This window comes from Tachypleus tridentatus, chromosome 11, assembly GCF_004210375.1.
Source record: "Tachypleus tridentatus isolate NWPU-2018 chromosome 11, ASM421037v1, whole genome shotgun sequence".
Taxonomy (NCBI): domain Eukaryota; kingdom Metazoa; phylum Arthropoda; class Merostomata; order Xiphosura; family Limulidae; genus Tachypleus; species Tachypleus tridentatus.
Window position 1 is genome coordinate 49,536,484 of NC_134835.1, and position 72,089 is coordinate 49,608,572.

At 32.6% G+C, this 72,089-nt stretch overlaps 1 protein-coding gene across 3 annotated transcripts; it reads right to left on the reverse strand.

Moving 5' to 3' along the window:
* Positions 1–2,656: 2,656 nt before the first annotated feature.
* On the reverse strand, positions 2,657–57,565 carry LOC143232117 (uncharacterized). 3 transcript variants are annotated; one of them, XR_013017380.1, is made up of 2 exons: positions 57,445–57,565; positions 2,657–2,834 (listed from the first exon to the last, which is right to left on the reverse strand). XR_013017380.1 is itself a non-coding variant. In XM_076467206.1 (2 exons), exons 1-2 carry the CDS (start codon positions 30,536–30,538, stop codon positions 2,822–2,824), a joined length of 1,614 nt encoding a protein of 537 aa, XP_076323321.1. In that variant the 5' UTR covers positions 30,539–30,966; the 3' UTR covers positions 2,700–2,821. The 3 variants fall into 3 exon arrangements, 2 of the variants coding, with proteins under 2 accessions (XP_076323321.1, XP_076323320.1); XM_076467206.1 differs by lacking the exon at positions 57,445–57,565 and adding an exon at positions 28,938–30,966 and having other exon boundaries at positions 2,700–2,834; XM_076467205.1 differs by lacking the exons at positions 2,657–2,834; positions 57,445–57,565 and adding exons at positions 25,153–25,345; positions 28,938–30,981.
* Between the last annotated feature and the right edge of the window lie 14,524 nt (positions 57,566–72,089).

Sequence of the window (72,089 nt, forward strand, 5' to 3'; positions counted from 1 at the left end):
TAATCCAGTCTTACTCTGCACTTATGTTTTCGTTTCATTTTTATATTCTGAGAACTTTCTTCTGAAGATTTCCCAGAGAAGAACCTAAACAATTTATGTTGAAACCAAAACATTTATGTCACTTCAAATTATCGAACACTTAGAGCAGGTAACTCTAGAACGGATTGAAGATAACGATTATTTCTTATTTTGATCTAAACAGTTATATTAATTTGATGTTGTATGCACGAATATTTGTTTCCAACATCTTACTTCAGTGATGTCGTCAATTAAACCAACCAGTTATTCACACTATTTTTTAATCCACGTTTTATAAACAAATTAATAATCAAACAACTATGGATATCTTTAGAATCAGTTATTCATATACAGTTTCAATTGATTACTCAAGAATTAAATATTAACCTATCTACCCAACTACAGTCTGAGTGTTAACTTCACAAACATTTTAATCTAACCTTTACAGACAGACATCCACCAGTAGCTCATCGATATGTCTGCGGACTTACAATGCTACAAGCCAGGTTACGATACCCGTGGTGGGCAGAGCACAGATAGCCCATTGTGCAGCTTTGTGCTTAATTCAAAACAACAACAAGAGATAGACACGATATTTTGCAAAAACTAGCTAAAAAATATAAAAATTATTATTGTTTACAATCAAACTTCTTGATCCTTAAACATTTTCTCAAGAAAAGAAAAGAAAACGCGTTCCACATGAACATTTGTATATCTTAACTAATTTTCTTAGAACTTATTTTCATATTTTCTCTACCGTCTCATTCTCTACGCAAGTCATTATAATACACATTCTAAATACTCTGGGCACCTTTATATTTATATTTATCTTAAATTGATTCACAGTTTCGACTTTTTTCTCTTTAATTATTTCTAAGTGTTTCAGCTACTTTTTCTTCAATTACTTCATAACGTTTAATATTAATTTTTTTTATCTTGAATTACTTTAATATATCTTCCTGTTTTCACTTGAATAACTTTACCATGTTTCATTTACTTCCTCTTGATTTAAGATATGGTGCTTCCCCTTTTCCAGATGGATTATAACATTAGCAATCTGGTTTCGATACTCGCAATGGACACAGCACTGTATACCTTTGTGGTTAATGACAAACAAGTAATCCACGATGTCTCAGCTGTTTCAGCTCAGTTTCTCTACGGACTTTCGGTCGTTCTCTTGATTTATTTTACAACGACGAAGTTTTTTTCTTTTACTAGAAACTGAATGCGCTAATGTATAAACTATAAAGATCTTCATGTACAGTTTATATACGTATTAAGTGTATAGAGATGTAACTACACGTTGCTTATATTGGTTTTACTTTATATCTTTGGTGCTCTTATTTCAATTAACTTGCCATTGTTTTGACTTATTTCTATTAGAGAGAATACAATATATTTTTTTTTTTGCTTTTGCTTCAGTTAAATTACAAAGTTTCTGTTGTTTGTTTTTTTCAGATGGCTTATCAAAGTCCCAAATTGATTTTGCTACAATTAGTTACATTTTTATGTAGCTTAAAATTAACCGTATAGTGACACAATGTTTCGTGTTTACACATTTTAGACAGTTGTATAATATAGACATATTTGTGGTACCATTCTATAAATGTTAGTGGATGTATATGACTTAACACTTCTTGTAGTGACACGTTTTATGTGATAACACAAGTTTCACAAAGTTTCTCTTGTGACATTTTTTAGATAATAGTAAAGATCAAATAATGTACTTGAGGATATGATTTTAGTTGGTAGTCAAAATTGAACGATGTGCTTAAGGGTAAATTTTAGAAAATAATGTTTGTTTCTTTTGAATTTCGCACAAAGCTACTCGAAGGCTATCTGCGCTAGCTGTCCATAATTTAGCAGTGTAAGACTTGAGGAAAGGTAGCTAGTATAGCTACGTTAAATTACGAGTCGAACGCCTTGACCCACCTGGCATTACCGGGCCTTAGGAAATAATAAAATTTAAACAATTATATATAAATATAAGTGTTTTGATTTGTTTTGAATTTCGCGCAAAGCTACACTAGTGCTATCTGCGCTTGCCGTCCTGATTTAGCAGAGTAAGACTAGAGGAAAGGCAACTAGTCACCACCACGCCACCGACTAATAGTGGTATTGACCGTCACTTTATAACGCCCTCACAACTGAAAGTGTAAGCATGTTTGGTGTGACAGGGATTGGAACCCGCGTACCTCATATTACGAGTCGAGTATATGCCGGGCCGTAGGTATAAAGGAGTTATAATATTAACTTTACTTAATACGTACATCAATTTTCCTCCAATAATTAATTACGAAAAAGAAAACTAAGAGAGATTAAACCTTCTTTCCTTCTTATTCTACTCCTTTGGGCTCTAACATACTTTAGTACTGAAGCGTAATTTGTGACTTCGTAAATATTCAAAGTAATACACTTTTTAAACTTTGAAAATGTTTCCTTAGGATAATCGTATATGAAACAAGAGCTATAACCTTTTGAAAGAGTCTGATTCTAAAATAAAAAACAAGATAACTAACGTTTAAATTATCACTGATTTTTCATTTTTCTGGCAAAGAATCAGCCGAGCCGATTTTTTTCAAAGCAATATATTATAATGTATACATAGACATCTTTATAAAAGGTAAGAAACAGGTCTCTTGAAGGCTGTCAGCTCCAAATCATTTGTGGTTAAAAATTGCGGTAGATAATGTTGATGGCGTAGATTTTAAGCAAGAGGAAAAAGATAAAAAATTCTTTACTGACAGAAGTCTACGGAATCCAGATGTTGAAATCTTGGCAGCTCGTGCAGCTGTGCGAAAGACTACCATCTATATCTGAAAACAAAATAGAAATGATTTTGCAGTGTTTGTTACCTGTTTGTTTCAGGCATGTATTCTACTGTTTAACTCTTCGTAGTTTCAAGAGAATAAATATGTTAATTTTCTTTTTCCTTCAGGGTTAAAGGAAAGTTTATTGACTTACAAAGATTTTTTGTTTGTTTGTTTGTTTGTTTGTTTGTTTTCAATTTTGCGCAAAGCAACATGAGGGCTATCTGCTCTAGCCGTCCCTAATTTAGCAGTGTAAGACTAGAGGGAAGGCAACTAATTATTACCACCCACCACCAACTCTTGGGCTACTCTTTTACCAAGAACTAGTGGAATTGACCGTACATTATAACGCCCCCACGGCTGAAAGGGCGAGCCTTAATCCATCTGGCCACGAAGGACCACTTACAAAGATAAAATTCGATGTTCGATTTATAGCTGTGAACTGAGTGCAAATAACTCATTGTATAGCTTTGTGCTATAAAACATCTAAAACGTATTTTACTCTTCAATTGGACACTGCCTGTCAAACTCGACGCTATTTCGTCTTTCTCAAAAAGCAGTTGGTGTTTAGAAGTTGGAAGGAGATATCTGTAACCTCTGGTTAACAGTCACAAAGACGAAAGCTTATTTTAATATTGTGTAATTATAAACAAGTTCTTGATGATTATGTACCTTATAAGTACGTTTTTGTTGCTTTACTTATGAAAACAGGAATATTTCTCACAACAAAAGGTATTGCGTGCGATTTAAAGTTCTGAAAACTTAATAATTTTAAACCTAATGTCAGATAATTTATTTTAAACAGATATTGATCAGAAATATTTTTGGGCATTTTTACTGAGGTATTTCGTGTAAATTCGTTAATCAGTAAATAGTACAACATGAGAACTAAAGATTTTCATACGTTTAACATCCGATGCCAACAAAACTACTAGCCATTCGTGTCACACAAAGACTGAACAGAGACATAAATTTCATGTATAACTATTAGCTTTACTTTTATTCGTTATTGTAATAAATATTTCTGTATGACCTTATGTTTATACACAGTAAAACATGATTTTGAATTTGGAAAATAAACGTTTTAAGATTAATGTTAAGAATTTTTGTCCTGCTCCAAATACACTTCTACATCGTAAGAGTAATAGTAAATAAAGAAAAATTACCGTTGTTATTGAAAATTCGTGAAAATGTTTTTTAATATTTATATATATTTTGCTAAATTGTGTTTTTGCGCTTTCACAATAAGTTTTGTTGCTTTTCCGTTTTTTTTATTTTTGAATAAAAATTATTTTAGTCTTGTTAAAACTTAGAAGAAAAACATCCAAATACATCTCTCCAATAAACGATAGTATTAATCAATTAATATTTTTCAAGAACGTATGTCTGTATACGTCTTAAGTCAGACTGTCTAGAAAATAATTTAATTATAATTCTTATTCAATCTATAACCAAGCTTATAACGATTGTAACATCGCATATGTAACTTATACAAATAACATTAGTGTAGGAACAAAGTCAAGAGCTAACTGCAGACAGTAGTATTTCATAAAATGTGGGTCATTGTGGATGGACTAACGTCCATATCTGATCCTAATTTTACATTTCTAATATTATTCTATATGTGGAATTTGCACTGAAATCGTGGTTACATCTTACTTATTGTTGCTTGTATCCTTTATCTACACATACTTTTCCCACTATAGATGTATCCATTATACATCCGCTACTTCTCTGCTATACATGCAGCATCTTGTTATCATCAGAGGTATATGATGATAATGCGATGTAACGCCATTATTTTTTCCTGATGTTAAGTTTACTGCAGATTTGAAATACCCAGCACGTCCATGTGGTTAGAGCGACTGACATGTAACATGAGGGTCGCATGTTTGAATTCCCGTCCCACCAAACATGCTTGCACTTTCAGCAGTGGGGTGTTATTACGTAACGGTACATCCCACTAGTCGTTAGTAAAATAGTAGCTCAAGAGCTGTCAGTGGGTTGTGATGACAAGCTGTCTTCCCTCTAATTTTTACTGCTAAATTATGGAACACAAGTAATCCATGTGTAGTTTCGTGCGAAATTAAAAAAAAACAACAACATACACTTGTTTGTTTATACATTCTTTTCAGAAATAAGCTATACGTAATAACTGCTGCTTATGTTTACAATGTCACATCTTCTGTGGATAAAGTTTAACGATTGAATACATGCTTTTAACGATCACATCTAAAGATAAATATTTGTCAATACAAATTAGAAATTAGTCTGACTGTTTCTCAGTGCGTTTTCTTACAAGTGTAGATATATTTCCATCGTTTCTCCTGAAGAAACGTTAGCCCATACTTCTTAAAATACACACACAAAAGGTATATATATATATATATATATAGGCGTGTAATTGCCTTATTTATGCTTAATTATACTAAATTGCACTTTGCTTTCCTATTCGAATGTTCAATAGTACTTTAAAGATTCTTTTCAATCGCTGACACTCAGAAACACAAACAAAATACATTGCGAAGTCTTGACTGCTTATAATTGTATTATAATTGTTATTCTGTTGTATCGTATCTTCTTTAAAATGTGTAATCGTAATGTTAAACTTAGAATAGTAATAGCAGTACAAATATTATTAATGAATATAATGTTTCAAGCTGGCGATACGTGGTGTGTAAATTAGTTATTTGTGTGATGTTAACTGTGGAACAGCATTGTTTCTCAGAACCTAGTTGCCATAGCTGCACAGCAAATTCAAAAGAATCACTAATAAAAAACAAATCTGGTAAACATGTTCAACTCTTTTGTAACGTAATGACATACAGATAACCGATTTATCATGATCATTTTTCTGCTAAATATCTTATAATAATTGAATCAATCATATTATTAGCAATACCAAGAATATTTTTTATTATGATATATAACGTCTTATGCTAGAGAAGCGTGATATACAGATTAAGAGTCTATGACATTAAATCTATCTGTGATGTAACGTCACATAAACCGCAAATTAATGTTTTATTTACAGTTATGTATGGAATAGACGGGTTTTATTGTTTTTCAGTAATGTTAAACAATAGATAAAGAGACTACTATATGTGAGTTGCAATATAAAATACTGGTGTTTTAAATATCTTAGTTTTATTTTTGAAAAGTATCAATGAAATCTTTTACTTTTTAATGTGGCACGTATTTCATATTAAGTCATTTCGAGAACACTTTGGGTAATTTGACAACCAATTTACTTCAACATGGCATATAAAATACTAGACCGTGGTTTTATGTTTGGTCAATCTATCCATCCTGGAGGGTTTCACTCAGCCAGCACACGTGCAAAGCGGTTGAGTGACTCAATTTTCCACGCCTTTTAGTTTCTTTGTCCGGGATTAACACAGCGAGCTTGTCAGAATCAGCGGGAAAAGGGACTGCAGGGCTAAATGTCATTGATGCTCGTGGTCATGCCAGCGTTTTCAAAAAGTTGTGTTTTGTTACCCCAAAGAATACTTTCTTTTGTAGTGGTTGTGGACGTAGGCGACGAAATGCAAACAACATGTCGCAAAACTCCAATGCTGATCTCGCCACTTGAGCCGGAAGATTAGTGGGTGTCTATCCAACAAGATTTCACCCCTGAACTTCTCACGTGAAAGTTTTAGTTCAGAGCCACACACGGAGATCTCAAGAACACTTGATTGTGCAGGTGTGAGAAGAAACCGAGATATTCCAATAATATTATTATTTTTTTATCTCTAACGGACAAAATGAAATGCAGGAGGTATTCGACGATTTTAGTTGCACAGATTTATGGCCGAAGGAGATCGTAATTCGTGACTACTTGAGCAGAGGGTATTCAATAATCGTTTTAGGTAAAATCTTATACTTATGAACTTGGTGAATTTTATTTCTAAAGTGTAGAAGAAAAGGTTAAACGAGCGACTCAAATGAATGATCATTTCTTTGAAACACGCATGATTGTATATCAATAGAAGTGAAGCAAAGCATTAATAAATCGTCTCATTTACAGCAGTTTCTGATACAGCATTCGAATATATGTTCTTTGTGTTAAAACATTCTCTTAGCTCTAATTAAACCCAATACAACGTCTAAATAAGATCTTATAATATAGTGGAAGTTTTGTAGCAAAACTGAGAATTTGGTATTGCTATTCAATAGTGTATTACATGAAATACACGAAAAATAGAATACGCTAAATTCAATAGGTGCTAAGCACAAATGCAACATTGTATAGACATTGTTGTGTATAATAATAGGAGTATTATATAATTTTCATTTGCTGCCAAAAATACAATCCTATAGAAATTAGTTGATATAAAAGTTATCGCTTCAAAGTTCAAGTGACCTACAGTATGACCTGACGTCACATTATTTTTATTCCTGCGATACTAGTTTTTGCATGATCGGTCACTGAAACCTTTTCCATGGTAAGGAATTTACTTCTCTACTATTTCAATATAAAACCAACCTTCCCACAACTAGCTGTAGATGTAAATAGGTTTAAATAACCACATTTTATATTGCTTACTTCATTTCACAAGTAAGATTTCTAATTTGATACTCTGAAAGACAAACAATGTATCTATGTTTTTATCTACGTCGTGTTCAAGCGAGTAAGTGCCTTTCCCACTAAAACCCAATGCATCGTTTTCAATGTACGATTTTCATCCTAATTATATTCATACGCACTTGATCAAATACGCAGTTCTGTTGTTTCTACGCTAGTTGATTTAGATTAAAAATACTTGTGAGAATGCGTGATGATACTTATGTATCATAGCGTGTTGTTGCGGGTGTTCTTATATAAACTGTGTATCTTAATTGTCAACACAGAAGTTCATACTTCCTGTACTTTCTTTGTAAACGTGCTAGCAGCATACAACAATAATAATACCAGAGTGACTATTTTCTTGGGTCGAATTAAACCTCAACCAATTTTATATCGTGATATACCATTTATATTCTTGGCTGATGTATTATTTTGTAAGAATATGATATGTGTCACATTTAACTATATCTACTATTTATTTGTGTATTAAATTTTCTTTCGCCCTTGCATTAGTAATAAAATGGTTTTCATAAGCAAAATATATATAATCTATTTTAAACAATAATATATTCTAAAGTTGTGAACAAAAACAAGTTTTTGCTTTACACAAAAATTGGGTTGGAAGTAGTAATTAAGTGGTTAATCGTCGGGATTATGGATTCGAGGTTTATGTCTCGTGTCCTTTTCTAGTAAAATCGCGCTCCATGTTTTGTTTCTTTGTTTGTTTGAATTTCGTGCAAAGCTACTCGAGGGCTATCTGCGCTAGCCGTTACTAATTTAGCAGTGTAAGACTAGAGGGAAGGCATCTAGTCATCACTACACATCGCCAACTCTTGGGCTACTTTTTTACCAACGAGTAGTGGCATTGACCGTAACATTATAACGCCCTCACGGCTGAAAAAGGCGAACATGTTTAGTGCGACCGGGATTCGAACCCGCGACCCTCGGATTACGAGTCGAACGCCTTAACACGCTTGGCCATGCCGGGCCAGCTCAATGTTTTAAACCCTTTGATGTGTTATAAGAATGACAGTCAAATCTTCGATTAGAGTAAATCAAGAATTGGTGACGGGTGTTGTTGTCTAACTATTTGACTTTTTTTAAAGTGTACGTTAGTATGTATTTATTTCTATGTTTAGATATTATATATTAGAAGCTGTATCTGTTTTACAATATATAAAGAGATTGGACAAAATGCTGGAAGTATCTATTTCAAGATAAACACGGAGTATGGTCACCATGGAGGGCATGGTGTTGGATAGCTTCAACAAGATTATAACGTAGTTCCTTCATTGACTTCGGAGTATGAAAGTAATGCCAAAGCCTGAGTTAAGAATGCTCTCTAATAACTGCCTTTGATTAGGGAAGCATACATGACTGAACTTTTTATTATTCTTGGTAAACCAGTCAACAGAAACTCCTGAAGTGTGGATATGTACATTATCATCTTGAAAGGGATCGCGATCATACGTTTAGGTGTGTTGTGGCTTATAGTAAACCTGATCCCTTCGTATATTCGTGTAATATTTGTTTGTTATCTTGCCTTTCAATGAAGCTATTTTATCAAGACTATTGACTCTAAGCAGATGTGACTCAGTAAATAATAAACCCACCTACAATAATTACTACTAGAACCGAGCACTTGATTCGTTATCCTGCCTCCACACATATTCAGTTTATGTATATATGAATGTGCATTTCTCCGTGTATTTGATTGTACGCATCTCTCAGATCTCATGCGTATGATCTTACGTCGATCAGTTTTCTCTGAGCTTATTTTGTTTTCTATTCCTCCATTGTTTAGTTTTACAAAGTTCATGAATACTGCTCTTTGTGTTTAAGGTTTTTTCAGCTGTTATACATGCAGACATCAATAATTTCACCAAAATAGCCTCCAGAATCATAACCATTCAAAAATAAGTAAGATCTTTCCTGATGTTATCCTTCCCAGAGCTGGAGTGTAGCACAGACTGTATGATAATAATGTCTTCAGAAAGGGAAGAATAACATTACATATTCAACGTCTAGATTAGTATATTTACTGTATAGTAGCAAGTAACTGGAGTTTCTGTACAACTCCTGAATGCCAAAGATTATTTAGAGACTTTTACACTTAATCAACAAAACTGCTGCTTTAATATCTGTTATAAGGTATTTATTAACAAACATAAGACTTTTAAAGAAGGAAGAGTTTATTTTATAACTGACGCTGCTTAACAAACACATTTGTAATTATCAGTATCACGGATTGGACATTTGTGTTGTAGTTTAGTGCAAGTCACGAAAGTAAAGAAAGTTTATAGTAATACTGACCAGATGTACATGTTTCATAATTTGATGATAAACTAGTCACGTTTTTAAAAATCACAACGAATCTTATTTTATGATACTTCTGTTATTATAATTTATTTTTTGAACCAGAATCCCGAGTAGTTTGAAGTAATATAACGTTACTATATATAGTACCTATACCACTAGTACGTCTGTAATACCCCAGCCGAACTAATGAGTCGTGATAATGAGGGAAATGCCTTATTGGCACTGGACATGGCACATGTAGCGTGGTTGACATATTATAACACACTGTAATATACTTTCACTAATGAACTCTAGCATTTATTAATATAGTTTCTGACTATGTGACTGCTTAACACAGTATGAGAACAAGATTACTAGCTTGCTGTTTCGCCAGTTCTTGTAAATGGCAGTAACGTTCATTTAAAAGACCAAAATCATAATGACGAATATATAATCTGTGTTGAAAGAAAAGAAATAATTTTACGTTGTTCGTTCTTATCCTTAAAATGAGGTTTGTAAGCGACTTCAATAAAATTAAAGATAATCACGATTCACTTGCATAATCTCGATCACAACATCTCTGTCGTTATCCATGAAAGTTAATGATATATATATATATACATAAAATGCATAGCATATTCATGTGCACATGATGATCGCTGGTGTTCAGTGAAAGGCCTCTTCAGCACTGAATATGGCAAATGTAGTGTGGTGGACTATAACATTCCCTTTTATTTTCATTCATATGTTCTTAGAATTAATGTATTAGGCTGAGGAAACGGCAAAAGAAATATTACATCTAAAATTAAATTATAAACGTTTGAAACATTTATGCGTTGAAAGAAGTAAAAATATTTCTTCTGTTACTAAGAATTAAATATTCCAGGAAGAACTACAAAATATTTTTAAAACCAAACTTGTTTGGTCATGAGTCACCGACACACTATACACTATAGAATATGCACTTAGCTTATAGAGAAACACTTGTTCCAATTTTATGTATACAGTGAGTGCACTGTATGTATGTTATATACTTTACAAATTTTCGTTTCAAGATTTATTCAAAGTAATTGTATATAATAAATATATAACTTGAAAGATTAACCAAAATATATTAAAGCGATCTTTAAGATAAACATTTATATCTTTCATTTTCATTAAACATCTAAATGAAAAATCATCTTTTTTGCAAATGTACATTTCAAGTACCTTTACAGTGCTCATGGACACATATATAATTTATGATGGGATCTTAGTTTATTTACAACTACTTGTTAGATCTTTGTATCATTTCCTTTCCACTACAGTTCCAAAAGCGTATAGTAAACTGACATCTACTAAGTTACTCCTGTTTATAGAATATACATTTACAATTGTAAAACTGAGTAAAAAAGGAAATATTTTAAACAGTTTATTCTGCGGTATTTACTAATATTTTGCTGGTTGTTACTTAGTTAGTAAATGAGATAATTCAATCGCATTATAATATTACTGATTCGTCCAAAAATAACCTATGTTAATCTTTGCTTGTTTCAATCTACATCTTCCACAAGTCATGTAATTGATATACCGTATTTTCCGCCTAATAAGCCGAATTTCTGGCCCTAAATTTTGGACTTGATTTTTGGGGGTCGGCTTATTGGCCGATCACTCCTTTCGGAAATTTCTTTTTCTTAGGAAATGTTTTTCTTTTGAAAATTACCACAGGCGGTAATTTTGTCCCATCAGCAAAGCACGTTAAGACTACAGTGAAACGTTGTTTCTGGAATTTCATTGGTTACCTAATTACAGTGAGTGGAGCCAATAACGAATGACATATTGATTCCATCTCTGTCTCAATACGACACGTTCTGCTTTACTACAGAACGCCAATGATCACACACAACATGCATGATGACGCTGAAACGACACTAAGAAATCATTTTGAAGAAACTTGTCACTTCTTAAAAATGGCTTCGGCTTATTGGGCGGTAATAAGCAAAAACCCTCATTTTCAGAGCTGATAATTGGCCTCGGCTTATTAACCGGAAAATACGGTAATAAACAATATATTGATATTCCGTGTCGAATTTAATTTTTAGCTATGAGTCCATTTATCCTATGTTGTTTCACCCTACTTTCTCTTAGTGTTCTTGCTTGTATATAAAATCCCTTCTTCATCTGTGTATTTCTGTACAGAATTAATTTTTTAACCAGTTCTATTTACTGTCTTTTTGGTATAGGTGTATGTTTAGCCATCTGGATCACCATACGTTAACGTTTACATGAACCATGTTTCGTAGAAATGCAACATTTCCGGTATATTATTTTGTATACAGAACAAGATTTGCAAGTATACATGGAGACGGAAAGAGAGCTTTGAGGAGCCGGGACTGGGCCTTGTACGTCTTTCATGTACCCCACATGTTTATGAAATTACCAGCTTAGTGAACATGTGAGAAATAAATCAACAGCGATGTGGGGAGCAATAGGCCTCAAAATCTCTACTGAAACTGTACTTGTTCGTCTTGACTGTTGAAGTGAAACCTTGTATATTTACGTTTTAAATGAATTATAATGTAAATACTGAGTCCAATTGTTTAAGTCACAGTAAAATACAACGCGTACTGAAAATAAGTTGTTCGGCAAATGTTTACTCCAAACTACACCATAAATGACTAAACTAATAATTAAAATTATAATCTTAGCTTAATATATTTAGTTCGACTAACAAAATAAAAAAAAACTAAGATGTAATGCAAAGGTTAAATAATAAATAAAACTAGTTCTTTTTCTCACACTTTTACCGTATCGTTTTTATTTCCCTGGACAATATCAAATAAGGATTAAGCTGGTGTAATACTCAGTATTTTAACTAATTTTGAAATTAATCATTTATGCACCTATCCATCAAATATGTACATGTTAGTTATCTAGAGTGATTGATAATAAAACATTAACACTAATTCAATGATGTTTCTGTGCAATACTAAAGAATATGAAGAAATTAGTAACTCATTATAAACTTGACTGATAACAGATCAATTACTAAACTAAGAGTACTAACCTATCTATAACATAAGTTTTCATTTGTTTTCTATGTAAATATTAAATATTTATATATTTGTTAAATCTAAAAACTGTGTTAGATCTATTAAGATGACTTTATAAGGTTTTATAAGAACTGTGACATATCCTTATGCAGTGATATATTGTCGCACAATAGCATAAGAAGCAATAAGTCTGGCATTTATATATTCGGTTCATGAATACTTTATGACCATTTGATAATGATAAGGTTAAACGAAAAAGAATAATTACTTATTAAGATTAATTACAAAATACTGTAGAATCAAAAGACACAACAAAAAGGGAGCCATCAATATTACCTGCAGAAGCAAAAAAAAAAAAATTTTGCACCAACGGTCTTCGAAACCACACTACAAGCCATTTCACTACAACGTTCTCAACCGCAAAATAAAGCTAGGTTTGCAAGCGAAAACCCTTCTACACCAAAAAGTATTGTGATGAAGAAGGGCTTATCACTTGGTATCTTTAACAAACCGATAAATATGGATTAAAAGTTCATAAAGACACTGAAGCTTCTAGATGTGCCTCGAAATAAAATGTTGTTTTTATGCAATCAAAACAATCCTATTTGACCATACATTTGTCAGTTCTTGTAATACAACTCCAGTGTATGTTGCTGTCCGTCCACTTACTGCAGTGGAAAATATAGGGAAGGTCCGTCACGATATATGGTTTAAGACTAATGTTTTTACATCCTCTAAAAATCGTTTTACAGTAAAAAAAATAGTTGGACGAAATTACGTAACCACACCCTTCAAAGTAAATACAATCAATGATGAAATTACTTCCAAGGGCGTAAAGAGGCCAGTATGCCGTTACTACAAACTGTGATTAAGCCTCAATATATGAAAAAAAACAACTGATAATCTACACGAATATACATTTTATATAGTCAGCCAAACATATAATAATGTATTAAAGTCTTTTTTTGCAAGTTAGTAACGTTAATATTTCTTTCCAATCATAAATTGCTGTTATAAGTGCTACAAATTTTTTTCAATACATAATCGATTTCATCCTAGAAAGTTAAAGCTCATATTGTTTAATCATAGTTTTCCAAAAACCAGAATGCTAATAAAAAATTGTCATTTGAAAACTGTACCAACGTAAAACTAGCTGTAGACCTTTATCTACACGTATCCTGTTACTCTTAAAGAGCAAAGTAGTTTTTAAGCCTGTTTAATTTCTTAGGTACAATTAGACAGGTCGGGGCTTAAGTTTACCTAGTTTTTTAGCTTGTTTTCATACTCAAACTGTGTAAATTCTAAAGTATTATCACAGTTGCGTGTGTTATATAACAATTCTGTACCAGAATAATATTAAAAACAAGTTTCAGTAAACATCGACTCACATTAGCCTAACCAGGTACACAATATAGAATATTATTAGCTTGGTGAATATTATCTAGTACGTATTGGCTGACCATGGAATGGGATTTGTTGTGTAAATATTTTTGTCAAAAACAATGGACGGTTATAACACTGTATTGTAACGTTTACATGGTAGTGTGACAAAAATATTTACTATTACAAGATCAAATAATATATATGTTAACTTGAAATGTCATTGCTTATAACTTTTTAATTAATTACACGTCGTAATTTTATATATACTTCAACTATTTGGTTTTTTTTAAAATTATCCTAAATTGAAAAAGAAAAACATTGTCACTTAATTTAATTTGTTTATGAATAAATTCAATGTTTAGTTGTTTTTCACAAATCTTTTAACCAGTTATATGTCTGTATATCAAATCTAGCGTTCCTACCTGTATCAAATATCTTGATAATCCAAGCATATTCGATATTTTCGAAGATACACGCAATCGTGAAATGGAGTAAACAGTTTATGTCCAGTCCATCTTGTAACCACGTGTCAGGGATGGTGAGCAACAGTCACCAACTTATATGTCTGACGTTGGTCAATCAAAGGCATGTATTAATCTAAATTCACGTCTACAACGCTACCTTTGGTTGCGAAAATCTCGCCAGATCCTTAAAACTTCAATAACTAAAATGACACAATAAACCAATAAGTGAGCATGACGCACGTATCTAGTCGTGTAATAGAAATCCTGAATATCTCACAAATTTCAGTAAAACTAAATCCCACAATGATGTCCAGCACCTTCCTATCTTTCTCATACGATAGCCGCTTGCTTAATGTATTAAAAGCTTTCTGGCGTGAGACTTATCGTTTAACATTTATCTAACACTTCTCAGCTATTTTTATTAGTCACATCAGATGAAAATGTACCCAATGATCTTGTTAGAACTACCTCAGCAAGCGAATCCTGATGGCAGCGCAATAAGACTATCCTCTATCTTCCACTAGCTGATACTACCACTGAACTTCTCTAGTGTGTGCATTTCTTTAGATATACAAAAGGCCATTTTCCCTTCGTGGTTAAGCTAAGCTATGGCAAGGCGTTAGGGTTTTAGTAGCGTTCTTTTACAAATAAATAGGTTGTATTATTACAACAAACAAAGTCCGATCAAGTTTGGTGTTTATTTGGCAGAGTTTGCTCAAAGAAAAAGGTACACTTTGTTATTGGAAGACGTAAGGAATAATTCCGAGTTAGAATAACACTGAACGTGATGTTGACAGAAACAACAACCCTGAGGTCTTTTGATTTCTTAGTTTTCATTCTGATAGTCATGATTATTTATATTGTACGTACCAATCTCGCAAGAAGAAAAACGTTTTGTCAAAATAGATTAAGGTTTTACTGAGTTTCCTTTCTATATATTTATAACAGTGTTAAATACTCTATTTGAAAAAAGTTGTCTTCGTTTCGTATATATCTGCGTATGTTTATCTATGACTGTAAGTACAGAATCACTGTAATAATACAATAACTTGAAGCGTTATTGCTATGGAATGTTGTTTTAAAAGCGCTTATTAAAATCATAACAAACTTAAGTTTATTCACTTCATCAATGAAAGGTTAAGTATCCATACTTAGTAGTTGCCTTTAAAACTTTTCTGGTACTGTATAATTAATTTCTGACTTCAAATTATTGCATTTTAATATTTTATATCTAAGTAAGAATTTTTTTTGTTTTTAACTTTAAATTTTCATATGTAATCCTGTGGGAAAACGTTTTATTTTTAAAGGAAATGAACACATTTTTTAGTATATACAACAACGTAGCTATTTGTTTGTTTGTTGCGGATATACCTGTACAGCTACACAATGGCTACCAGTACTGTATTTGTCTATAATTTTCAAGTGATAAATTAGAGGAAAGACGGCTGATCACCACAATCCATCACCGATTTTGGCTTTTGTCATTAAATAGTGGAATTTTACTGTATCTCATAACGCACTCGCGGCTCCCCAAGAGTGTGGATCTTGACTCGGTTGCAACAGAACATGAGCCGTTGACTCTTTACTGTTTGACTCGCTTAAAACTAAATCGCATCTGGGGCAGATACTGAGATTATTTACAAATTTGATCAGGCTATGTTATGTAATATTTGATTGTACTTCAAATAAATATAGAATTATTTATTTCAGAGAAATCTTCAGTCCCTAAAAGCCATCTCAAAATACGTTCTTCAAGCGGTAGAAGAACCTTCTGAACATTATCGTCTGCTCCACAGAATAAAACGAAAATTGCTTACTAACATTAAATTTGTATTTTATACAGACGAAAATTGCACAAGTTTAGCCTGAAGAAAGACAAAAAGAAAGGAATATTTCTAATATGTGAAGGAAAAATTAGTTAAATTTTGAATAAATATAAATAACTTGCATTCTCTAACAGTAAGTTTTCTAACGTGTGATTACTTGGTATTAGACATAACAGTGATAAGGAATATAACGTAGTAATAACTCCAACTATAAAAACTAGAAACTTTTCCATAAGAATATTAAAAATAATCCTAAAAATCTTGTACGTTCACACTTGGTTAATGTACTGTTATTTGTATAACAGTTACACGGAATGCAGCTATGAATTTCTTAGTGTGTATTTTGGTCAACATTAATAATATTTACAGTCATATTCAGTCCACTCTATGAAGCACACGTTGATTGACGTTTACGTGTACGCCAAAATTGTTCTGTTTTGTTTTCAGTCAATCCCAATTCGGTTTTTAGCGAAATACGTCTTTAGACTTACGTTATATCACTAGGGGTCAACTATCTAGAAAACTGTCTTAGCAACGTCTTGAGTAAGAACGGCTAAGAGAAAGATTAAATATAAACCGGTCTGTAATAATTTTAGTGAAATGAAAGATTAATGAGACTATATCAACACACAGCCGTATTTTTAAGCGGATATAAGCATAGTTGGACATTAAGCCTTCTTCGATGAAATTTCACTTGTGACATTACAAGTCACTTCACTCTATACCAGCATCATATAAATTGATCCATCGACAACAAATCGATCAGAAGAATATTTGGAACTATAACAAGCCAACTCTCATTTCAAATATCAAGATATCGTAATTATACTAAAAGATTTCAATGCAAACGTCGAAAATGATCGGGTTGACAACGATGTAGGATCGCACAGATTATAATCCAGAGATATAAAAGTGAGGAATCTGATAAAATTGGCAAAAACTCAAGAAATGATCATTAGAAAATTGAGTTGTTGAACCCAGCTAGGAACAGAAAAAAAAAAAAGTCATGACACCGCAAAATGACCTTAAGAACATAAAGTATCAAAAATGTGTCTGTTTTAAATCAACACGTATGATAAGTTATGTTTGATTGGATTTCTACAAAACATTTTATCAACTACCTTTTTTTCAGTTTTCATAAAGATTACTTATTCTTCTTTATTATTAGTTTCAAAAAGTATTTTTATTAATTAAGAAAACGTAATAAAGAAACTATAAACTTAGTAAATTATAGAATATTTTACCAAGAAGCGCGATTATTAGTCTCTTCCGCATAGAGCAATTTAAATACTTCACTAAAAAGCATTTTAATATATGAGTATAGTTTATACGAAAATAAAAATTTTACACTGAGGCCACGTTTATTTCTACCTGAACACGTCAAATTTCCTGTGTCAAACTAGAAAACAGCTTGAGACGGTTCTTAAGATACGAAAATTATATAACAGGAAGAACTTCTTTCCTTAAACGTGTTATTTGTATACGTCTCAAAGTCAATCGTTGAATATTTTTCATAACACTTATTTACCTTTTCTTGTTTGCTACAACCTCTTTAACTTACATGTAATATTTCAAACAACACCGTTCTAAGAGTCAAGAAACCTAGAAATTAATAAATACTGTTCTAACAAATATCGTCAAGAAACCAAGAAGTAAATAAATACCGTTTTAAGAGATAGAGTCAAGAAATCTAGAAATTAATAATACTGTTCTAACAGATAGAGTGAAGAAATAAATACTATTCTCAAAGACAGAGTCATGAAACCTATAAACAAATAAATATCCATCTAACAGATAAAGTCAATATCTCTATTGCAAACATAAGTTTTATTTATTTTCTGCTAATTCTCGTAGCAACTTCGACAATATACAAAATAAATATTACGTATACTACTTTTCAAAGTCTTGCATCAACATATTCCAAAATAGTTTTAACTATGTGTAAATTTGTGTGAATTTTTCATACAATGACGTATAGCGAAGCCATGCGTGAATAACTTGTCAAAAATATCATTCCGTTCGTAAGAACTTCAAAACCTAAACTGAGTTATATGAATTGTTCAAACAAACATATCCAGGGAAGTCACGTACAGATATCAACTTATTAAATTTCATTCAGTATACGGATAACTGCAAGTCTTAAGCAATCCGCCCCTTACTGAACACTTTACTATTTATTTTCTCTTAAAGATGAAAAACGTACTTTAAGTCTAGTAATTAGGATGTTAGTTTTAGCTTTACATCAAATTTACCGCGAGTTCAAAAGTCCTGTTGCATTATACTTGCATATGTACTAATATCTTCAGTTTCTGAAATATGTGAGATATGCTACGCTTAAATATTTTAAGGACTAATTTTGGTGCTCTAGTTGTAAACAGCGGAAAAGTTATGACGTCTGTTTATATGTTATGTGTTTTGTACTGTAGCCAATTGAACTTGAAATAACATGAATTGACATTGATATTATATGAACAAATAGATAGAATCCTAAGAAGTTTATACTACTTTGTTTTTGTAACCGCAAGCCTACTAAATCAACCAAAGAGTTTTTAATCAAATAACAAGGCTTTGATGTGTCATGTGTCATCTCAATTAATCACATTGTTATTAAGCCTAAACGGGACATATGTACATGAACATTAGTTGATAATGTATGGAAAATATAACAATATCATGTTTCCTGTTAAATGAAGTCGGAGAAGAGCTTTATGCCTGATGCTCAATACCATATGTTAAAATCATAATATTAAACAGATGAAAATAGGACAAGTATAAAAATGTATTGCACTCTATTGTTTTATGGGAACATCTAGCCTTTTGGTGCGTTTGCTTATTCAAAGATAACCAATGGAAAAGCTGTTATTATCCATCTAATGGTAACTCAACGATGTTTAAATACATCTATGTTTCTCACCTCATGGGTGGTGTGAATTTAATAATTACGTAATCTTATTTTTTCTCTGTGAAAAGTTTATCACGAGAAAACATAATTTGCTATATGATTTGTGATATGATAAGATATAAAGCTTATATTTTCTATATAAAGTTAAAACAGATATCCAGAACATACTCAGTTAAAACAATGGACTTCCTAAATACTAGGTAACAGTTCTTTATCAGTTCTGATCGTGCCAGTAGTTCAGTGCATCGTCTTAAATCTTCCATAAGTGGAAAACATTCATCATCCTATCTTAATAAATTATAAGTCAACACATAAGAAGTATGTTAAACTCGACATGTAATTTTTTGTATCGATTTAGAGAATCACGCACGTTTTGTATGCTTTTCACTGTTGTTAAGAGGGAAAGAAAACGAATTTTAAAAATTCGATATGTTTTTTTAAACTCATTACACAGAGAGATAATGTTCACGTAAAGTAAGGGTTTTTGTATCACGTTTATTTTCATGGCACTGAGTGAGACGGACATTTGTAAGCTTACGTGACATATTTTGATTGTTCTATTACTAACACTGTAATTCACCTCAAAGTCTAAATAGCTGTTTTACTGCCTGTCTAAACTAAATCAATTTTAAATGTTTATGATTTATAATTTGACTTTTAAGTCCTAACTAATCATTCACTCACGAAGCATGAACAACTCCTTTCTAACGTACATATAGATATTAAAATAAATAAACATGAGTTCGAGCTTTACGGACACTACATATCACGTGCTGCAGGAATATTGATGTCATTCAAGCTTGCTTTCTTTATTCATACATGGTATGTTTTGTATTTTTGTATAAAGGAAAATATCCTTCTTCATTCACAGTTGTTTGTATAGCAGATTTCTACATAAATATTTCTATAAAAGCTTGAGGATTAATACTAGCGCGTTATAAGAGTGACTTGTATGTGGTTCAAGCTAGCTCTATCACCACAGCAACACAAAAAAGCCCTTAAAATTGTAGAAGGAAAATCAATTTAATCATATATAGTTGTTAAACTAGTATTGTTAGTGTTGAAGTTCCTAAGTATAATAAGAATAAAAGATGGATATCGTGCATTGTAATCTTATGATACAAAGAAATTATTAAAATCAATATAAGAGAAAAAGATTTACATGGTTAAGAATTAGGTCAAGCGATGAGGGAATTTTCGATCTAATCTTTGACCTCGTAATTAATTTTGTTTTACAGCAACATAATCAGTTTACTTTTGATATTGAAAGATGTGCGACCGAAGTCTTTGTTTATCTATCTGGATATGAACTAATCCTATAAAACAGTGTTTCTAACAATAATTTCTTAAACTATTTTATTCTCAATTTTTTATCGTGTTTCAATTCATACGGATATTTTAAGGAAACTACTATTAGTTTTATATTAAGAATAAAAGATGGATATCGTGCATTGTAATCTTAAGATACAAATAAATTATTAAATTCAATATAAGAGAAAAAGATTTACATGGTTAAGAATTAGGTTAGTCATTAGTTATATGTTCAGCGAGTCCGATTTTGATATAAGAGGAAGAAAAGCTTATTTTTTTGCATATTGTCTTTCTTAAACTATTTTTACCACAGTATATAATTTATCTGTAATAATGTGCAAGAGTAGTACTTGATATTTATTATCTTTGTAACAATTCTGTGTGTGAGAAATGACTCTTTCGTGTTACCATAAATCATGATGCTTTTGTTAAAGATTTTTAGACAGTTTATGTGAGTGAAAATAATTCGTTTTATTTCATTAAAGTGCATTTGTAGTTAAGCACAAAGCTACACGATGGGCTATCTCTGCTCTGCTCACCATAGGTATCGAAACATGATTTCTTGTAATGTTAAGTCCGCAGACATACCGCTTTGTTACTAAAGTGCTCATTAAAGCGCAATTGAATAGATTGCGGCACGAGCTGACTCTAACTAAGCAATACATTAAAATATTTGTTTTGGGTTTTATTTCCCAAACTCTAAACATTTTTCCTTATTTATTACGTCCTTTAATATATGTATGTCATAATCATAATTTTGTGATTTTATCAGATGTTAATAAATATTTTCAAATTCTATGATCAAATAGACTTAAGAAACTATTAGTAGGTGTACAAATATTAAATAAATATACTATACTTTCCCTATTCATTAATAGGAACAGTACTTTAAAACAAATTTTTTTATCATCAACATTGTTTGTTTTCTGTTTGAATTTCGTGCAAAGCTACTCGAGTGCTACCTGCGCTAGCCGTCCCTAATTTAGCAGTGTAAGACTAGAGGGAAGGCAGCTAGTCATCACCACCCACAACCAACTATTGGGTTACTCGTTTATCAACGAATAATGGGATTGACCGTCACTTATAATGCTTCCACGGCTAAAAGGACGAGCATGTTTAGTGCGACCGGGATTCAAACCCATGACCCTCGCATTGCGAGTCGAACGCCTTAACACGCTTGGCCATGCTGGGCCCATCCTCAACATAAGTACCCGAATTAATAATTTTGCTATGGTATTATATAAAGGCATTGTGAACAATACTAATGATTTTGAAAAATTGAGATGTAACTTTTGATTATTTTATCCCGAATTTTAAGAGTATATAAAATTACGGTTTTTGAGGTACAGAAAACATGCTTGCGAAAGAGGAGAGATTTATTTTGCGTGGTTTAAGAGAAATAAGATTTTTTCTTTGTTTCAGACTTTTTTATTCATTTGCAGATAGAAGTAAGTCTAATTCATGATAAAATTATCTCTGATGTATTCCGGAAACAAGAAATATAATTATTTATACTGGATTTTGGTAAATGTGGAATGTCACATTTCATAAATATGTTTATATTTATGATATAGAACAAAGTAGATGTGATATAAACCAAGAGATTCATCAAGGTCCAGTGCAGAGGAATGAAACTGTCATAAACTACGTAGAATACATTACTGTATTTGCTACTGAAACATTAAAATTATCAAATTTCAACTCGTTATTGTAATTGTTCGTGAGCTTGTATACAGTATGTCTAAAAAGAAATATTTTCAATAATAGATTTAAGAACAATTGAATATTTGAAGAAAGAACATTTAATAAAAGAGACGTCATTACGACGTTCAATCCACGACAAATACTTTTCATTTCGGTATGGTAAAACGTATGTTAGATTATTACAGCATAGAAATCATTACAACAGAAAACAGTGTGTTCTAATCCTTGCAGGTATGCTACTCTAAAATACCTTGTAATTAAATAAACATTACATTGTATGCTCTTACTTAACTTGATGTAAGTATTAAGTGATTAATCGTGAATATTTTACTTGATATAGAACTAATAAATTATGATATACTCTAAATCTCAAAATGATACTTACAGAATGATAAACTGATTAAATCTTAACCTTTCATCTGATATAGATTTAAATGATACTTAGAAAAGCAATTCTTAATGGCGAGATTTGCTTCATTAACTTTGATATTTTACTCCATGGGTAATTTAATCAATGCTATTCGTTTACTATTTTCAGTTGAGGCATTGAAGTTATGAAAATGGAAACAAATAAGCGCATTTTACTTTTGTAAGACTGCTTGAGTAAAGGTAATGATCGTAAAAATGTTAACGTCAACACTACCTGTCGCCAACTCGTTTAACAAATAATAATATGATAATATGATACACCATCACATCATAACATCACACGGCGAAAAGAGTGAGTATGTTTGATAACGGGAATCTAGCCGTGTCACACAGATGACAAGTCGAGTGACCTAACCACTAAGCCATGCCTTTTTTTTTATTTTATGAATACTATCTTCTCGTGAGGAATTTGGAACAAAAATAAAATTATAAAAGTGTTTTTTTTTGCCAATCATTCAGCAATCAACATTGTATTGTCGCTTTGCTACTTTACCATTGCCACTTCAAAAGCCAGTAGAAATGGAACCACTGTTGAAAAGACCATTACAGTACCACTCTCTGTTGTGTGCACAGTTGTTTTGTACTTATAATAGCACATCAACCACTGACACCATCAACTGTAGCTTTGGTCGTTCTTATCCATTCACATTGTAACTTTATGTTGACACATTTATTTTATAGTCGTTTTAAATTACTGACACTCGTTTGAATCGTGATTGTTGCGTTGAATGGCCATTCAATTGTTATCATTATCAAAATATTTTCATAAGTTTCATCATAGCCAATGGTTGAAATGGGCGTTTAAAGGTCCCTGCTTGAAACTATGGTAGTCCTGCAAACCCATTAAAATATTTTGAGGATGTACAAGAATACATGTTTTGTGTTCTGAGGAGTGTCGGTATGTCATTCTGTAATATAGCGATTAAACGTCTATCAGTGATCATGGGTCAGTCTAAAAAACAAAAACTAATAATAAGGAACAAATTATAATCAAGTAGTAAAAGACAAATAGAAATTATTGTTTGACATAATAAAAAATAAATCTTAATATATTCGTTGCGTAGCGAGGGTACCCAATTGGTAAAACAATGTAGTTTAATTTTTATATAAGTGGAAACACATATGAAATTAGCCATACCGAGTATCAGGTTGACTTTTCGTTCACTCAAAGTACGTAATTTACAATCATCGGGAGTTAATAGTAATGTTCCACAAGGTATGAAGCAAAGAAAATTATAGGATTGTTAAAATTATATCTATTCAAAATCTCATCAACTCTAAATGGAGAAATGTATGTAAACAGTTAAAATTAGGAAATAGGCTGTTAGAAAGAGATAAACGCAATATTTCACTTGTAAACATAGCTGAGTGTTTACTTTACAAATGATCACCAAACGGTAAATCGAACAGAACGATATGTCGAAACAGAGACTGGAAACTTATGGAAAACGTAGAAGAACTTTTACACTTGAATATTACAAAAAGTCTATTTAAGTGAAGCACTAAAACACGGTTGTGGGTCTGTTATATATGAAGATGCTCCTCTGCTGGAGAGTGAGAAACATTTCTATATAAAAGGTATCACAACATTCCGATTATTAACGATCAGCCGGTGATAATGTTCAGTTAGTTCTGGATTCGAATTTCGGCAGGATTATAATCTATAATATACCAGTATTCTAAATTAGAAGTATCTAGAAAAAGTGGAAGGTGACAGTGGGTTGAACAGTATGACTTAGAAGTCCCGACATTAGTCCAGTGGAAAATATAAAATACAAGTTGAAACCAATGTTGCAGAAGTTACGGTGCTAATCTACAGAACTCTAACAGACTGTACAGCAAAAATGGAAGGGAACACCAGTTGTTAGCGTTAAAACATGGTGTCATCTAACAGCTTAACTAAGAGAAAGATAAATAGTGAGCTTTTAATTTGTAATTTTTTTTCTCAAATGATATTATTCGTGGTATTTATTAATGGAATATCAAGTATAAGTACAATATGTTATTTTGTTATCGCAATCTTTCATAAAAACTTCATACGTTTAACTGATACCAAATATTATAATGTACTCAATGTTTAGTTTTAGTTAACTTAGATGATCGCATATGTTAATTTACTTTATAATGACTTATGGTGTCAATATTACTATGAACACAAACTCTAAGATAATGTGTGGTACTAACTTGTTCTTTTCACAACTGGAATTTTCTATTTATCTGCGACTATCGCGAATGTTTATTTTCGTCAATAATTAGCTAAAACTTGCAAAATCTATTTAAGAAACGATATGATATATTAGTTTATATGGTATGTAATTGAAGAAACAAAGTACAATGAGATTACATAGGTGATAGACGTGGTAAAACTATAACACCTGAATATGAAATAAGAGAAAAGAAAACAACATCATGAAACAAAGTGTTTAAAACAGTTGAGGAGGAATAAATACAGAAACGAAGAAATAATACAAGGGCAGCACAAAATGATAAATGATGAAAACGTCCCCCGCTGATACAGCAGTAAGTCTACGGACTTGCAAAGCTAAAATCAAGGGTTCGATTCCCCTCGATCGGCTCAACACATAGCTCAATGTGGCTTTGCTATAAGAAAATAAACACACAGACAAATGATGAAAAAAAATAAATAAAGAGAGAAAGAGAGAAGACATATATTGGCAATATTTATATTATTGAAATACAAAACGTTACAAATTAACTTAAAATGAAATTCACCACTTGATTTTTTATCGTTATGAAGACATTTCATTATAAATTAAATTTATTAATAGGCAATTGTGATGCAACATTGTGAATACTAATCACTGAAGTTACATGCTTTTCAGAAGCAAGATCCTTGATTAATTTAGAATACCGAAAAGTGTAGGTATAAAAATTATCATAGGCAAATTGCTCTTTTAAAACATGATACTTCAGAAGATATATTTTTATAGATTTTCTGCCATTATATTATCTATCACAACTGGCATTAACATCTATACAGACAAAATAATGGAGATGTATTATCAGAGAGTGTTATTTAACAAGTTCTGTGTAATTTCAAAAGCTATGTATTAAAACATAAGACTGAAAGCTCTCCTTATTTCAGGAAAATTTTTTCGTGATCATTTGAGGATGTATACTAATGTTTGATTTTTTTCTCATCATGTTAGGGGGAAGTAATTAATCGAACGACTGTGTTAAACATTCTGTACAATAGATAACATAACATGCATACTACTAGCAATTAACGCTGGTCAGGAATTATGTTTAATTATGTTCGTTTTCTAAATTTATGAGTTAGTTAAACTTTCTCAAGGGGAGGCTACGTTGTGTTTTCTTATAGCAAAATCACATCGGGCTATTTGTTGAATCCACTGAGAGGAATCGAACCCTTAAGTTTAGCGTTGTAAATCCGTAGACTTACCGCTGTACCAACGGGGGAAACTCAAGAGGAAGGATATGCCCACAAAAATATTAGTCAGTTTGAATGACACTTTTTTTTTTCTTAATACAAATATACTTAAGTGAAAGACCAATATAATGTGTATACAAAAAAAACAAACTAGGAAGCTAATTTAACTTCACAGCTGTAGGGCACGTTATTCTATGGAAAGGCCATTTGGCAACATACTAATTACACTCAACTACAATTTCAACTGGAAGATTATGAAAATAACTAGTATAATTACTGTGATGATATAAAAGTTTAATAGATATTATATTAATGACATTTGTGATACTGAAGTTAGTGTGTTTATATCTAGCGGTCATCTCGATCCGTGATAAATATAGAATATATATATATATACCATTCTACTGGGGTATGCATTGTATACGTAATATATTACGCGATTTTTCAAGAATTAACTCTGACTTAAAAACAACATATAGAAACGGTTGTTTTTAACATACTTATTATTCATAGATTTTTAGCAGGAACTTATAAACAAGCTTGTTTCTCTCTCCAACAGACTATGGAGCTCTGTATTACTGGTGCTGAAATTAGAACTGATAGATAACCTTAATGTTCCCCGTCACACCAAACATGCTCGCCTTTTCAGCCGTGAGGATGTTATAATGTGACGGTCAATCCCACTATTCGTTGGTAAAAGAATAGCCCAAGAGTTGGCAGTGGTTGGTGATGACTAGCTGCCTTTCCTCTAATCTTACACAATTAAATTAGGGATTGCTAACACAGATAGCCCTTGTGTAGCTTTGCTCGAAATTCAAAAACAAACGAACAAAACAAACCTTAATGTTGATTTTCTAGAATACTTTATAGGTACATAGCGCTGAAATTGTCGGTTCTAAAAAATATATACATTAGCTCAATTATATCAAATTTTGGTTTGTTTGTTTTAGCGCAAAGCTACGCAACTGACCATTCCGATGTAAATAGTGTTCTGTTAAGAAAGCAAAAAAACTCTCCTTCCTTAGTCCCCTGTTGGTATAGCGGTAAGTCTACGGATTTATAACGCTACAATCACGGATTAGGTTCCTCTCGGTAGACTCAGCAGATAGCTTTATGTGGCTTTGTTATAAGAAAACACACTTTTTACTTAAGTTTTTCTGCTTTGTGTATAGCTCGTTATATGTCTATTATTAAGCTGTTTTTAGTAGATACGTATATTAGATTTTATGTAATTGAAAGATAACCAAACCACTTGAATGTTTTTGTTATAAATTTCATTTTTATGATTCCATTAGATTTCTGTTGCTGTTGGAATGTGTTTCAACTAAAACATTTAAATGCAGTAAATAAAGTGATATTATTTATACTTGTGTTCTCTCTCTCTCCCTTTCTTTGTTTTTTTGTAAAACTTATGTTTTTCTATAATTCTTAATGAAGGAAAAAAAACACTAGCTATAATCTAGACAATAATTCCGATAGTTTTATGAAAGTTTGTTTTTTTTCTATATTAGATACACATTTATCTTGTCATAACCTAACATTAACCATCTTTGGCATATATATATATATACCAACATCAGAATCTAATCTTATATAAGTGCAATTCGTACATTTACACGGATAATTAAACAAAACATAACATTCTGTTGAACTCAAGATTGTTATTATTATTATTACATCACTCTTTTAAACATAAGTATAACATGCAGCATTTATTTATCTTAAGCAATTAATTAGAATAATCGAGGTACATAATATCCTACTGTACATCTTGTTTAGCTATACTAAAATGTTATTAATGTTATTTTTCAAACATTGTATAATAGAAACAACCTTTCGTGGCACATCTAACAAAGTGTTTGTAGTTCTAAATGTGCAACCCCAAGGCAAGGAAAAGTAAACATTTCTCTGCTTATTTTCACACACTGTTGTTCTTTGTGAGGTTTGTGCAAGGTCTGTATCAAGCATACGTGTAGTTGACATCTACTTCATCATTAATACCATTCCTCACCGCTGGGGGTTTACATAGTGATTTAAAGTTATTTGAAATAAAGGAAGTTTGTTTACCTCAGAATCAAAAATAGTCTTATAACGCACAGAAAAAAATGTTTGAATTAAACCAGTTAGTTATAGAGTAAAAAAAAATAGTTGAAAGGAACAGTGTCAAAATTATGATTTACTGTCTCAGTGATCAATTAATTATGTAGCCACACGTTCACTGATGGATAACACAAGACCTTGACCTGACCTTTTTTAGTTCGCGTATTAGTTTTTACTTAAACATGCAGCTTACAGGTAAAACTTTCTTACATGTAGTTGCAACCAAACAATATATTTAAAGTTGCTTTCAAAAAGTATTATAAAAATCGACACATTTGTCCACACAGTATTCTGTGAGTTTGTTATCTTTATGATATATACAAAACACATTTTGAAATCTACATACATATAATTATTACATATACAGCTTTTCATGGAAGATGAAATAATCGTTTCACCACAACATGCACACCGCTGTTCCATTGCTACAATTGTATTCATGTGGATTTTGAGACTCAAGAAAACAGAAACGGGTAAGATTGTTTCAGCGTAAGAGTCAGTGCTCAAAGTATTTATATACAATGATCGGGTGATTATCTATCATAATTATATAGATATAGCATTACAAGTTTCTTCCAGTTCAAATGTTTTAAATGTCTTTATATTATTTATATCTCTTGCCACAATATGCTTGAACATCTTTAAAACCGATTACAGTCGTAAAAAGGTGACGGCACCGACCTGTGCTGGAAGCTTGCGCCGTTGAATCCGAGCTGGCAGCTTGGGTTTACGGGAGCTGTGGGGGAGATGAGCCGTTGATTCTCAAATATGTCTCGGACACTTTGAAAACCGTTGACCGCCGACAGTCTGTCCGTACTGAAGGAGCAGCTGCCAGATGCCATATCGCCCGATGTGCTGTAAGGGTACCAGGAAGAAGACGGACTATTCGTCCGCCGCCCGTTTCGAAAGTTCTGAGTAGCCGATGAAGAGGAATTTGTAGTTAGATGATTTCCCGTGAGAGGACAAGTACTGTTACCGGATACCGTGTGACTTCCGTCGCTGGGGAGGTGTTCGACGACGGGACAGACTCCAACAGGACGTACGCCGCATTCTGGAGGATAGAGCTCGGGAGACGTGGAACACTGGTAACTGACGCTATTACACGATGGAAGATCTGAGTACACTGGGGAACGAGAATAAAACATTCCAGTAGTACAGTGTCCGTTAGGATCAGTGCAAGGATTTATCCTCTCACGACGAACTTCTGTAGTAGACAAGTTATCTAATGTGGAGCAGTTTTTCTGAGTATCAATCAGTGAACTTACAGGAAAAGATCCCAAAGTAGACGTTCCTGGGTTACTGTTTACAACTGCATCTAATAGCAAAGAAGGGGGTCTCTCACCGTTGGTTAAAACAGATTTACCATCGAATTTACACTTTATTACTTTCTGTTGCATACATGCTGGATAATCGTAACTATCCATCAGCTCAATTTTCGGAGTTATCATTGATAAAGGTGGAACTGATGATGCCTGCGGTGACGATCTGTTGAGAGTTTGAGACTGTTGACACTCCTCATTCAGATAAGAAACTGCTTCCCTGGCAGTGCTACTGTTTATGTTGTCCTTAGTGAAGGCCATTTTTGTTTGGATTGTCAGGTTGTCAGAGTCTTGGTTAGCTCGTTTGTTCTCAACACCTAATTCGACTAAGTTACTTCCTAGCAGTCCGCTTCTGTCGTTAACATTCTGTATAGTTTTAACTTCTTTCTTCTGTCCTTCTTCCCTTGGCACATCAACCGTTAATTTCTGACGACTTGTGTCCTTTTTCTTGAATCTCTTCCTTCGCCGTAGGTAACTGCCGTTGTCAAACATGTTTAGACTGTCCGGATCCATGGCCCAGTAACTTCCTTTTCCCGGTTTTTTATCGTCTCGCGGAACTTTCACAAAACATTCGTTAAGACTGAGATTATGTCGAATACTGTTTTGCCAACCCTGCTTATTTTCTCTGTAAAAAGGAAACCGATCCATTATGAACTGATAAATTCCGTTCAAAGTTATTTTTTTCTCTGGAGAATTTTGTATTGCCATAGCGATGAGTGCGATGTAGGAATACGGTGGTTTGACCATGTCTTTTGGAGCAGGTTGCGTTGTCTGCGGTACAGCAGGGCCGTAAGTTGGGCCATACGGCGAAGTTCTCATAATTGTTGTGGCATACTGGTCCTGGGTTGGGTGGCTCTGACCAGCGAACCCCACACCAGCACTAGGGTACATGGTATTTACAGCCAATGTAGGATAACCTCCGTACCGGTAGTAGTTTTGGTGTTCACCGTATAAAGTGTGCATTTTCTTCTGATGACTTTGCTTGTGTGTATTTACATGAACGGTTTAGGGTACTGAATTTGAAAAAAAATACGACAGATCAAACTCGTGATGGTAGAGATACACTGAACAACCTTTCTTTTGTATGAATAACGGAAAATTAAACGTCCCTACTACCGGCGGTCTTCAAATCTTACTTTTGGCAAAGTACCAAGTTTAGAACTCAGCCGTGAAATCTTCAACGTTTTCCTGGCACAATCACTGTTTTCTCTTCCATTCTTTGCATCTTTCCTACTCGCTCATATTCCTGCAAGTGTTACACGTTTGAGCTGTTTCCGTACGAGTTAGGGTTAGCTGGCTTTATTCACTTCTCAAACATTAGCGTATGATGTTGCTTGAGCATGACTACAAATTTTCAGTCCACGCCCACGAGTACTGGCCTTCCACCAATCGTAACGAAACTTTTATTTCATACACATGTATTGCTTATAGAGGGCGGCCAGGATATGGTCGTACAAGTCCTCTAAATACAGGCAATTCCTGGCAATTAAGAGAGGTAGAATAAAGCTGGATGCGTCGAAGGATCAATTGATAGATTTACGCATGAGGGCGTGAAGTTTGTGCCAGTTTAATATGTTAAGTCACTGGTTAGGCTTAGAGTGCTACTAAAACTGAGGGGAGGAAACCGTTATGATAAAGATGAAGATGTATTAGACTTTGTATGAAGTAAATAGGTTATACAAGTATTTAGGGTTAACAAACTTTAACTTTTAATGAGATATGTTTTCACTGTGTGAAAAATTTTCACTTGTATTCCCACTCTAGACTCCATTAAATATTTGCCCTCCAGTGGTGTATCTGCGGGCTTACAATGCTAAAAACCGGGTTTCGATAACGGTGGTGGGCAGAGCACCAATAGCCCATTGCGTAGTTTTGTGCTTAATTTAAAACAACAACATTAAGTACTTAGTGCAAGCAAACCTTTTGTTTAAATGACGAAATTTTTAAAACGTTTGCGAGAATGCACAGCCTCGAACCTCGCACACCTCTAGTATAACTTCACCTCATTTCCTTCAGCCACTAAATATAGCTTTACTTATTACATTTCTGTCTAGTTCTCCGTATAGTAGCTGATTGAAACTACCTGTAGTTTATCGTAACAGTTTCATAATTTTTTTGAACTTTCGAATAAAATACAAAAAAAAAGTTTATCGGCAATGCAAAGAACAATCAATATAACGATTCGGATTTACTATACGTTTAGAATGAGTTGCCTCAACGTTTCGTTTAAGCATTCTCTTAAGTTGTGTTATAGATTATTATATATATATATATATATATTTAAAAGTGTCTGCTAGCTTCCGTGTGATTAATAATATAATGCCTGCTTTATGAGGTTTAGATGCTTGGTAGCCACATAGAGGAAACAGTACGTGTTAAAAGCTTTTCACCAAACGTTCCCGAACTTGACAGCCATTTTCTTTGTTAAACAAGGTAAGGAGAGGTATGAAAAAACAGAACATCCTAACTACACTTAGAACAACAAAGCGAAGACAAAAACACGGTGAAGTTTTAGCAAAATAAATAAGCGAATTTTTTATCACCTTTAATTGGATTGTACGTCTTGAGACAAACACTTACTGCTGCGCGTCTCACTTTAAGTAATCATTAAAGAAAAAATTGGAAGCTAACCAACTGCAAAGTTTTTAACTCCTTAGGAGAGCAGAAGCATTTACGAAATACATAAGTGTATAATCAAAGTATAATTACTTGATACGCTATTGATAATGAAATAAACAGCACTCAAACAACTGACATTTAATCTTAACTAGAGAAAAAAGCACAATAGAATTACATAATAAACCGCATATGCCGTGATATTTTGTATAGCAAACCATTAAGCAGACTGCTTGGCGTGAAACGACTCTACTCGTACTGGTTTCCATGACAACCCATGAGTTCGAAGGGCAAAAAAGGCGGGCTCTCAGTGCTACTGAACACTTACATCAGCTGATGTTCTTCACGAGCTCCAAAACGTCTTCATCTGATGGGAAACTGGTGACGCGTTTTAAAAACCCGGGACGAGTGAAGCTGTGGTAGCTACTTAGGAAAAGATTTCGAAAAATACGTATATTTTCTTCCCACAGACTTTTCCACATGACAAAAGGTATCAGATGCTACCAGTTTTAGGGATTTTTTTTTTCATTTTGCAACCTCAGAATATGTCATCCACAACTAGACAATTAACTCGAGCAATAATGTTAATAATATTACAAACTGTACTTTGTAAAACTCACCTATGAGTTATTAAATAGTTTTATCTTCCGAAAACACCTTTCAGTTCTTAGTCACAAGAAATTATTATTATATCCTTCACTGATAGTTTTACATGCTAAAAAATTGAGTTTTTTCACTTTTGTGCAAATATGAGCTTAGTTCTCTACATTTCTGTGCTTAAAAAGTCTAATCAATATATATTTATTTAAAAAGTCTTTTAATTGTCCAAATGTTGAGTATTAATATTACAAATAAAAAAATGTTTGTTTATTTATTAACCCTAAAAGGGATTTTAAGATGCTCTTAGGAACATATTTCAATTATTGTATAGATGATGTCATGTATATATAACTGGCACGTAATTAGCAATTTGTTACCAAATATATTAAATAATGAACGTTGCTTTCACCAGAATTATAAGAAAATAAATACTACTTTACATAAAATTGAAGTGTCATTCTTATCAATAAAGGCTTAGCGCTGCCTGCATAAATTTTCTATAGTTTCATATGAAATAAAATCTAGAAAATGAAAACAACTCCAGATCATCTTGCAAACTCCCAATTCTTGAAGACAATAGTGTAAGGTATGAAGTCTAGATGACTTCCTCGAAGCAGTAAGTTTAAATAGGGAATAAAAATTGAACTAGATTGGTTTATTTCAACGAATCCACGCTAGATTCATCTACGTCAACCATTCGTCACAGAGGGAAGGAAACTAATGAACAGCGCCCATTACCAATTCTTAGGCTAATCTCATAAATAGAGGGATCTTACAGTCATTCCCATAACACATCCACGGCCCCAAAGTGTGAGGCCTCATCTCACAGTAACAGAGACCATGGACCCTCGGATTGAATTTTGGCTTGATACCCATTAGGCCACACCCAGCATAAATAATATGGAAACATCTTTCAATGGACATATATTTCACTTTTATGTCTTGCTATTTTTGTATAGCATCCGTGAAATGTATCAACATAATCCATAAATCATACATTTCATATATGAAGAATTAGCAACATAAAAACGTGAATACGGAAAATGAAAGTTGTTACTTGTTGTTTCTTGCGTAACACTGCGCAACTGTCTATGTTTTCTAACAACTGCAGTGAATCGAACGCCATATTTTAGTGTTGTAGGTCCGTGACCTTACCGCTGACCCACCTTGGGATAAAAAGTAAAGCAAACAAACAATGCATTTGGGAATTATTAGTTTAATAAAATTCCCAACATCATAACTAGTTTCGCTTGTTGGTTGACTTATGGCAAAGCTTTTAAGGTCATCTGTTTTCATTCCTAATTTTGAACTACTGAACAAAGGGAACGCAAACATTTAAAAGCATCTACTGTCAACCCTTCTTTACTCTTAATCAACGAAAAATGGTATTATCCGTCACATTATAACGCCTTTAACTGTTAAAATATCATAATGTGTGACTCCAGGTTGCAAACCTGCGATCTGAAGATTGTGATTCGAACACTAACCATCAGGCTATGCCATGCTCACCATAATTGTAATTTTAATAGAACATTATTATTACAATCTAGTTTTGTAGTAAATCTAAACAGTGTTGATGCGTCTTAATTCACAAGATAAATAAGTTAGAAGAGTATAAAAAAACTACTGACGATATATTTATAACCCTTTTTTGTTTTAAAGTATCTTGAATAATAACGAGCAAATATGTTAGTAATAACCTATTATGCAGTTGATGGAATTGCGGGATCATATATACAAAAACTAATTTGTTTCGAGCGCATGTTTATACGTGAGCACAAAGCTACACAATGGACTATTTTTGCTCTGCCTACCACGGGTATCGAAACCCGGATTCTAGCGTTGTAAGTACTCTGACATTACATTCTGCCACTGGGGGTGTTTCGAGCGATTTATGAATTTATCATATTCTATTTATATTTTGTAATGCTCCGATTTTAAAGGTTAAATATAATATTGTTTTTCATTTATATAGACAAAAGACCATAATCTTTGTTTGTTTTTCAAACAATAAATTATATATATATATATGTTTCAAATATATCATGTGAATTACTTAACATTTATTTCAAACTTGTACAATATTTAAAAGAAAATGTATAGTACATGATAAGTGTAAAAACAATAAGTTAGCCAAACATTTCATGCGTAACTTTACTGTACAACATGATTTACTATATAGAACCTTTTAAATGAGGTTCATAACCGCAATATTTTGTTTTTTATATGAAATCATGTCGTCTCAAAATAAATCACAGCTATATAATAAAACATCTGTAAAATTTTGCACATAGTGAGGTACAAATTGGAACGGTATTATTTATTCACCTCTCATAAGTTAGAAGGAGAAAATTAATTTTCAATGCTCACGCGCCTAATCAGTACAGGCGTGAGGAGACACATTCTGAACACGTGTAACTAGATGGACTCAACATGTTGACAAGAATGACACATGAGACAACGCCCGCTTCTTCTTGTTCACTCCTTTTCACTGGAGCTTCCAGTTTCCCCCACGGGATCCTTAACGTAGATGCACTGTTCAGTTGTAACCCAATCTCATTAACAAAATTTTGAATTCTCTGGGAAGTTTTCTTCTTGATTAAGCTTATCAGTCTTACATGTTAACCCGCATGACATATTAACATACATTTGTTTGCAAATACTAATACGTCTTCCGTCGACAACATTTATTCTATAAATTGTTTATATTTACCAAACTCTGAATATTTTTGTTTTTATTTTCAACGGACGCACTTGAATTAGATAGAAAGTTTGGCGAATGAAATAATTTGTATATTTGCAAAATCAATCATTTAGAGTTGTTGTGCATTTTGCTAAATTTGAAATCACCAGAAATACATAAATTACAAATACAATATTTTCATGAGTAAATGTGAAAAATACGAATCACTTCACTGTTTAACTTGTTGCAAATGATAACAAGTATAATTAATACAGATTTTATAATTGTTATTTCGTTTGTGACATATTTTATGAAAGTTGGTCAAAGATTGTTTACGAATACACATTAAAATAGATCTTTCATAAGAATAAATACCTATCTATCAAAACAGAGAGATAAAGGTTGTGGTAAAGACGATTTCTGATAATCGATACAACCATTGTGAATTCGGTTCTGAGTTTAACGCAGAGTGACTTAACGAAACGGTTCAAATTTACATAAAATTAATCAAAATGCTTACAAGTTAAAAGTTATGTTTAACATGTATATAAATTACACTGCTTTGTCGGGTTCAATGACACAATATCACATTTGAAGATACTAACGCTGTACATAAATTTAAATGTCTTGATGCATTGAGTTACACTGAGTCAAGCACTATTATGATTACAAATATTCATGCAAAAACATACAAATTTGATAAACAAACATGTGCAAGTCTGATGAAGAAAAACAAAACAGCTATCAGTAATCGTGCACCGTCCATTTAACACTCTTGGAAGGGAAAACAAAGAAAGAAACTGACGTATAAAAGATATAATTTTCATGAATTGATTAAGACAACACTTCAACAAAATGATTTGAGCTATTAATCTGTTTTTGCGAAAATGATAAAAATTCATCTGTATTCACTTAATTTTTTTCTTTATCCAGACTTTATTTCTTTTAATATACATTTAATATTTCCTAAGGGAATTTAGATCTAATGTTATGTGAACTTCATCTTTAGTACAAGAACATAATAGGGCCGCTTCTGTATCTTGAACTTAAACAAAAAATAGTAAGTTACATTTTATGGGACAGTAAGTTTCTTTTAATATAATTTTTATATCCTAAAAGCACAAACATCACGCTCTGAAAAACATTAACGATAGAATATGAGTGAACACAGATAAGATCTGTTGATAACGAAATTAAATACTATATTTACATTTTGTATTTCATTATAAAATTAACAAGGCTGTCTCCTAACGTCACTATTTTTGAACTGTTGATCGGACCGAAGGCAACCAATTATCAGTGTCTTACCATGCACCCCCAAGGGATTAATTATAGCTCTTATAACAATCTACACCTTTAAAGTGCAGGGAATATTTTGTAGTTTCGTATGTATACAACACTAACTTAAACAACTCAACCATCTAAAATACATTATTTTTAAAGTGATTTTTAGAGGTTATTTTGAATAACAAATGCTATTAACTTTAATATTCCTCATCTTAACAATATTACTACGTGAACATGAATATTGTTTCTTTCTCTTTAATGTTATATATAAATGTTTGATTAAATATTATGTGACTTCATATCAATTTAATGTCTTCGAACAGACTATGACTTTATATCGAATTACTTTTTTAACACATATGTCAAGATTTATTTTGCATATGCGCAGCTGTAAATAACATATATATATGGATGTGTTCGTATGTATGTCTAAATACGAATTGCTCTAGACAAATACAGATTGGAAAAGAAACATCGATCCAGTTGCTTAACGTATTTTGATAACATATATATATGGGTGTGTTCGTGTGTATGTCTAAATACGAATTGCTCTAGACAAATACAGATAGAAAAAGAAACATCGATCCAGTTGCTTAACGTATTTTGATAACATATATATATAGTTAAAAGTAATAAGTGATTCCTTAAGAACCAACAAATGTTTCGTCGATACGTCACTCAAACAAAAATAATAAAGAGCAAAACTAACAAGACATTTTCGCAAAGATATTAGACACGAAAACTCGCGTAGTTTTCTTCGATAACACCTAATTATATGATATTTTGTACCTGTTGTTTTATTTTAGTCTTTCCTCGTTTGTTTTAAACGGGCTTCGTGCTTTCGTATTTACATAGTCTGATGTAGATGAAATTAATGGTAATTGTTAACACTAAAATTGTTTTGTTTGTTTTGAAACCATACCAAATTTACATTTTCAGATTACCTGAAAGTTAAAATAAGTCATTAATGCGTGTTAATAATGTGTTTTGTTTTCTTTTAGTTAAAGAAATCTTTAGCTTACAAAAACTATACGGCTAGTTCAATAACCAAATCGCTATGTCCGGAAAAGTTGAAATGTTGTTATATCACTACCTCTTTCTTCATTTTTATTTTTATATGTCAGGGAAAGAGGGTGTATAACTGAGTGACCAGTCTGGTAACTGTAACTTCAGAAGGCATGTAAACTCTAAGCCTTTTTCACGTAGGCGTTTTTCCACGTGTTTTTACTTTGGTTTCTATAGCTTGTTAAATGCTACAACAGGAATATGAGAATTATATACTATTTTTATTTGACTCCTTTGCTTAGAAAGCACCCAGCTCTATGTCTTAAAACTAACATCTTAGTAATGACAGGTGTCCTAAATTTATTACTTACCAGGCAATGATGTTTAAACCAAGGTTACGACAAATCCAAGATAACATTACTTGAATATACCGCACTTCATATAAAAAAACATAAAGCTATTTTCGTAGGATGAGTCACCAAACACTTAAAACTTGCATTTATAATAAAGCTAAAAAGAAGGACAGGTTTTGTAAACCTCGTATAAGTTAAACTTACAAGCATCTAATTTGAAACTAAGAAACACTTGACTTTAATACAAATATCTATGCTATACCCACACATAAACTCTACAATTGATATTGGTAAAATAGAGTACTTTAAAATATAAAAATATAAAACTGGCTTCCTTTCCCGTTAACAAACGGGCAAGAAAACGTTTCAAGTTTAATTTGCTCTTTCGTTAAGTCGTATTCAAAGGTAATTTATTTTCTAGCTGTTTTGTTACTCGCTATCAATGTACAATATTTTTTAAATATGTGTATATGAAAAAAGAGCGAGCGAAGTAGATCATAAGTACGTTTCGGGTTATACGAATTAGAAAGTGAAGTCATAAAATATTCATACAATAGACTACTTACACAATAAGTATCACTGTAATATTTTTTGAGAACATTAGAATGATATAACAAGAATGATATTGCTAACGTATAATTTTTCGTGCTTCTTAAAACAACAGTTTCCGAATAACCCGAAGGAGTTCTAAAGCTACTCCGCGTGAGAGTGTTCGCTTCAGTGGCACGCTGACTGAACTATCTATGAATAATTGAAAGAAAGAATGAAATACATCAGAGAATAAATACTGCTTTCACTTATACGACTGAGCGACTTTTGGTTACGTTCATCTGTCTAGTTCCCATACTACTGAGACTATAATTACATTGTATTTATATAGAGAGCTTTAGGCTAAGGAAAAAGATAAAACATTTGTATGTTTTCCAGAAAAATGTTTAACATTTCAGTGAACTAAACTCATAGGTGGAGTAAACATTATGTCCAGTATACAATTACGCTAGGCAGTCTGGTTACTACAGTAAGAATTTATAGCAGAAACGTCAAAACACAAAATGGTAAGTTGAATTTAAAAAACTCTATTTTGTGTATGATAAAATATACATAACAGCAATAACCAACAGAAAACAAACTAATATTTCAATGTAATGAAACGATATTTGTGGAGTTGTTATATCTAAGACCGGTAAGATAACCATAGATAAATCATTTTGTTTAATCAGAAAATATGGACAAGTAATTCGATTCAGTGTTAGATCCCTTGAAAGCAAATTTAAACTTAAAAGAAAAAATCAAGACAAGTACGATGTAACGTATTAATAAAGGAAAGTTTAATAGAGAGGTAGGAATTGTCAAGGCTGTTTTTGTTCTTATTTATTTTGCTACCACACATTTTTATCTTACAAATGATACAGAAACCTATCTATACATGTCACAGAAAGTGTGAAATACAAAGTGGAAAAGAGAACTGTTTTAAATGTGCATGAGACATAAAATGTGTAGAAAAACTAATGCTGAAATTCCAAATCCTAAATTATTGTCAGTATTTGTCATTTTATTATATTCTTGTTAGTAAGAAAGATATAAAGTTAACATATAAAAGAAGTTGAAAAACAAATAATTAAATGAGTATTGAAAATACGTAGTTGTTACACAATTCTTTAAAGAGAAACAACTTATGCAGCACCTTGTAACAGGTCATAATTCCTGAACACACACGGTCAACGTCAAAAGCTTTCCACGTGCCCTAGGCAACAGCACACAACAAAATCAAGAAGGATCCCCTTCTGGAAAAGCGATACAATTCAAATGCGTACAGGTACTTTCAGGACATATCATTACAACAGTCGCATACCCCAAACAATTACAGAATGAAAGTAGTATTCATGCTGCTCTATACGAAGACATACTAGTTAAGTAGCGAGATTCAATGCCTACGGATGTCTGTGTGATCAGACTGTTGAAACCGGTGCTGGAAAAACGTCTTCCTTGCACACTATATAGTTTAGGGGAAGAAGCAGAGACGAGAGGAACTTTGAAAATGGTAGCCTTACAAAGGAGCCTTTTACAATAAAAAGTATGTTACAAAGCTATTGTCAGGATGCACATTCATAACCGGATGTGACGACATGGACTATAACGACGTGGTGAGGCTCCAAAATTGTTTAAATGTGGCATACTCGACATAACAGTTTCTTCTTGGTATCTTTCAAATCAGAATATATTTAGTTCTTATGGCTTAGCCACCTAATAATCCAGTATGTTACGAGAAGTAATGTTTAATTATTTTAATTACAGGAGTAATTGGTATAATATAACGAGATATTTGGAATTCTGTACCAGTTATCAATATATGATTATCTTTTTTCCCCATTCTTTCCTCAATGTTCAACTGATTATATGAACCATTCCACTGACATATACACACACAGTGAACAAAGCTCTAAAGTTGTTTTTAATTAACCCAGCTACAGGCGAAAAAGACTTGTTTTGAATTTAAATATGTGTGATAACATACAACATTTAAACTTAATATTTAACGTTACATATTTAACGTTAAAGCATATAAAACCTTTTCTTATTATTTTAAGCAAATATGAATTATTTTGCTCGATGAAACTTAAATTCATTCCACAGAGTTATACTTCCTGCTCCTGATAAATATTAATTCTTGTACTTTCCCGTAAATGTTATTTATATGTTGTTTGTAGTGTATTCATCCTTATTTACTAGAGTCTCAGTTATTTATCTGTTGTTTGTAGTGTATTCATCCTCTTTTACTAGAGTCTTAGTTATTTATCTGTTGTTTGTAGTGTATTCATCCTTTTACTAGAGCCTCAGTTATTTATCTGTTGTTTGTAGTGTATTCATCCTATTTTACTCAAGTCTCAGTTATTTATCAGTTGTTTGTAGTGTATTCATCCTCCTTTACTCAAGTCTCAGTTATTTATCAGTTGTTTGTAGTGTATTCATCCTTTTTTACTTAAGTCTCAGTTATTTATCAGTTGTTTGTAGTGTATTCATCCTCTTTTACTCAAGTCTCAGTTATTTTATCAGTTTTTTGTAGTGTATTCATCCTCTTTTACTCAAGTCTCAATTATTTATCAGTTGTTTGTAGTGTATTCATCCTCTTTTACTCAAGTCTCAGTTATTTATCAGTTGTTTGTAGTGTATTCATCCTCTTTTACTTAAGTCTCAGTTTTATCAACTTTTCTTTTCGAGCAGGTTCTTCAACACTTATTTATTTCAGAATATTACTGATACCCAAAGAGAAAAAGATTATTACAGTATAAGCTTTAAAATGTGGCTATTATTTGTTTAGGCCTAGCATGGTCTGGTAATGAGGGCGCTCGACAAGCGGGTTGTGGGTTTCAATTCCTGTCGCCGAACATACTCACTCTTTCAGCTTTGGAAACGTTATAATATGACGGTTAATCTTACTATTCAGTAATAGAAGAGTATCTCAAGAGTTGGCGGTGAGTGGTGTTGACAAGCTGCCTTCCGTCTCGTTTATCAGTTCTAAATTAAAGATGGCTATTGCAAATAGCCCTTTCGATGCATGTCAACGATCCTAATCATGTCTCCGAATACGCTAGCTCTTTAGGTGATTACGGGGGTTATAATGTGATTGTCAATCTCACTACTAGATAAGAATAGCCCAAAATTTGTCGGTAAGTGATGCTTACTAGTTGCATTCCCTACAGTCTATCACTTTCAAATTAGGTGCAAATAACGCAGATAGCCCTTGAGTGATTTGCGCGCATTCAATGAACAAACAATAAGCTTCACAAACTTGAAGAAGGTTGTGTGTGTTTTCTTATAGCAAAGCCACATTGAGCTATCTGCTAAGTCTACTGAGGTGAATCAAACCCATGGTATTAGTGTTGTAATTCCGTAGACTTACCGCTGTATCAGCGGGAGACTGCAGAATATTTTCCAAAATTAAACCACGGATGGTTCTTGTACTTAAAAATCATTTGGAAATATATGCAGTTTTTGAAACTTAAAACACACTCACAATAACCAGCTATATACAACTATATTTCTTGCGTAAGTTTACTCCTCAGTAACTACGTTTGTTTTATCAGGATGTTCCGTATATTAATATCCATTTTACGCAACACCTTCAACGTTTATGGAATAATAGTCACACTATAAAACTTATGATGAATGTGTAATATTTTGCTAAGAAAAGTTACCTGTAGATTAAGATATAAATATGTTTAAATATTCTTAAATCACTGATTTAATCAGGAACTGCAGTAACTAAATGTAAATGATAGTGAATTTTACATCACTACTCATTTTCTTGGCGACTTAATTTACTCTAGCACTCAACTCGCAATCCGAAGGTTGCGGGTTGGAATCTCTGTCACACCAAACATGCTCGCCTTTTCAGCCTTGGGGCGTTATAATGTGACTGTAAATGCCACTATTCGTTGGTAAAAGAGTAGCCCAAGAGTTGGCGGTGGGTGGTGGTGACTAACTGCCTTCTTACACTAGTCTTACACTGCTAAATTAGGGACGGCTAGCGCAGATAGCTCTCGAATAGCTTTGCTCAAAATTAAAAACAAATTAAACCAATCCATTACAATCATTCGAGTAATAATTCAGTCGCTATAAACTTAGCTCTCTTATATTTTCAGTAGAAGCTATTTATTTCCTTCGAAGAAATTATTCATCAACCATTGTAGGTAGTAACACTTTCAAGGTGCACATTTATCAAGAAACGAAAATATCAAGGGTTACTTGAAATGTGACACATGTTTCTGTTCATTGAAATAGAACATTGGATTTTTAAATTGTCTAAAAAACTTTTTTCTTTCACTTCCAAAAAGCGCATGTAAATTGCTTTAAATTTATTACTTATTTTCTAAGACTACGCCACCTATATTTTCAATTAAATATCCACCTAGCTCACAACATTCTTGTAATTCAATTGAATGACTGTAACGCCATAAATTGTCATATTTGCTGAAAAACAGGCAAACATTTTATCATAATGTTTTTAGAAATGTATTGTTGTTGAATGTTTATAATACTGTTGTACTTGTTATCATTAATTCAGGCTTACTTTTCCGGTCGATTCGCCAGATGACGCTGTTATTCGTTACACGCGACACTTTTTTTTGGGCTTGATTAATTGAAGCCGTACTTTGTGCACAGTTCGGCCTCAACTTCAGGACACTTGGTAATCATTGTCGGGCTTAGAAAATCGCAACCGCTCACTTCGTCGCTTTCGAGTTTAACAAGTATTTGAGTCACTTAACTACGTGTCTCAAGTCCCCAGTTAGGCTCTATCAGTAATGATGATGAATTTGTCAACTGAGGAATTTTTACAAGACACATTTGTTTTCACTCTGCCCTCGTTTTCACCAGTATTTCTGCTTCAGTTCCTCTTTTCTTCTTCACGAACTTACAAGAATAAAAAAAGCTATGGTTTAGCTGGGCTGACTTTTAGACTGTCAGCTTTAGGCTCACAAAGAAAACAACAAACCCAATCACTTGGAAAAAAATGATCTTGCTGCTTAATCGGGCAAATTAAATTAAAACTTTTAATATTTTTAACAGGTGAACATTGGGGGTTGTTGTTGTTATAAGTAGGTCAAAAGTTGAATATATCAACGACAAAGACAAGTAATATTTGTACAAAATTCACAATCGCCGTATATACCATGAAGTTTAAATATATATATATAAAGCCTCTATCAATTATAATAATGTATGAAAAAACGTATTTATGTTTAATGCATATTTCTATGTGGGAATTTCGAGAGAAGTTAGGCACTTTGTTTTCGGACTGGTTTATGCGACAGTCAGGTTTACAACCATTCGAAATGTTATAAGAACTGATGACAGTCAACTAGTTCAACTAAAGGTTTTAAAAGGTAGGACACTAATTACCCCGACGATTCTTACCACTGATGAGATAAAATTTAAGGCCAAATCTGACAAATTTGCGTTATGTTTCGATTTTTGTTTTGTTTTGTAAATTGCCCGTAAAACTTTAATAATTAACAATAAAACAACTGTTATTTTTACAAATTTTATTCATTTCAAGCATCTACGTAACTTTAACTCCAATTTATTGAAAGTTTAAAATATTATTATTTTAGCTTGTGTTATTGTTATAATTACACATTTCCTAACTAGTTCAGGAACACAATGTGCCGGAAGGATATTTTCTCTGACACTAATGTAAAAATCTTTCGTCTCAGATCTGTATATTTTCTGGGCAGCAATCTTTAGAAGTTTTTAAATGCACTAAAATATTTGGCTGGTGTAGCAAGTACTGGATATTTAAATTAAAGATGAAAGTTATATTAATGGACAATTATTTTTCTATACTTATTCTCTAGGCCCAGAATGGCCAGGTGGTTAAGGCGCTCGACTAGTAATCTGAAGGCAGTGTGTTCAAATCCCCATGCTCGCCATTGTATCGTGAGGGCGTTATAATGTAACGGTCAATCCCACTATTCGGTGGTAAAAGAGTAGCCCGAGAGTTGGCGGTGGGTGATGATGACTAGCTGCCTTTACTCTAGTTTTACGCTGCTAAATTAGGAACGGAAATAGTCTCTGTTTCAGTAAATCCTAATTTACTTTGGCCATTTTTACAGGAAATTTAATACGCTTTCTTCATATCTACTATTTCGTCACCTGATCATGACAGTTTATATAATTCACAACTTTAAACACCTAACTCAGTGGAGTTGATCTATCTTCACAATCATGGTTAATACGTATGTGACAGTCGCCCGGTAGGACAGCGATATGTTTTTGGATTTACAATGATAAATTCAGGGATTCGATCACTCTCGGTGTGCACAGCAGATGGCTCAATGAAGCTTTGTTATAAATACATTTTACCCCCTTACCATTATATCAAGCAGTATTATTGCAAAATATTAAATTCGGGTATGTATCAATAAGGTGTTGATTAGAATTGCTATAATTAATTTCAACAGCGTTTAGCTTATAATAAAACTAAGTATCGAGAATGTGGATCTTCTTTGAATTTTCAAAGGTGTAACGGATTTTAGCAAGAATTTCAATAAATTACGTTCTAAACAAAACTGAAAAGATGATCTTGTAAACCGTATATAGACCCATTACGTCAATGGTAATATATAATTGTACGCATGTTTAAATTTATATAATTAATTATTTCTTGAGAATATAAATACTTCCTATGATTAGTATTAAGCATTAAAAGTGATGTTCGTAATTAAGAGAAATGTAACATATATAGCTAGTTTTTATAGAGTCGTGGAATAAACGTAACTAATTATTCAGTTACATAACTGTAACGTCCCAGCTTGATATCTCATCCTCATAATCGTAGTTAAGTAGAAGACAATATGGAGAATTCTCTTTTAAATATTCCATCAGAAACATATCAGACAAACACTAAAATTGCAGCCTCTTTATTCTTAACACGAAATCCAGGTGTTTCTTTTACTGCTGTTTGTGTGATGTCCACTTTAGTCCAAACGTATCAATAAACATCCATCTTCATTGCTTTCTACAAGCACGAAAGATACGTTTTCAAGAATAGCTACATATACTTCGTCTAACACGACGTGATCTATGACCAAAATAAATTACTTAGATGAATGTTCTAACAGTTGGAACCTTTCTAATATATCTAAAATTTAAGTTAGAATGTTTGCTTAAACACCGTAAATAAATTCAACGTTCTTTTAATATATTTGATAAAAAAAATACAATAATGATTAAGTAGTGAACTTTTATTCTAACCGTACAAAAGAGCGCTTGTGCAGCGCTTAAACTGTATTCGAAATGTTTCTAAATATACATAGCTAGCATTCCGTGAATAGTTGTAGCTCACCGTGGGCGGGTAGCTATATAATGTGTTTCTTGTCCATTCTTTGACTCGCCACTTGACACTGGCAAGTTTAAGATTATAGCGCTAGACAGTGCGACAGAAGAACCAGAGATGGTTGTTACTGAATACTAGAATGACTTTGTTAGTAGTAGAAAGCGAAATAAAAATGGCTATGGAGAAAATAGGACGTTACTTCTGGCTACTATTCTGAAACGTTGAGTGACAGCATTTGGATTTTGAGTTAAAAGGACTGTTCCAGACTCTTTCTGTATTCTATTCTTCTTACTGTATTGGTAGTTTGTGGGGGCTAAGAAGACAGTTTGGCAGATTACTTGGTTCTCCCTTCTCACAGGTTATTGACTTAAGTCACTTGAGACTTTCGCAACCGAACCTTCAATTCTCAAACTTTTTTTTTCTACAGTTATTATAACACTAAGTAAGTAAAGCTATTTCATTGGAACCAACAATGTGTTCTCGAAACATCCATTCAAAGGTTAAGTGAAGATCAAAAGAATGTTCTAAGTGAAATTGATCAAAGGATGAAGTATAAACTAGTTTAGTAGTAAAAAGGAAAACAGAATCTGAGAGCATGATAAAAGAAACAGAATAGAAAACGCTAAAAAAAAGTTTATAAGTTTCCTGATTTACATTAAAATAAGCAAAATGGCATATTCAAAAGGTAAAATAAGCCACTGAGAAAAACAAAGGAAATAAAAATAAGACAAGCTCGTTTTAAATGTTTGTTCTTGAACATATGCCTAGCTCGAAACACGTTTTTTTATGAAGGACTGTTCATCATTTTCTTTATCACTCATTAGGTTCTCTCTACAGTTATTGTCAGCACATTATGATAATTAAAGAGTATAATGCAAGTGTCGTTCAGTATTGTACACATCTTGTTAAATCATTCAGTGTTATATACACTTTGTTAAATCGTTTATTGTTGTATACATCTTGTTAACTCGTTCAGTGTTGCATACATCTTATTAAATCGTTTATTATTACATTTCGGGTATTGTATCGAGTTCCATACGTGTCTTTACATCGTCTAGTTTACAACAACAAGTATTTTTTTATTAAAACGGTTCGTGAGGATTATTTGAGTTTCACTCGGGTACCATCATGTTAAACATCAATTCGGAATTACTATAAATATAAATAACTCACAACTTACTTGAGCTTCACTCTGGTACCATCATATAAATATCTCACAACTTACTTGAGCTTCACTCTGGTACCATCATATAAATAACTCACACATCAAGCTAATCTTATTCTGTCGTTTATTTTTTCTTTCTCAACGTAAATTAAAAAAAAATTAACCATAAACAAAACAATCTATTTGTAAAGTTATTAAAATGAATGTTTAAAACACTGTATATCTTCTTCCGTTATTTTCTTACGTTTTCAAGTGATTCTGCTACTCATTTTGCACAATAAAATGTAAAATTACGTAATAACAAATCTATTTGCAGTAAATTATTATTATGACCAGTACTCTATTCAGTGTTATATATATTTATCTAGGTTAATATACGGATCAGCAGTCATAAAGTCAGATTTTTTTTCTTTGTCGTAAAACGCACAAGTTCACAAAGGGCTGAATTTGGTGTCTCCACTGCCATTATCCAAACAATATTTTTAGCTTAATAAGCACTCAGACTTACTGATAAACATCAGAGAGGAAAGCATAGAGGCAGATACATATAGGTAAAACAAAAGATCAAAGGTCACAAAGATAGATAAGGATATGTAAATAGATACACAGACAACTATATATACATATATAGACTGGTAAACTTAAAAAAACAGATACCAATAAATGAGTAGAGAGCTTATTTTAACGAAATATTTTATAAAATAGGATTAACAAATTGGTGATTATACTGTGTTAGTTTTCTGAAATTATTTGTGTGAAATGATGTATAATTATTTTCAGTGTTCCTATAACTAAGGCTGTAAAAATACAAAGTTTTAAAATATAAGAAATTGTTATACACATTATGAGTTCGTTTTAAAAACTGATTGTGATGTTTTTTTAACATTCTTGTTTTTTAAGTTATTTTAAGATGCTATATAGGACTTCCTAAAAACGCTTTTCAAAACTGGGATTTTTTAAAGAACCGAACGGCATCTGATAGGCACATTTTTAACAGCCAAACTAGATTCATCCATAAACTTTGAACAACTTGTAATTAATTTCAAAGTTTATTGATATCAGTGTACCTAGAAAAACAGTTTGCATCAGTGAATCCGTGTATATATGCATGCAAGCTCACATGGAAATCTAATATTTCTATTGGATAAATCACAATGGCGTTTTTACATTTATAGCAGTGCAAAGTAAATGATGCTTATCGTTCTTTGTTTTATTCGAGTACAAAACTACGATCTTTCTAGCATTAACTTTAAAGATATTAGTTCAATAATATAAACAGACACGTAATAAAACACATTATGTCAATGTTTTACGTTTTCGTGGTTTATAAATAATTCAATACCTTTAACATCTCAATACAATTTCCACGATGCTCCGAAAAGAAAAATCAACAAGTTTGTTTTGAATTTCGCGCAAAGCTACACGAGGGCTATATGCTTAGATGTGTAAGACCAGAGGGAAGACAGCTAGTCATCACCACCCACCGCCAACTATTGGGCTACTCTTACCAACGAATAGTGGGATTCATCGTCAGATTATAACGTCCCCACGAATGAAAGTGCGAGCATGCGTCGTGTGATGGGGATTCGAGCCCGCGACCCTCAGATTATGAGTCTAACGCTTCAACCCACCTGGCCATGCCGGGCCAAATCAATAACTATGGCAAAAATTTAAATAGGCTTCGCACGAAAGCACGAGCTTACTGCTATATACTGTATGGCAATTAGCTTTAATAATCACTGCTACAACTTCATTTATGTACAATTCTCTACAGTTAACTCCCCGTGGGAAAGAATAGAATTGTAGGTTTCAGATGATACACAAATGCGATTTAGACACACACACAAAAGACATGACGACATGTGGTTTTTACTCTTCTTTATATCATATTTTTAAAAAAATACTGTTTTATAACTATTATATATTTTTAATTATCCGTAGAAACAAGATGTTAGCACGAAACATGTTATGTACAAATATACACTTCGTTAGCAGTCATTCCAAGTTTCTTTCTCTAAATCCAAATGCAACAACTCCATATTCTGCTTAGTAGGTTCAGTTTTCTTTTTGTCAAACCACGTAGTATAGTATTCTACTAAATTATGCTGGCACACACAGCACACGTTTCGTATGGTGGAAGTATATATTTATTCTACTTTTCATTTTTGTTTGCTACACAGTGTTTTGTAGTGAAATATGTTAGTACATACGTCGTACCCGAAAACACGAATTTATCTTGTAATTATGATTCTTTAATTAAGAATATATTTTTCACCATTATCCTGTTGTGTCAAACTGCATACTATGCTGCCATCTATTGATAACCTTTTACAAATCGGAAGCAATTGCTTTGTTTGGTCACGTAACGTTCAAAGTTCTAGATTATGACATGATAATTAAACATCGTTGGACCTAAAAACAGAAACAACACATACGCCTCCTCAACATATACATATTTATGTTTGTTAAAAGCATCATATTATTCTTAATCAATTACCTTAATAGAACGTAGTTTTAAGAATCTAACTGCATCATAACATTCATGATGCCATGATTGTAAACATTTGTTTTGTTTGTTGTTTGTTTTAATGCAAATCTACACAATGAGCTATCTGTACTCTGTCCATTGTATGAAATCAAACACTGAATTCTAGAATGGTAAGTCTGTAAACTTACCACTGATCCACCGAGGTGAGGGGGGTATAAAACGATCTCTCTGCCTGCCAAATTGTAAGCATTCGTAGATACATGATTTTTATTCTACATCAAAAAGATTATGTTAAGGGTTTTCAAAAATATTGAACTATAATTTAGTATATTTGTAATTAAAGCTTTCTATTATACAAAAACTTTTCAATTTCACTTTCGATTTAAATGGTTTAGTATGGACACCTAAAATGTTTGCATCCATCCTTAAATCACGTCTCCAAGACAAAAACTAATCTATAATAGAACTCAAATATTACATAAAAATGTATCAGGTAAAAATGTATTTGTGCTTATATTTTGAGTTTATCACTATGCTAAGGCAAGTTATTTCATGAAATAGTTCAAAAAGAACTATACATAAATAGTATTTAAATGCGTCGTTAGGTGGCGATAGCGTTTATAAAGATTTGTCATGATTGATAGTTTATTTTTTAATTTTATTTCAACAAAATAAAGCTTCATGAATAATTTCATTAATTAACAATATATAAAAATTCTGGTCCGTATAGTAAGTTAGTAGAAAGGTGGGGTAAAAGATTTATGTAAGATCAAATATTTCATTTTATATTTCCCCATTCGAAGGTTTTACGTTCAGATAAGAAATTTGAAAAACATCTGGAAAAATATAGTAATGCAAATAATTATAGAAATTTGTAGTGCCATAGATATACATGAGTCCTAAACAAAGAATGGTTACAAATAAATGGTCAGGAAATTATTAAAGGAAATACTAATAAAATAGAAGTATTTCACAACTTCACAACTCACTAATCATTTGTACTTGCTGTAATTGAATAATATACTATAAGTTTATTAATGTATACTTGCGAATTAGTGTTCCATATCTCCTCTGTTACTTACTATAAGTTCAGTCAAGTTGTATGTTTCCGTTTAATAATCTCAATTCTTCATATAAGCCTTATCAGTCTTATCGGTATTCTTACTTAATAACCCTTTGTGCAGGACAAGCATGTGCCAGTGTTTCATGGGCCTCTTTACCTTCCATATACTGTTTCCCCACATCTTTTAATTACTTCCCTTAACACTTGCTGGAAGATGAACTACCAGTGATGATATGATAAATAAAAATACTATTGTACTTGCCTGTAGTCAGATTACCATTAATATTGTGTAAATATCCAACACCAATGGCTGAAATAGAGAAGAAAAAAAACTTGTATCGGTCCCTTAGTATATTTTATTGTGGAGGGTATTTTTAATATTGTTCTCCTCTCTAACATCGAATAAACTAATGTTGATTGTTGTCAAACAATTATAATTTCGGTTCGTCTATTAAACGTAACATCTTCCAGTTTTTCTCACCCAATAATTTTATTTCTGATATTTTTTTTTGGTTTAATTAATCTCCTAGGTTGTGGATTTTGAACAGCTACACGCCTAATTTCGAGCTAATGAGCATCTCAGTGTTCTGGAGGTAATAGTCACACCTGTGCTTACAGCTCGGTCATTGGTAGTATTTCTACTGCCATGTATCACACAAGAAGCCTACTCTGCGTTTTAAATAAATCTTTTCTATCATCATCACCATAAGTTTCACGTACCCTCTCGAAGGTTTCCAGACAGCTCCTATTGAAACATAAAATTTTACTTCAATATTTCTCATGGATTATCTTTTACCAACGAAAACTTTGATATTTACACGTTTGACATACGTCCTTTACCTTCTACAAGTCGTGAGTTCACTCACCATACTACTGCTGGGAATACTATTACTACCTGTACTTTTATGGATAGTATGTTGGTGTGACATTGCTTTAGTTGGTTGTATGAGAATCAGTAATAGTTTAAGGTATTTACGCATGGCTGTACTCTGGTGCAGTTTGTCTTGTACTAATTTTATTCACTGTTCCATAATTATCTTCAATAATATATAAATATATACATAATTTGATACGAGTGCCTTTCATGTTAACTGATATGAGAGCTAATGGTCAAATTTAATCTACTAAAGTAATCTCTGTGGACGAATTTTCATAACCTACTAGATGTTCAGTATCTTTTTGCACCAATATTATTCTACGCAATAGACATTTATATGTAAAATTAGCCTATACAATAACGTGGAATGTAAAAAGTTGTTATGTACACTATGATAAGCCACTAACAGTAGTTACGAGAAGAATAGCACTATTACATTTATGTTCACAAGTCAAATACAGTAACGTAAATTATAACTGCTGAGAGTTACGTACGAGGGCTGTTCAAAAAATACGCGGACTGACGTCATAAAACAAAATGTACTTTATTTCGAAGTTACAGGTCTGGGACCCCTTCAAAGTACTTTCCTCCCCAACGCACACACTTATCCCAACGGTGTTTCCACTTGTTGAAACAGTCCTGGTACGCTTCTTTTGTAATGTCCTCCAGCTCCTTCATCGCATTTGTCTTAATCTCGGGAATAGTCTCAAATCTTCTTCCTTTCAAGGGTCTTTTGAGTTTGGGGAACAAGAAAAAATCGCAAGGAGCAAGGTCAGGTGAGTAGGGGGGTGGGGAAGAACAGTGATCGAGTGTTTGGCCAAAAACTCACGAGTTCTGAGGGCTGAATTTCGCAGCAACGCTGTGCATCTTCAATTTTTCCGTCAAAATCTCGTAACAAGATCCAAATGATATCCCACACTCTTCAGCAAGCTCCCTGACAGTCAGACGTCGATTTGCCCACACCAGGGTGTTGATTTTGTCGACGTGTGGGTCGTCAGTTGACGTGGAAGGACGTCCAGGACGCTATCATTTTCAATGGACTGTCGACCATCCTTAAAACGTTTATGCCACCTGAAACATGCCGTACGCTTCATAGCAACATCACCATAAGCCGTGTTAAGCATAGCAAAAGTTTCAGTCGCAGATGTTCCAAGTTTAACACAAAATTTCACAGCAACTCGTTGCTCCTTCAGGTCATTCATTCTGAAATCCGCCAAACGAAAAAATCGCACTTCACTTAAAACCGCGTAGTTAATACACAAATGAAGATATCTGCAATCGGAAAATGGCGTCGTAATCAGCTGATATGTGCAAACCTAGCGACACAAAGCGGATTTCCCTGGAACCAACTGGATTTAATTTCGCGCAGTGCTATACGAGGGCTACCTGCGTTAGCTGTCCATAATTTAGCAGTATAAGGCTAGAGGAAACGCAGCTAGTCATCACCACCCACCGCCAACTTTTGGGCTACTCTTTTACCAACGAATAGTGGGATTTAGCGTCACATTATAAAGTCTGAAAGGGCGAGCATGTTTAGTGTGATGGAGATTCGAATCAGCGACCGTCACGTTACGAATCGAAAGCTTTAACCCACCTGGCCATGTCGGGTGGCTTGGTTTGTGTATTATTATATTACTCCTGCTTCATTCAACATAAAATAATTGTCCGGATGTGTTTTTACAGCTCAATTTCTTCAACTTCCTGGTTACACTAGTTAGTTATACTGTTACATCTTTCTATATAAATCCTTATCATTATCATCATTCCTGTTCTACCACATCTAAACGCGACCTTTTTTAACTTTTCATTTTTTTAATGATTACTCGTTACGTATTTTTATGAGCTCACTACAGAAAGAAAAAAAGACGATTACACAAAAATTGAACCACCTTCTATATTTTTCCATTTAAATACAACTGATCGCAAAACCAGCGTATTATGGAGTTTGATTTCAATACCCAATTATGTTTTCGGGCAATATGAATAACAAGAAGTTTTAAACTCAAATTTATCGTAAGTCTATGAGCATTTATGTTCGTGAGGTGTTTGTTTATTTCAAACCGTTTCTGTTGTAGTATATTACAAAGTACTGATAAAGTTATATCCTCTAATTTTACTTGTGTCAACAAGAAGCTCGATTTATCATATCTTTTTTTATTCCAACTAATGGGTAACTCTATCAAATGACTGACAGATATATGTACACAACTCAAGTCTCATAATACGTGTGACTCCAATGCTAAATTGGTACTTTTGGTCAAACTACATCGCAGCAAATATCTCTATCCACAACCGATTAAGATTTTTTTTTAACCAAATGAAGATTATCGAAAAGTTATAAAGAGCTCCCACATCCGCTATATTAAAATTTAATAAATAATTAAAATTAACATTTTAAAATCATACAATTATAAAATGTTATCCCATCTTTAAGCCTATAAATAAGATTAAAATGTTATAGAATACTATGGATGAAATAAAATTAGAAGTAAAAACTGGTATGTACAAATAGACTGTGGATGTATAACTATTTTTATTGGTCCAGTTTAAATAATTTTAAAATATAGGTTATAAAAAATTAAAGGTTACGTAAGAAATAAAAAATAGAAACTAAGCTGTAGCAAAATAGGTAAAAACACAGATGAAACTAGTCAAATATTACATTTGGTCAGTCCTACTATATGATGCTGAAATGTGGACAATATCTGAAACGATTGCTAAAATGGTAGAAACATTTGAAATGTAGATCCATAGGAGAATATTTAAAATATATTGCATAGAATATAAGACAAGTGAACAAGTATTAGAAATGATGAAAACCAGAAGAAAACTATTATTAATTATTAAGAAAATAAAATGTGAGTACTTTGGACATATAATTAGAAGAACACAAATACTATTACTAGAAAGGAAAAAGAGGAAAAGGCCGACCAAGAAATATTTATATGAATAGCTTTAAAGGTTGGATGGAAACATCATATAGTAACTGTGTTAGAACGATGGTAAGTTAAGAACATTGACACTCAGTGACAGTCAACCTATTCCGAGCAGATTACATATGATGATAATAGCAAAGGTTGACAAAGGAATTATGTAAATAACAATGCGATATGTAATATCATACGACATAGAAAAAACTAAAAATTATTGTCTTGCAAGTAACTCCTGGAAAACGAGTAGTGGACGTCGAAACACGTATATGTATAAATGTGCTTTTAAAGTGGAAGCCTTTGACCGCTTCAACAAACTTTAAAAAATTATGTAAATATCAAACGTTAATTTGTATTAAAATTTGAATGATGTACAAGTGCAAATCATTCATGTATTTTTTATTGACACTGTAGTGTCACAATTTATCTGTTACAATACTTTATATTCTCCGCTGGGATAATGGTGAGCATTTGGATTTACAAACTAAAATCAGGTGTTTGATTCCTCTTGATGGACACAGAAAATAGTCCGATGTAGCTTTGCTATAAAAAACACAACCACCCACAATACTTTATTGATTCTTCTATATCTATATATTACTTATACGTACAGTGGTTTAATTTTCGTTGTGTAAATAATAATATTTACCCATTTTATCTGTTTTAAGTTAATAAAACACAGTAATGTTGAATATAACATTACATTATTTATTTTAATGGTTTCCGTTAAGGATGACGGATAACTCCGTTGGACAATGCAGATTCTCTCATCTGAACACATATTTATGATTTAACTGTATGAACATTTTGGGCTTAAAAGGGCTGTTATATGCCCTTCCGGAAAGCATATTTTTTCCTGTGGTGTCGCACAATCTGCGAAACACCGAACATTGTCAAAATGTAATTCTGATTTATTTTGTTTCACGGCGACTTCATATTCAAAGTTGTTTTAACACAACGCACTCAGTTTTTTGTTGACTATAGTGAGATGGATATAACTTGTAAACTATGACAATAATAATAAAGATGCATTCACATAAATTATACTAGAACTTTGGTTTATGTGTTAAGACCATAAGGGTACTAGTAAAGTCATAAGATTCGTTAGACCACAAAGGCATTGTTTCTCTTACTGTCATAATCATCACAACACAATCGTAGAGACAGTGAACACTGTGACACCAAAAATATACTACAATGTAGTATACATATTCTATAGTTCACTTATATAGATGATAGTAATGCCGGTACAATATAGATTATGAAGTTTCGCGTAGAAATATGAAAATCAATTTTAATACGTAGTGTTGAACATGAAATACTTTAAACACATTTCTAAACACTTATGAGTGAAAGTATAGAAGAATATGCTGTTATACCTCAATCACACTGCATATTTACTACATTACATATTCAGTTTCGTCGAATACCATGGTTTAGACGTAGTAATGATTTAGCGACTATTTATGTCATCAACTTTCATGATTCGCAGCCGTTATGATACGAACCAGATTTAGTGGCTGAATTGCAATTAATATCAGTTTTATTTATGTCATGTACACGTTATATTTTTAAGGCAAAGATTAGCAACACACATTATATGCTTATTCCTAACACCGATTACTTATTTATATAGACAAAAATCACTCAATGGCGTAAATCTTATTAAATCAACTACAAGTACGAAAGGTTCAGATGGTAGAGAACGTAAACGTTGTTCAACTTGGCTGAGGTTTATTGTTTGATTGTTAATAACGATTACGTTGCAAGATAGGCCACTATAAGTTAATTTCTGTCCTAGAGACTATATCCTCGTTGCAATGTTGATCTGGGCTACGATTACGTCATGATTTCTACCATTGAGACAGTAATGCTGTGATTTTATCTCTAATAGTGAAAATACCAGTGGTTTAAGACATTATCAATCTAATTTTGTCGAATAAGCCTTAACATGGTGGCGATGCGTGAAGCAGTGTGTTTCTAATAACTATATAAATACATATATATTTAACACTAGCTACACTTCTTTTCTCAAGTCTATTAGTATATATATATATATATGTATATGTTCATTTGTATACAGGTTAGAAAATAAAAGATTATGATATATTAAAAGTAGCAGTACTGAAATATATACAGAAGTTTCTTTTGCTTCATTTTTTACTTAACAAAAAATAACACGATTAACAGAATAATATTACTTATTTAAAATGTACAATTAATGGTTTAAAATAGACTCAATGTTAACAAAATAAGAACATGCGTAGCGTTAGTTTTTAATATCATTTAATTAGATCGGAAAACGTCGTTGACCGAAACTTGACAAAATTCAATCTACTTACAGATTTTTGGACCATTTTTAATTTTCTTTAAAATTTCCGAATCATTGCGTACGTTCTTTTCAATCGGTAAGTAGCAGCATAAGTTAATATTTTAGTTGTGAAAATGAATTTGACTTATATTTAGGAGTAAATTGTACTCCATGACATTAACAGATATTTTGTGTTAATCTGAAGTTTTTGTAGGGGACCGATGCGTGAACAATACCTTATCACTTCTGAAACGTCTGAGCTGTACATTACTTTTACAGCCACATATTCTTCAGTGGACACATTCAGTTTCAACACATTATCAGAAAACTCCAGCATTTATGTCTTTGTAGAATGTTTTAAGTAGTTTTATGCACATTCTAAGTATTATGTTTATTTATTTCAAAATTTAGTAGGATGCTTTTCATTTTTGACATTGTACTTAATGAGCAAATAGAATATAATAAACTGTTCATGTCAAATAAGATGAAATAATTAAATAAAACTAAACTGAGTTTCTACCATCTGCGTGTGAAGCCAGTCATTCCTTAACATCCTGTTTTATTCGACACCAATCAGTTGGCTTTGATAACATATTCCGTTCGTGACATAAATATCATAGCAAGTCTACAACAATTTTCCAAATCATCTCTTACCATCTAATCAGTCATCAAACAGCTTCAATATCTTGTCGGTTTCATGTGTCTTCTTCCAGTTCTCATGACCATGTGATGAAATTCCCAACCCGCCCTTATCTCTTTCTTTTTAACTTGATTATAGTTTTGACATTCAATCGAAGGGTTGTACCTATACAAATCGGTTATTCCTCAGTTGCATTGCAATATTTCTAAGTATTTTGACATAAACTTTTAAGAAATGTTACACATCACATGTCAAGTGTAGATAGAACACGAAAATATGCTTTGTGAAAATTCGTCTTATTTATGCCTCCAAAATTTGTATTAGAATTATTTAAGTCTCTAGATTTAATTATTAAATTGTTTATTTGTCTCATGAAAATAATGTCCATTAGAACTATAGCAATGTGTTGTGTTTACTGATAAATATAATCACTAGTTTGTCGTCTACCGGCCCAGCATAGCTAGATGGTTAGAGCGCTCGACTCGTAATCTCAGAATTGCGTGCTCGAATACCTGTCACACCAAACATGCTCGTCTTTTCAGTCGTGGGGGCGTTATAATCTGACGTTCAATCCACCTATTCGTTGGTAAAAGAATAGTCTAAGAGCTCCCGGTGGTTGGTGATGACTAGCTGTCTTCCCTCTTGTCTTACACTGCTAAGTTAGGGACGACTTACACAGATAGCCCTCGTGTAGCTTTGTGCAAAATAATCAAACAATTAAAGCAAGTGTCGCCCTCACCCTCATTGGCACAGCGGTATGTCTGCTGACTTATAACGCTTAGAACCGGGTTTCAATACCCGAACTGGACAGAGCACAAATAGCCTATTGTGTAGCTTTGTGTTTAACAACAACTGTAGTTTGTTTGTAGTTGAGCGTGAAGGTACACAAAAGGTTATCTGTGCACTGCTCACCACGGGTATTGAATCCCGGTTTCAAGCGTTGTAGATCCGCAGACATTTTTCCTCTGTGTCACTGGGTGGCTGCGCTCACTAGACAGCAAATGCTTTATAGAATAGTTAAATTCGTTTATGTTGACTATGAACTACTCTCAATGATACGTCTAAGCATCCGAAAAAAAGCGTTATTATAGTTAGATGTATATGAAAGTGAGAATAAACTATCTCCAGGGTGTATTTTAAATATTTTACTTCCTCCGTGTCGATAGACTATCGATGTAAAAATAATGCTATCACAAGATGACGTATACCTTATTCTGCAGCAGTGGCCTTAGTTTGTTTCTGAATTTCAAGCAGAGCTACACGAGGGCTATCTCCGCTAGACGTCCCTAATTTAGTAGTGTAAGACTAGATGGAAGGCAGCTAGTTATCACCACCCACCGCTAATTCTTGGACCACTTTTTACCAACGAACAGTGGGATTGACTGTAACATTATAACGTCCCTACAGCTGAAAGGGTGAGCATGTTTAGAGTGACGGTGCTCGAACCCGCGGCCCTCTGATTAAGAGTCGAGCGCCTTAACCATCTGACTATTTCGGGCCCATGGTTCTATTAACAAGAAAATTGTCATTTTATATTGTGACCACAACCAATCTTAAATATATAGTTATTTTTTAAATATTCTGTTTCGTTCAAAGTAACGAAACATTCATTTATATTATGGTGAATTTATTAAATTAATTAGTCCAAGTCAAATTGCCATCTTAGCATGACAAAGAATAATTAATTAAATTAATAATTCCATTGAAGTATTAGCCTGCTATACCTTCTTTTTTCAAGAATTGAAATTCACATAAATACAAAACATTGAGATTTCTCACTCACAAATAAACAGAGTGTTGTCTCAAATTGTTTTAGTATTTTAGTTAGTCTGTTTTATTTTTCTGTTATTTGTTAATTTATTTTTGTAAGACACACTTGCTAGTCACACTATACTGTAAAAAGTGGGTTTTAAAAGTAAAATTGGTTGTCATCGCTTTCTTAAGGCAAAACTACACAAGGAACTACCGATTTTTGCCTCTGATTCATCGGATGACAGAAGAACTGATAACAGGACACGAAGAAATACTACAAGAAAGTAACTTCGAAACCAAATCAGATCCAGACTTTTCAATTAATTCCTCGTTATTAATGACGATATTATTTAAAGGGTAAGCAGGTAAAAATGTGGAAAATAATAAACTTTGGTTTTTTCAATTACGTTTGTAGTGAAAAAACTAGAAGTAACTAAGATATTTTTGGATTGACTAATTTCAACAAAGTTTTTTTTTGATAAAAGATAATAAAATCAAAACAAAAAAGTAAAGAAACAAACTGTGTAATTCTTGAACCATCGAAGCCTTAATACTAGAAATATTATTTATTCTGCTGCGCAGATTAAATTAATGGTGAATATAGAACTTAGAATTAACAAAACACTGTTTAATAATTTGAAATAGAATTAACAAAACATAACACACTATTTGATAATCTAAAAGCGCTATAACGGTTTTGCACTCGACTGCCAGTATATGATTATTACATTATACCAATATGGAGTGCTTCAAATAAAGAAATAACAAGGTAGAACATTTAACAATACTAAATGAGGCTAAAACAATTATGTTTTTAATCTTAAATCATTTGTTTTTGTCCAAATGTAAAGAGTTAATAGCTGCTGTAAGAACATCTCAACTGACAAAATGATTATTTTACATCCAGTTTCAAAACACAATATATGGGTTATTCTCCTGAAAGCACATTCAGTCGTTCAAAATTGTTCGAATTCTAAATACGTTAGTTATACATGCATTTTTTTCCCGATTCATTAAAAGTCATGAAGATTTAATTTGATTTTCGTGATAACAAAAATGTAAACTATCTTAGTTAACCTGAAGATAACCTAAGAAAGTCGAAATATTGTTCTATACTTTATTTTAATTAAAGTTTTAATAACCACACCAGCCAACTGGAAAGTACAATTATGATCTTTTGGTGCAAAATAACCAGTAAATGTGATAAAAGAGTGATTACTTTCAAAGAAGTTTCTCATCAATTATTGTAAAGTTAGAAAAAAAGCTTCATCGTTTAGTCAGCTTAAACGTTTTAGGAAATAGAAGTTTGAAATCCCTTGTATTATGTGTAAATAGTATTTTAATGATACTTTTGTCTGTTATATACCAGCTCAGTAGTTGAATTCTGCTATCGGCCGAAAGGCTACATTGATCGTAGATAAAAGATGGTTTGTTTGTTTGTTTGTTTTTCGCTCAAAGCTGCACAAGGGCTATCTGCGCTAGCCGTCCCTAATTTAGCAGGGTAAAACTAGAAGGAAGGCAGCTAGTCATCACCACCCACCGCCATCTCATGGGCTACTCTTTTACCAACGAATAGTGGGATTAACCATTACATTATAACGTCCCCACGGCTGAAAAAGCGAGCATGTTTGATGTCATAGAGATTCGAACCCGCGACCATCGGATTACGAGTCCAGTGCCTTAACCACCTGGCCATGCCGGGCCGATAAAAGATGGATATGAACTATTATTCGATCTCAAATTTGATTTGAAATTCATAATAGTCTAATAAAGAAGAACGCAAGAAAAAGTAACATTCAAACATGCTTTTCATCTTCTTTTTCTCTCACTTGTAAAAGGAAATTATAAATATTTTAACCAATCAGCTTCATAACCTGTTTGGTCAAACGGCGCACCGCTTTTTTTTTTTTGTAAATATTACAATAAAACCATTGTTTAACGTAAGCCATGACAAACTATGCAATTTCATGTCACTATTAATAATTACAAGTAATATTTGAATAAATGCAAAGCTTCATAATTATCACTCCGTACTTTGATTACAGTGAGTATCGAAACCTGATGTTAAGCGATATAGATTCTTTAACTTGCCGATGTGCCGGTAGAGGGTTTTATATTTTATATTCTTATTAACAATAAGTGTAAAGATTTAAAATGGAGAAGTTTTGTTACTTAATTTGTGAAATATAACGTAATTACCAAATAACCGGACACAGGTTTTAGTTTCAATATTCTGAGTATCAGTGGGTATTTATTTATAGAAATCAGCCCTAAAAATTTTTTTCCTTGATGAAACGCATAATCATCGACAGGACTAGATAATTTTTTGCAACTGTGTTAAAGAAAGATAGGTGTTCCTTTCTAAGAATCACAGTGGGTGGTCTTGAAGTAATCCTTGAATAACAGTGTATCTTTTCATCTCAAAATAAATATCGTTTCTTGACTTCTGGTGAAAATGGTAAAGCTCTAACGTAGAATATCAGAATAGCTAGCTCTTGAGCTAGACGTGACGACTGATCAGGGTGATTTGGGGCTCAGTATCCCTATCGTTGATGACAAACATCTCTTGTACTAGTGTGGGAAGCAACTCTTCTCATCCTGTTTTCAGAGACGGATTTTTTGGTGACCACTTCAAAGAAGGATGTTTTTACCACCTGCACGCTTATGTTTCTGGACTCAGTGCAAGGATGTCTTTGTTCTGTGTGTATGGTGAGTTTCGTTTAGGTTTTACTTTTCCGCGAAAAACTTCTTCTCAACAGTTGACGCTTCAGTTTGTTCTGTTAAGAGGTGGGCGTGGCGATCAGTTGAATAAAACTCTAATAGGATGTTTAGTCACGAAGGTAAAATAAATCTGTTTCGCTTTTCTTTCTTACTCCTGTTACGTAGTTCTTAATAACTACAAAACTGAACCTCAACACACGCAGAAAGTCTTTTAAGATAGAAAGACAAAAGCTTATTCACTTGCTCAAAATATTCCCCAAAGTGACATCACGGGCCCTTAAAAATCTAATTTCTATTGGTGAGTTGATAGTAATTGCTTACCCAATAACATCGCAGTTTTTCGTGGTTTACGTGCTCTCAACCTCGTATAATCACTATCATAAAAAATAAATTCCCCCTTCCTGTTTGCAAAAGATCATCAAACATCATTCATTCTTCAAACATTACTAATTTGTGATGAGTTAATTGGTCAATAACACACAGGGTGGAATACTTTGTATTAAAATTATTTTTAATAATCAAATTACAAGTTGCTTGACAACCACAGCTAATTTAAAGTCACAATAAAAAGAAATGTATGACAATTACATTGTGTCGTTGTTTAACCCGTCGTAATTAGTGTGATACAACCACAAAATGATCACTTTTGGAAAGGGTATGCAACAGCACTTTCCGACGCAAAATATTTATACGCTAAGATCTACGTTTGGTTTTTGAATTTGTCGCAAAGGTACACAAGGACTATCTGCTCTAGCTGTCTTCCCTCTAGTCTTCCACTGCTAAATTAGCAACGAATAGTGAGCTTGACCGTCATATTATAGCTCTCCCACGGCTGAAAGACGAACATGTTTGGTGTGATGGGGATTCGAACCCGTGATCCTCAAATTACTAGTCAAGTGCCTTAACCACGCTAAGATGAGAAATTTGTTGATGGTCCGGGATTGAGAATTTCTAAGAAAGGGATGTCTATAGTATTTAATGAAATTTGAAAAATAAAGAAACATGTATCGGTCTACGTAATCAAATCATCTAGGAAGGGCCCTTCAACAAGTCGTACCCCAGATGCGGTAAGCAAATTATGTCGTCTTGTGACATAAACGTCAGTGAAAAAAAACTAAAAGAATCATCGTGCCTTAGACAACAGTACGCAATATAGTTAAGAAATATCTCCGTATGAAAACAAATTCAACACGGTATGAGTTTACCAAGATAAGATATCCAGTCACATCACTCGTCTAACCGTTACGTACCTCAAGTAGGTGAATAATGAAACGTATATCTATGCTATTCGACAAGAAAACATGTCAATTCATGTCATCAAAAGTAGCGCTTATGGATTTTTATGTGATCGGATTACTGCAACTGTAGCAAGAAGGTCTTTGGACTTATACAATAGATGGATTATGGAAAGTAGTCGAAAAGGAGAGGTGTGCTTTGGACATGTTTTATTAGACAATATACCTCGTCGCCACTAAAGGTAACAGATATAGTGTGGATGACATGTCGTTATATATTCTCCTTTACGTACATTTTTAAGTTCTCTGTTGTTTGAAGTTAAATACAAAACAGTACAATGTACTGTACTCTGCCCTTCATGGATATCGAAACCCAGTTTATAGCAGAATAAGTCCGCAGGCATGTCGCCGCGCCACTGGGAAAATGGATAAATAATAGTGATTTTGTTTTATTCAATTTTGATAGAACTTCATTCTGAATTAAAAGCATTCCGTTATTAAGAAAACATAATGTATAATTTAGCAGAGCCGAGTATTCATTCTTGAAAACTCCAAACCACTGTCTTTCGGTAAAAATTTTATCTAATTAAGTTAATATTTGTCGTTACTTATTCACTTTAATGTCATTCAATCTGTTTAAGACATATTGTATAGATTATTAATATAATGAGCATGTTGTTTTTATACAAGTTAATTGGCTCTTTTATTTCTATGTTTTACAATAATGTAATAAGGAAAACTTGTGCCTAACGTTCTAAACATCATATTTATCATGTTTTGTTTTTAATTTTGCACAAAGATACAGGAAGACTATCTGTGCTAGTCGCCCTAGTTTAGTAGAGAAAAACCGGTCTTAAACTACTCTTTTACAAATGAATAGTGGGATTGACCGTGACATTATAATGCCCTCTCAGCTGAAAGAGCGAGTATGTATGGAGATTCGGATTCGTACCAAGAAGATTGCGAGTCGATCTCCCTAACCACCTGGACATGGTTGTGGTACTTTGTATTTGAATGCATAAAGCTTATAAAATGTAATGACAGTGCTGTTCCTGTATTTAATGTAATTAAAACAGTAAGTTAGGTACGTGAAACTCTGAACAAATTTGATGGTCTTGAAGGACATCTCAATGACTAAAAAGTTAAACCTAAGTGAGTTAAATATATTTCACAATATGTGATGCCCTCCAAACAGTTTTGGTACAAAAGACATTTTGAGTCGAATAGTATGATCACAAATGACAAACCGATCAGCTTATCTAGCAGGAGACAGGCACAGTAAAAGTTTCAAACTTACAATTAAGAGAACGTATTAAAACTCAGCAGGGTGACGGTAATCAGACATAACTTGTAACAATTAATTTAGCAACTCTAAAAATTCTACTTCCAGAATTTCATATTTATTATGCTGTCGATATGAGATGTAGTAGTTAGTTTTGTCTATTAAAAGTATGCAGTACGTTTGCTGTTGCTTGAGTGAATTACTTCAAAAATTGCGATATAAATTTAAACTAAATATAATTGAAAAGTCTAATAGAAGCTCAGAACCAATAGTGTAAAAATAGGTCACAAGTCAGACCAAAGGGTATTTAACTTTATTATGATAGTAAACAAAAGAAATTTTCTTAATTTCCTACAACTTTATAACAAAAAGTAATAGAATATACAGTCAAAAAGTAGAATTTAGGGGTAAGAATTTAGGGTTCTATTTGAATCACGACATATATCTCAAAAATTACAAACGCAAAGCAATCGAGATGAATGTACAGAGAATGAGAAATCCTTTTGTGTTGCAGCTTGGAAATTCTTAGTAACCTTCTGTTCAACCATAACCTTCTTTTCAACATTCAAATGTCAGTTTAATCTATGTTATAAGGCTACTGATCCTTCCGATATATTTTTAGTTTAATCTATGTTAAAATGCTACTGATCCTTCCGATATATCTTCAGTTTAATCTATGTTAAAATGCTACTGATCCTTCCGATATATTTTCAGTTTAATCTATGTTAAAATGCTACTGATCCTTCCGATATATTTTCAGTTTAATCTATGTTAAAAACTACTGATCCTTCCGATACATTCCGGGGTTCGCATCCCCTTCGCATCCAAACATGCTCGCCCTTTCAGCCGTGGAGGCGTTATAAAGTGACGGTCAATCCCACCATTCGTTGGTAAAAAAGTAGTCCAAGAGTTGGCGGTAGGTAGTGATGACTAGTTGCCTTCCCTCTAGTCTTACACTGTTAAATTAGGGACGGCTAGCACAGATAGCTCTCGAGTAGCTTTGTGCGAAATTCAAAAACAAACGAACAAACAAAACAAACCTTCCGATATATCTTCAGTTTAATCATGTTTTGAATTATATTAATTTGAAGCTCTTGATTATTGAATAAAGGTGTGTTTAATGTTTACAGTCTGTGAGCTCTGAACTTCTTCATATTTGATAGATTAGAACCAAAACCTTAAACTCTTATAAAGTATTTATGCAAATATCATTAAAACTGTATTCTTCATTTTGGAATATACTTACAATATACACAGATCTATACATTTTATTCTGCGATGAAACTTGTTACGTTACTTACATTAATTAAATTGTGATATGTGTCTAAAATATTAATTGAATCAGAGTTTTACATATATATATATATTGTTAACAGTCGTTAACATTATAAAACTATTTGGGTAAATACATTTATAAGAGACCTTAATAGTAATAAAAAGAATGATAAATGTTTTAAGAAAAATACAGGTTTACAAACTCAGATTCATCTTTTATATTGTAGCTACTCACGCACTTTACTAAATCATGCCAAAATATCATAGCAGAATAAATAGAATTACAGTTGATTTCCAAATCATGCTCCCTGAAGATTTTTGAGAATGTTTACTTATCTTTTTTTCTAAATTGTTAATCAATGTGGTTCAATTATTTTAAAGATATTCTGTTTGTTACGATTTTATAAACTGTAATCTTATATATAATCGCTCTCATCCGTATTAAAAGAATGTAAAATTGAATGTATAAACCAAAACATAAACATTTTGGGCTAGAATATCTTAATTCTAATTTAATAATTGCTTTATTAAAAAAATGAATATAATTTTGATGTTTTATTGAAAAAACAACAACAATATCCCTTTCGATTCTATATAACACATCCTAAAAAATTTATATTAGAACATTTTGAGTGCAAAACAGATGTTGAGTAGTGAAGAATTATGTTGGTAGGAAATTCTGCTGTCCCTTGGATCTTAAAAGAACTGCCCGTAACTCATTAAATAAGGTCGAGAATGTTGAACTTGTGAACTCTCCCGTAAAAATGTTCTCTCCAATCCTGAAAATAATTAATCAAACACTTCTAAAGATCTTTCTCCCATGATTTGTTATAACGTGTGACAATATTTACAGGCATCTTTAGGCAAGTAATGGTGCATGACATATATAAAAAAAACCTCTACGTCTTGTTATTGTATACCTTAATCAGCTTAAGTCTCTATCGTATGTCGTTAATAAAAGTATAAGCACATCAGATCTCGGGTGTCTATTGTAATTCCAATTAAGATTTTACTTTAACATTGTCAGGACTAGTATACCTACTTTTAGCAGGTATTCATTTGAGAAATAATTCGTCAGGTGAATTTTTTTCTCATTTAGAATTATAAAAGCACTCTTTAAAGTCGAGGCAATTGGATGTCACCATCACTTACAACTCTTTTAACTGATTTGTGATGTCACTGGCTTTTCTGAATTCGGGTGGAAACTCTATAGCTATAACAAACAACACGACCAAAATCATGTTTTCAATCCAACCGACACCCAGGTAAAATATATTACCGTTTTACTTTCCTCTACTTTGTACCAAAGTTATACTGTCCATCATAGGGAATATTGGGAAGACACGCTCTTTGGGTATTTTGTACTTTCTATTGTTGCTTCCAAGGACCTGTCAGAATTCAGCATGATCGTGGATGTTGGAGTTAACTCGTATTTCAGTAATTCGCTAAGACCTGCCTACCTTCTTCCGTTCTCAGCAGTAATACATTTCTCTGTGAAAACAACTGCATTAAACCTTGATGTTTTCAACCACTGTGACTCTCGATAACAATGCTCTTGGATATCTGTGAGTTTTATTGGAATTACACTAAATGGATTACAAAAAACAAAAACAATACAGAAGAACAGCATAGTTTGAAAGTGAAACCTTATGAATGGGCCATTTTTGATAAAATTTACGCTGTAATCCTATTGTCGAGACACATAGCTGTCAGATAGAGCATGACCAGACGTGGTAAAGTATACTGTAATGAATCGTTTTACTATAATATATTAAACCTCTGTAAATAACAAATCAAGGCAGTTTTTTTACAAAAGAGAACAAATCTAGTTCTCTTTGATTATCAGCAAGGATAAATTTCAGTAATGTACCCATCTTCTGAAAACATTAATATACCCATCATCTGAAAACATTAATACACCCATCTTCTGAAAATATTAATATACCCATCTTCTGAAAACATTAATATACCCATCTTCTGAAAATATTAATATACCCATCTTCTGAAAACATTAATACACCCATCTTCTGAAAACATTAATACACCCATCTTCTGAAAATATTAATATACCCATCTTCTGAAAACATTAATACACCCATCTTCTGAAAATATTAATATACCCATCTTCTGAAAATATTAATATACCCATCTTCTGAAAACATTAATACACCCATCTTCTGAAAACATTAATACACCCATCTTCTGAAAACATTAATACACCCATCTTCTGAAAATATTAATATACCCATCTTCTGAAAACATTAATACACCCATCTTCTGAAAATATTAATATACCCATCTTCTGAAAACATTAATACACCCATCTTCTGAAAACATTAATACACCCATCTTCTGAAAATATTAATATACCCATCTTCTGAAAACATTAATACACCCATCTTCTGAAAATATTAATATACCCATCTTCTGAAAACATTAATACACCCATCTTCTGAAAATATTAATATACCCATCTTCTGAAAACATTAAGCGAAAAAAAAGAATTTGCATTTGCTATGCTAACTTTCTCTAGATATGCTCTCAAAACTATTTGTTTCCTTCATTGATATATCTATCTCGGTGAGTCAATTCTGAAGTTCTTTTCTGTCATCTCATTTTGTTTCATTTGAACAGATGCAAGTTTAAAATCTTCAGCATCTTCTATAAAGGTTCTGTTTATAGACATCTGTCAATTGAAGAAACTTAGAGGGTAAGCGTTTTCACAATTCTTCAAATTTCTCTTCCTCATTTGATAACTGGTTTTACTTACACACCAGACTCACTCCAAATATCATATAGATTACCGGATTCAAACTTTTTTTGATAGCTTTTAGTAATTCTGAGAACATTGAGTGAAAGTAAAAGAGAATATATTATAGTACGCCAAACGTAGTTTGTCATATCAAGTGCCAAATCGGCTCTTTTATCATTACTAAGATTAAATAGGCCGGCTGAGTTACAAAAAGTAGTAGTGGTCTAATCGCTTTGTATTTCATCAGTTTTTCTGAAAAAACACTATTGTGAAAATAATTAAGAAAGCAAATTGTAATTATTATCAGATTTACTTAAGCTATTTCTAAATCATATATTTAGTCTGAGAATTAATAATACAACATTACTTATTTATTGTTGTTATTATATTAGCAGTTAGCAAGCCCGAAATACATTCAAAGTATCATTAGAACATGAAGTAGTATTGGTGAGTTGACATCGAAAAATAATGCCCAATGCAGAGAAAGTATGTTTTAAGACCAGTAGGTCATGGGAATTCATAGTTCATAGTTCCACAAAATGGCACCAGAGAACTAATAATGTGTCACTTGAGTTGAAAGCACTATAGAATAGCACGAGAGGGCAGATAGTTGCAAAATGCATCATTAGGAGTGGGCAATGAGATCACCTATGAGACGTGGCTAAATATTTTGTTTCTTGTCTAAACGTGAATGTTAAATTATATTTTGTAAAATGCCACCATATATCACCATGGCTTAATAGATGATAGCATCATGTTGGGTCTTGTTTTGACAGTGACTGCTAAATTCTCAGATTAAAAAGGTTTGATGACCTTCCTGTTATTTAACAATATTCTGTTTACTAAAGAGAGAAACATGCACCGTGTGGAACTTTTTGCAAGTATAAATACACTGTTCCATTACCAATTACTCAACCTAATCATAAACCTAATGCTACTCGAACAAATGGAACAAAAATGGTGAACCAGTCTGCAAATGTAAGTATTTCACACCTTTGGTTATTTATAAATCTGTGTATCGTTATCCTTCTGTTGCTTTATGTATTAGCTAGAGCTGAGCATTAGAATTGGAGTACAGGCGTCCTTGACGTATGCGATATATACATTGAACCATACCGACGCGGCAAGCTTCCAATACCAAGGAAGACTTCTGTCTGTGGTCTCATCTTCTTTCTAAACAGGTTGCTTGTTTCTGACTGAACTTAGCATGCTAAGCAAATCAAATTCATATTAAACTATCTCATATACTGAAAAATAAAAGTATTTTACAGAATTACCTCTATATCTTTATTGCAGTAGCTATTGTAAATTGTTCAATATGGACAAAACTCACAATGCAAAAACATTCTAAAAGTCAAAGATGGTAAGTAAAATTTTCAGCATTTTGGATTGTTTCCCGTAAAGTGCCCTCGCTAGTACAGCGGTATGTCTCCAGATTTACAACGCTAAAATCATGGGTTCGATTCCTCTCGCTGGGCTCAGCAGATAGCCTGATGTGGCTTTGCTGTAAGAAAACATAACATAATCGATGTTTCCCGTAAAAACTCAAATATACAACAATAAAATATCCGGTCATAATGCGGATAATAAAGATATTGCTTCTATATAGGTTTTGTCCATTTTTCTAATTTATACCATTTAATTTCAGCTTCAAATAAGTGGTTAATCTGGAATTAGAGATGTATTTCATGATTAAAATACTTTAGACTATTTCTTACTTCTTGACCTAGGATATAGTTTACAACACAAGAAGAATTAAATATTTTTATTGAATTTAATGCATTAATTAATTATTAATTTATTTATTAAATTCAGAGAAAGAGATTTTAATCTCATCTGCATTGTGAAATGGGCTGCCCTGAACAGGAAGTGACGTAGTTGCTTTGCCATTTATTCCAAGATTTTCGGCTTAATTTCTACTGTTGTTCACTTTCGGTTCACTTCTCTCTTCATACAAGAAATTTATCCGAGAATGAACTCTTCTGGATATCCTGACAGAGATTTTGCTCATAATTAACAAACTTGTTCGTGTTTTCTGCGATTTCAAGAGAAAAATGACAGAAGAGTGCTGTTTTCTTAAAATAGTTTGCAAAACTTCTAACGTAAAACATTTAAAGTGCATAACAAAAGCTTCTAAATGAAAACCCATTGTGGACCGATACTTCTTTGTTACTTGTAGACCTGTTAGGCTCTCACCAAAGGCAAAACTGGATATGCAGTTTGCCTCTCCAAAATTAATCAAATTGAATATCTACATTATTATTATTATCCTCATAAATAATGACATTGTCTTTCACTAATTACTAATTCCTTAATCTACTTCTAGTGGAAAAAGATGAAGTACTGCCGAAAATAATGAAAAATAAAGTTAGAAAGACCAAAACACGAAGTCAAGTAAAGAAGAAACAACAACAACCCAAATTTGTCAGCCATTATTTAACACCTAAAAACACTAAACTCATCTCATCCCCTATCCTGTTGAAAATGATCCATACATTACTCTAGAAAGTAACTCACAAAAATAATTCAGTTATTAATATTCGTCAATTCAAAAATTTTGGAAAACTACACCCTCCGAGTTAGAGGAACTTAAACAGTGTACTTCAATTGTTTATATAGCTGTACAGTGTAAGAAGATACCAATTTTCTTTAACTGAATTGGAGGAACGTAAACAGTGTACTTCAACTGTTTATATAGTTGTACAGTGTAAGAAGATACCAATTTTCTTTAACTGAATTGGAGGAGCTTAAACAGTGTACTTCAACTGTTTATATAGCTGTACAGTATAAACTGAACATGAGTTTCTCCTAGGCGGACAGAATCGTGTAATTCATGTTTATGCTAATAACATTTTTCCTCTATTTAACTTCCATATCGACTGTCACCGTATTCATGTGATATCGAATAAGGTTCTCATTGTTTTACCATACTGAGAATATAAATGTTATTTGTCAGATTTATCGCATCGATGCTTATTGAAATATTGTTGTTGATGTTTATGCAGGTAAGAAATTAAATGATTGTTTGAGACACCACTTATTCATGTGTATACTGAACATATGTACCATACGTTCACAAATGCTTAAGAAAAAACAGTGTGAAACATGTGAAATTGAATATTGTAATTTGGCTCGTCGTTCTTGTGACGTATTAGACCATGATAAAGATCTAATTTTGGATAAAGACCATGATAAAAGTTAATATGACACAAGTGAATGAAACCATTTTTAATTTGTATGTCATCATCGAAAAATCCAGTTAAATTTATTAGGATCTATAGAAGAAACTTTCTAGAATATCTAGAGAAAAACGACTTTATCCAACATTTGTCAAATGTTTTGCAAAAGTTTCTCAATTTGAAGGTTGTAAGATTATTTAAAAACAAAATCTATAAACAGTTGTTGTTATCAATAAAAAATCTCAATTTTACTGTTTCTTTTCTTTCTCAAAATTTTGTACCCCCCTCCCAGTGGTACAGCGGTGTGTCTACGGATTTACAACAATAAAACCTGAGTTTCGACACGCGTGGTGGACAGAGTACAGAGATAGTTCTTTGAGTAGCTTTCTACTTAATTACAAAGAATATCAAACTTTTATCTTGTCACATGAAGTCACGTTTAATTGATATGTCTTTTCACGTA

What these genes read in the sequence shown, in the direction of transcription:
- LOC143232117 (XM_076467205.1), bottom strand. Translation starts at nt 30,538, where the DNA reads ATGCACACTTTATACGGTGAACACCAAAACTACTACCGGTACGGAGGT. An exon ending in GGCGCAAGCTTCCAGCACAG is followed by an intron (nt 25,346 to 28,937) that starts GTCGGTGCCGTC and finishes ATTTTCTTATAG; the next exon opens with CAAAGCCACATTGAGCTATG.